Source organism: Dasypus novemcinctus, chromosome 11 (genome assembly GCF_030445035.2).
Source record: "Dasypus novemcinctus isolate mDasNov1 chromosome 11, mDasNov1.1.hap2, whole genome shotgun sequence".
NCBI lineage: Eukaryota > Metazoa > Chordata > Mammalia > Cingulata > Dasypodidae > Dasypus > Dasypus novemcinctus.
The window spans coordinates 4,521,786-4,591,800 of NC_080683.1; the positions used below are offsets into that span (position 1 = coordinate 4,521,786).

At 47.8% G+C, this 70,015-nt stretch overlaps 4 protein-coding genes across 5 annotated transcripts; 1 reads left to right on the plus strand and 3 right to left on the minus strand.

The window, feature by feature from the left end:
- Window positions 1–2,922: 2,922 nt before the first annotated feature.
- TAP2 (transporter 2, ATP binding cassette subfamily B member) lies at window positions 2,923–34,781 on the minus strand. The gene is made up of 12 exons (XM_004479820.5): window positions 34,627–34,781; window positions 33,737–34,246; window positions 33,484–33,598; window positions 16,629–16,759; window positions 16,187–16,392; window positions 15,354–15,551; window positions 15,075–15,203; window positions 6,132–6,320; window positions 5,836–6,009; window positions 5,354–5,513; window positions 4,556–4,692; window positions 2,923–4,213 (listed from the first exon to the last, which is right to left on the minus strand). The coding sequence occupies exons 2-12, from the start codon at window positions 34,236–34,238 to the stop codon at window positions 4,034–4,036; spliced, it is 2,121 nt and encodes a 706-aa protein (XP_004479877.1). The 5' UTR covers window positions 34,239–34,246; window positions 34,627–34,781; the 3' UTR covers window positions 2,923–4,033.
- Window positions 34,782–39,561: 4,780 nt separating this feature from the next.
- On the minus strand, window positions 39,562–42,630 carry PSMB8 (proteasome 20S subunit beta 8). 2 transcript variants are annotated; one of them, XM_004479819.5, is made up of 6 exons: window positions 42,429–42,630; window positions 41,546–41,693; window positions 41,292–41,403; window positions 40,742–40,871; window positions 40,120–40,324; window positions 39,562–39,880 (listed from the first exon to the last, which is right to left on the minus strand). In XM_004479819.5, the coding sequence occupies exons 1-6, from the start codon at window positions 42,573–42,575 to the stop codon at window positions 39,792–39,794; spliced, it is 831 nt and encodes a 276-aa protein (XP_004479876.1). In that variant the 5' UTR covers window positions 42,576–42,630; the 3' UTR covers window positions 39,562–39,791. The 2 variants fall into 2 exon arrangements, with proteins under 2 accessions (XP_004479876.1, XP_012375613.1); XM_012520159.4 differs by lacking the exon at window positions 42,429–42,630 and adding an exon at window positions 42,198–42,232.
- Window positions 42,631–44,202: 1,572 nt separating this feature from the next.
- On the minus strand, window positions 44,203–53,472 carry TAP1 (transporter 1, ATP binding cassette subfamily B member). Its single transcript, XM_004479835.5, has 11 exons — window positions 52,698–53,472; window positions 52,178–52,292; window positions 51,886–52,016; window positions 50,871–51,076; window positions 50,257–50,454; window positions 48,894–49,022; window positions 48,547–48,735; window positions 46,786–46,959; window positions 46,390–46,552; window positions 45,781–45,917; window positions 44,203–44,856 (listed from the first exon to the last, which is right to left on the minus strand). Exons 1-11 carry the CDS (start codon window positions 53,290–53,292, stop codon window positions 44,644–44,646), a joined length of 2,250 nt encoding a protein of 749 aa, XP_004479892.2. The 5' UTR covers window positions 53,293–53,472; the 3' UTR covers window positions 44,203–44,643.
- Window positions 53,473–53,686: 214 nt separating this feature from the next.
- Window positions 53,687–58,797, plus strand: PSMB9 (proteasome 20S subunit beta 9). Its single transcript, XM_004479818.5, has 6 exons — window positions 53,687–53,827; window positions 55,652–55,719; window positions 56,628–56,759; window positions 57,383–57,512; window positions 57,733–57,874; window positions 58,619–58,797. Exons 1-6 carry the CDS (start codon window positions 53,768–53,770, stop codon window positions 58,744–58,746), a joined length of 660 nt encoding a protein of 219 aa, XP_004479875.2. The 5' UTR covers window positions 53,687–53,767; the 3' UTR covers window positions 58,747–58,797.
- Window positions 58,798–70,015: the final 11,218 nt, after the last annotated feature.

The window sequence follows — 70,015 nt, forward strand, 5'->3', positions numbered from 1 at the left end:
TTGTTGTAAAACTGGGCAGGATCCACCTTTTTCTAGCTGTGTGACCCAGGCAAGTCAGTAATACTCCTAAACCGCCATATTCTCATTCTTAAAACACAGATAATAACACCTGCTACTCGGATTATCTTGAAGATAAAGTAAGGTGCTCTATGTCAGGCACTTAGAACAGCACACCGTAAGCAGTCAGTGAACAACCATCTTTACTGTTATTGGAATTTTTATAACTCATAAGATTCCATCAAACGTTAGGTTCAAAACCCAGTATTTCCCAGGACCCCTAGGTGGAATCAGACACAACCAAGAGCTCCTTTAGTTCACTCCCAGGGCCCAAATAGGCTGTATCTTTGTTTTCCTCATTCCCCAGCCCTTCACTCCAACCTGTGGACAATTCCCCCTTTGTCCTCTTGATTCATGACTGACATCTGGGCTCCCGGAGGCTCCTGCCCTGGCCTGGGCGTTGCTGTTTCCACGTGGGGCAGGACCCACAAGGCGGGGGATTGATGCAGGTGCTGAAAAATCTACAAGCGCTTCCCCTCTCCTTTCACATCTTTCTTAGGAAGCAACAAAATACAACTGAATTGGAAAGATACTGAAGGAAAGCGGCCAGAAGAGGAAATTATGGGGCAGGGAGACTCAAACAATGACGTGCCGAGGGAAGAGTGAGTGAAAAGAACTCTGGAGAAAACCAGAATTGCTAATAGCTGTGGCTACCAGAACAGTTGCTCTCGTAGGGGTTTATCTATCCAGGCTGAATACTTTAACCGTCAGGGAAAATTTTTCTCTTGTAAAATAGGGAATCAACAGAAGGATCTGGAACCTGGCAAGAAGTCCACGTGGACATCAGTAACCCCCACGGGGCCGTTAGAAGACCCCTACCCCCACGATGCTGCCACTCAGAACAAAGACTTCCTCCAGAAGCCAGGGGAAGCCCCGGGCAGAACCCAAGGACTTTATCATTGGGCCAGTGGGGGATTGATGGTGGGTGATCAATCAAAACAGAAACAGCTGGAGCCCTCCCCCATCATTAGCAAAGGGGCGGGGTAATTAATAGTTCAAAAAGGCAGGCACAGAGCCTGACACTCTGCTTGCTCTCTCCTGCGCTCTCTTGCCTCCGGACCCAGACTCCAGCTGCCTTCTCCTCCTCTTGGATCACCACGCCACTAAAACCAGTAACACTGTGTCCCTGACATAAGCCTTACCTGAGAGTTTCTCTGAGATAAGAAATCTTTGGAATATCTTCGAATCTTAAGATCTGCTATTATCTTCCTGTACTGCCTGTCAGGATACTTGAGTTTTGTCCCAGCCTCTATTGCTGATTAGCTGTGTAGTTTCAATCCAGTTTCCCTATTTCTAAAATAAAATTTGACAGCTACATTATTTTTAAGATACCTTTTTTTTGAGGTACCAGGGTGGGAGATTGAACCTGGGACCTCACATATGGGAAGCAGCACTCGACTGCTTGAGCCACGTTCACTCCCAGAGCTACATTATTTTAAACTCTGCCCAGGTTTAAAGCGTTAAGAATCTATGAGTGTAATTGTACTGAGGATATCAAAAGCATTTTCAAAGGTCATGTTCTTCACGACAGCTAGAGGCTCCGTAAGGTTGTGGGATGCAGGAATTATTACTGTTTTATAGATAGAAAAAAGACCTTTTGTGGGAAGGGGAGGAAATCAGGCCAGACTTCTCTCTCCAAAGGCACACGTAGCCCTGAGTGAAGTAGCCCTGGGTGAAGGTCCGGAGGTGGGAGGGAGTGGCGCAGCAGGGCAGCTGCCGAGTGAAACAAAGGCTTTGTATGCAGAAGCAGCTTCCTGTTCTCGCCCACCCAGCTTCCAACAGTTGCCCAGGAGGAAAAAAATGCAAAACAGCAGAAGTCTGGCTAGCTCACTGTTAGTGCTGGAAAGTACCTGCCGGTTCTGGGAAAGTGAAAGTTTCTCTTTCCTAGAAGAGGAACTTCCCAAAATAAATCTCTCCCAGCAACGAGTGATGCGTGCGACCTGGTTTCCAGTGCTTGGTGTGTGCTGGAGGGTTGAGAGGGAGGACGACGGAGGAAGGAGAGTTATGCACTCATCCAGCAGGTATTAACTGACTGCCTACGGCGAATCAGGCTCCGTGCCAGACAGCAGACAGGAAGTTTAATAGGATATATGGCCTTCCCCAGGAGCTCACAGTTTTGGGAAGGGGATAAGGACAAAACTTTTAAAAGGTAGAGATTAATAAGGGCTGTGAAAGAGTGGTCCCAGGAGCGACAGAAGCACTTGGAAAGGACAGTTTTTCCAGACGAGGGATATAGGGGAGCCTTCCTGGGAACCCAGGGGAGGATGTGGTGGAGAAGGACCAGTGGGCACCAGGTGAAGAGGCGCACAGGCACTGAGGAGGGCGTGCTTGTGGTGACTGGCCTGACGCAACCAAAAAGGGCAGAACAAACGGGCTGGACAGCTGTGCACCATGAAAGAGCAGGACGAGAGTGGAAAATGCATGCCGAGCTACTTGGAGCTAGAAGTAACAGAGCTTTGTCTGACTGATCAGGGTTCCGGATTGTGAACGAGGAGATGCAGTGCAGCTCAGTGGTTGAGCGTGTGGGCCCTGGGGTCAGGTTGGGATTCCAGCTCCCACCCCATCAGCGTGTTAACTTGGGACAGTTACTTCACCTCTCTGAGCCTCCGTTTCCTCATCTGTAAAATGGGGATAATAATGAACTTTGTAGGGTTGGGGTAAGGATTAAATGTGATAATTCATGGAAACCAGGAAAAGATGTAGGTACACGTAGCATAGTACCTACACATGACAGTTTACTAACGGGGAGCAGACGTAGCTCAGGCGGCTAAGCTCCTGCTTCCCGTGCATGAAGTCCTGGGTTTGATCTCTGCACTGTTGTAGAGAAAGCGGGTGTGCGCGGTATCAAAGGCCAGGGCACGAGAACACCGAGAAGGAAGTTGGTTTATTTCAACTGGCCGGGCTCGGTGGACTCTTGTCCTAATAAAAACCGAGCCCCGAATAGCCTTTTTCAGACCTTTTTATACAGAGGAAATAGGATTAGGGAGACAAAGGGTGGTTGTATGCAAACAGCCATTTGGTTAGTTATTTCAGCGTTTTATCTGAGTATCAGATAGGTTATTTCCTCCAGGTAAATTTGATTTAACACATATTCCCCACATTCCAAGCCAGCTTTGATTTAGCATATCTTCCACATTCCATCTGGATGCCACCTTGAATACACATTCAGTCTTACATCCTTCCTGAACACTCAAAGACTGCAGGGCCTATATTACTTATTTGAACTTTTAGGGACTAGGTACACTTGGAAACAACTTTGAATTTATGCACAGGCTATATCAGTACCTTCTAAAAACAAAAGAAACAAATGAAAAAACCAACCGTCATTGGGAAGCAGATGTAGCTCAGTGGCTGAGCACCTGCTTCCCATGTACGAGGTCCTGGGTTCAATCCCCCAGTACCTCCTAAAAAAGAAAAAAAGTCTAATAATGCTAGATATTACCAACATTATTAACATGTTAATTGGGAAACTGTGCTCTCCATACCTTGGTTTCCCCCAAATAGCAGACACAGGCGGGAAGGGGGAAGGGACTCAGAAAGGCGGCCTCGTGGAGATCCATGTCACGGAGGTAAGTATGCGGCTCCCAGGGTAGGTAAAACACTGAGGCAATACCCAGCACAACAGTAACTGTGGCTATCTCTGGGAAGTGAGACAAGGGAGGTTTCTCTTCTTTGTACTTTTCTGTACCTTCTAAATTTTCTATATGAATTTGTGCTGTTTATAGAATAAGTAAAAATTATTTTAAAATATATTTATTATGCTAAAATACATTATTCAGAACCAGGCAAAGCTCTGTTCACCCAGCAAACAGTTTCCTGGGCACAGACGACCCACCCCCGCCCCGAACCCCGGAAAGCACAGGCAGCCCACAGCTCCACCAGGCCTCCAGCCCAGGGCCCATCCCCAAGGTGACTCAAAGCAGGAGCCACTCTGGAGCCCCAGGAGAAGGCCACAGCAGGCCAGCGTCCCCGGGCCTCAGTCCGCCAGCTGCTGCTGCACCAGGCAGGAGTAGGGGTCCTGGCCCTCCAGGAGCTGGGGGCGCTGCACCAGCTCCCCCTGCTTGAGCACCAGGACCTGGTCGGCCCGCTGCACCGTCTGCAGCCTGTGAGCAATCACCAGCACCGTCCGGTCCCCGCGGCACTGCCACTCCTGCAGCTGCAGGGGAAGAGCGAGGCGCCGCTGGGGGAGGAGAACGGCAGGGATCCCGCGCCCCAGCTGGGCCCCATCTCTTGTGGCTTCAGGTGAAGAGGGTAAGGAACAGGGGCCGGTGGGGGAGGGCGGCCACGCGGGCTGTCCACCTTCTCCGCCACCTCTTCCGGGCAGCGGGAAGAGGGGAAAGGCAGCAGAGAGGAGGTGAGACGCCCCCACCCATGGTCCTTTCCATCCCACTTCGGGCTGACCCTAAGAAGGCAGGGTGCTCTCTCCACTGCAGGGCGTCCTCCCCCACCCAGCCCTGCCCACGCTGCTCCTTCCAAGGCGCCTCCCGCCCGTACTCACCGCCCGCTCACACTCCACGTCCAGGGCGCTGGTGGCCTCGTCCAGGAGAAGGACCCGCGGGTCCCGCACGAGGGCCCGGGCGATGGCCACGCGCTGCTTCTGTCCCACGGCCAGCTGGCTGCCCTTCTCCCCTATGTCTGGGAAATTAAAAACCCCGTTCTCAGACACCAGCGACCACAACACCATTCCTCACGGGCCGAGGAGCCAGCGCACGGCTGTTCCACCAGAACCAGTCGGCACAGGAGAGCGGGAGAACGGCTGCCCGGGGAGAGGGGCACGGCACCGCGCCAAGGCTCAGGAGCAAGACAGGGGCTAGAGAGTCCATGGTGGGGGAAGAAGTGGCTCAAGTGACTGAGCTCCCGCCTACCACATGGGAGGTCCTGGGTTCGGTTCCTGGTGGCCCCTACAGACGACGAGTAAGACAGTGAGCCAGCATGACCAGTTGGCGCGACAAGGAGACACAAAGAGGAGACACAATGAAAGACACAACAAAGCAGGAGCTGAGGTGGCTCAAGCAACCAGGTCTGGTTCCCTGTTCCTGGTGTGAGCAGACAGACAGAGCACACGATGAATGGACTCGGAGAACAGAGGAGAGAGGGAAAACAAGTGGGGGGCGGGGAGATATAAATTTAAAATAAATCTTTTTAAAAAAATGCATGGTATTGAGGAAGGAGGGAAAGGGGCCAGAAGACAGGCCAGGGAAAGGGCGTCGTGGAGGTACAGGGATGTGCTCAGGGAAGCCCAAGCCTCGCCCCGCGGGCGAGCTCCCTGAGGGGCGGGCAGCACTGGAGAAGGCACCTGTGTGCATGCCGTGCTCCAGGTCCTCGATGAAGTCCTCCGCGTGGGCGGCCCGGGCGGCGGCCCTCACCGCGTCGTCCCTGCAGCTCTCCAGCCCGTACGCGATGTTGTCCCGCACGGAGCCCGAGAACAGCACGGGTTCCTGCCCGACCAGAGCCACCTGCGCGGGGGGCGCGGGGGCCGCGTGAGGCCCTCCCCCACCTCCACCCGAAGGGACAGGGAGACCTCCCCGGGGCCAACCAGCCCCGTGCGCTGCTCCCCTCCGGGGGGCCACCCTTCCCCCGTGCAGCCGCCCAAGCCCTGTGCGCTGCTCCCCAACGGGGGACCGCCCTCCCCCGTGCGCTGCTCCCCTCCGGGAGCCGCCCATGCCCTGTGCGCTGCTCCCCTCCGGGGGACCGCCCTCCCCCGTGCGCTACCTCCCTCCGGGGGGCCGCCCTCCCCCGTGCGCTGCTCCCCTCTCCCTCTGCCCTCTCGCCGCCCACCTGTCTGTGCAGGTAGCGGTGCTGGTAGCGGCAGACGGGCTCCCCGTCCAGCAGCACGCGCCCCGCCGTGGGCTGGTACAGATTCTGCAGCAGCGCAGCCACCGTGCTCTTCCCAGACCCATTGGGCCCCACCAGCGCCGTCACCTCACCTGGACGGAGGGTGAACGTGACCCCCTAGAAAAGCCAGGAAGAGTGAGGGGCCTGCCTCCTCTCCCGCAGGACCCTCCCCCGCGCGGACCCCCAGGCCGTGAGGGCTGGGGAGGCACAAGCGGCAGGGAGGGCCCCCTTTGGGGCACCTTGAGCACAGGCTGGTCGGGGCGACCCGGATACGCGAAGGAGACCCCCTGGAACTCCACGAGCCCCCGCAGGGTGGGCGGCGCCAGCGTCCCCGGCGGCGGCCGCCTCGGCTGTCGGTCCAGGTAGTGGAACACCTTCTGGGCAGCTCCCACATTGCTCAGCATGTCCCCCCAAATGTAGACCAGGGCCTGGAAGACAGGAATGGAGGGGCCAGCTAACGAGAGGCGGCCCACCAGGAACGAAGCGGTAATAAACCCACGTCCCACTCCTCACACAGGCTCCTCCTCCCCTCCCCCCAAAAACAGGGTCTACCTTTCTTTATACAGGCAATTTGGATGGCATTTAAAACAGGCACAATACCCCGGGGCTCCGATCTGCAGGGTAAAGGACGCGGCAGCCCGTTCTCATCCTGCAAGCCATCACTCCTGTCCCCAGACCTTTTCAATCACTGTTTCGTATTCTTTGTGCACAGCTCTCTTGGCTGATGCAGCAGGAAACTCCGGAAAAGACGACACTGGGCCTAACTGATCTCTGTAGCCACCAGAACGACAGCACAGTTCTGCACCCATAAAAGACGCTGGTTAAGTGTCTAGGAAAATTATAAAATAAAGCCCAAGATGACGTAGCTAATTCTTTATTTTGGTAAATACAGAGAGACCCAAATGGTCATTCCGCCTTTGCTAGCCAAACTGTAACCAAATAGTAGATAAAGAGACGTCTACCTTGACTATCATCATTTTTGCAACCCCTAATAATTTCATAAATTAATAGATGTAGGTACTGAGCCTCAACGGCTGGTGACATCACAGAGAGGAAGAACACGCCACGACCTGGTAAGCCCACTTGTCAACACCAAGCCAACGTCGATGTATGTGGCATCATTGATAAGGCTGCTTGTACAACTGTGGAACTGAACAAAGCTGATGGTAACACATCATAGTGAGTGTCACTAACACTGCTGATGCATAAATGGGATTGTGGCTGAAAGGCGGCGTCTAGGGAAGTAAACGCCAATTGAAAGGAAACTAGAGAATAATCTAGGAAATGTTACAGTGATTTCAGTGGTGGATAAAGATTCTGGTTGATAGTATAAGAATGCTCTTCTTTGACAAAGTACTAAGAATATGGTGATATACAGGAAAATTACAACTAATGTCACTTATGGCTGATAACAGTAATATTGTAATGTTTTGCAGCAATGGCAAGAAGATATTATTTCAATCCTAAGGGACAAAAGGGGAGTATAAGGAGGTATGGGATTTTCCCTTTTGGAGTAATGAAAATGTTCTAAAATCGGCTGGGATGACAGTACAATTCTCTGATGAAAATGAGAGCCGCTGAGTGTACATTTTGAACGGACTGTACAAAGCATCGGACTGTATAACACGGGGAATCCAGGGGTGGATGATCAGTTGTGGTTAAGAGAGCAAACTCTCTTATGAACAATAACAAATACACAATACTAATATAGGATGTTAATAATTGGGTGGGTTTGAGGGAAAATACACCAAAGTGTATAGTAACATATAGGTTATACTTAGTAATATTTTGACGATGCTCTTTCATAGTTTGTAACAAATGTTTTACAACAATGTAGGCTGTTGGTGGTTGGAGAGATGTATGGGAGCCCTATATAATGATATGCATATTTGTTTGTAGATTCTCAAATTTTACTATATACTTGTTTATATATGTCCTGTATAAATGATAAACTTCAATAAGTTAAAAAAAAAAGCATGCCAACAAACCTGAATATGACAAGCCTCTAGATTTATCTACCAATCAATAAGATGTACAGAGGCAGAGAAACATATTAAATAATATTGCAGGGAATCTATTAAAATTCAAAAAACACTTTTAAGAAAGATAGCTGGAGGACAGGCTGAATCAGCCTAGAAAAATATCTTACTGGGTTTATAACACCACACGAAAGCTGGACACCACCAAGGGGAGAGAAGGACAAAGAAGGGAAATCCTCTGAGGACGCCCCAGGAAAAGGGGGAGAGAGGGACACAGCCTAAGACTGACTCAGCTTCTGACTCACAAGTTTGGTCTGCTGTCCCAGGAGCCCTTCCAGGCCAGGTGGGGCGACACCATTGTTTGCCTTGGGAGCCCGAAAGGGGCTAAATATATATGGCCCTCCCAATCTCCTCTATTAACAGGGACTGACTGTTGAGGACTCAGAGGGGAGTGGAAACACTTCCAACCAGGGGAAAAGGGAGGGACCTGCCAGAGAAGGCTGGAGAACATCTCAGAGAAAGTTTGAATTACAAGGCTCCTCACCTCCAGACAGGAAGTTCTAGCACATTGATCCTGTCTATGTTGCAACAAATACACTCTGACCAGGCACTGAACTGAAAACGTCCAAAGAGTGCCATCTGCTGGCAGACCAAAGAAGTGCATGCAAGAAAATTAAAAATAAGAAGAGGCTTTTTCCAGTCCATATAGCCTCCTTCCCAAGGCCCTAGGAAGTGACTCTACAACCAATTACTAGGTGTAGTGCCCAATTTTGAGCAAGCAGCAGGACAATCCTAACAATCCAGGTTGAGCCAAGAATCAAAGAGCAGTGGTGACACACAGCATCCTGCCACTAAATCCCTACAGAAGAGCAAGAAATTGAGCATCTGAGTAAACTACATCCTTACCAGAAGCCTAGAAATCGGAAAAGAATCACAAGCAATATTAAGAATACAGAAGACATGGCCCAAGAAAAGGAATATATCAAAGTCCCAGAAGAGATGCAGAATTCGAGAGAACTAATCAATGAGATGAGTATAAATTTCCAAAATCAAATTAATGAGTTGAAAGACAATATGGTTAAAGAGATAAATGATATCAAGAAGACACTGAGCATGTGCAAAGAAGTGGAAATCCTGAATAGTAAAGTAACACAGCTCATGGAAATGTAAGACACAATAGATGAGATCAAAAACATTTCAGACATACAACAGCACACTCCAAATGATCAAAGAAAGAATAAGTGATACTGAAGACGGAACAGCTAAAATTGAAGACAGAAAAGAATGGAAGAAATTGAACAGGGGCTCAGAGAGTTGAATGACAACACAAAACACAACAATGTATGTGTCATGCAAGTTCCAGAAAGAGAAGGGAAAGGGAGAAGAAAGAATATTAGAGGAAATAATAGCTAAAAATTTCCCAACTTTCATGAAAGAAATGAACTTAAATGTTCAAGAAGCACACCATACCCCAATATACCTACTCCAAGAACACATACTACTCAGAATTTCAAATGTCAAAGATAGAGAAAATAGAGCAGCAAGGGAAAAGCAAACCATCATGTGCAAGGGACGTCCAGTTAAGACTTAACACAGATTTCTCTTCAGAAACCATGGAGTCAAGAAGACAGTGGTATGATACAATTAGGATACTGAAAGAACTGCCAGCTGAGAATTCCTTATCCAGTAAAATCATCCTTCATATATGAAGGTGAGTATAAAATATTTACAAACAAACAAAAATTAAGAGAGTTTGCAAAAAAGAATCTACCTTTGTAGGAAATATTAAAAGAACCTTAGAACCTGAAAGGTAAAGACAGGAGAGACCGGCTTGGAGGAGAGTACAGAAGAAAGAATACCAAAAAGGATAACCAAAAGGGTAAAAAGACAGACAAAAATAAGATATGACATGTGAAAACCAAAGAATAAAATGGAGGACGTAAATAGTGCATTTACAGTAAGATCATTGAATGTGAATGGATTAAACTCCCCAATCAAAAGATACAAGCTGACAGAATGGATAAAAAAAATGAGCCATCCATATGCTGCTTACAAAAAACTCACCTTAGACCCAGGGATACAAACTGGCTGAAAATGAAAGGCTGGGAAAAGATACTCCATGCAAACAGTAACCAGAAAAGAGCAGAGGTGGCTATACTAATATCAGACAAAATAGACTTTAAATGCAAAAAAGTTATAAGAGACACAGAAGGCCATTATATATTAATGAAAGGGACAATTCACTAGGAAGATATATCATAAATATCTATGCATCTGACCAGGGTGCCCCAAAATACATGAGACAAACTCTCACAAAACTGAAGGGAGAAATAGACATCTCTAGAATAATCATTAGAGACTTGAACACCTCACCCAAAACATTAGATAGAACAATTAGACGATCAACAAGGAAACAGAGAACTTGAAAAATACGATAAACAAGTCAGATCTAACACACATACACAGAACACTGCATCCAAACTCAGGGGTACACATACTTCTCAAGTGCCCCTGGGTCTTTCTCCAGGATAAACCACATGTTAGGGCACAATGCAGCTCTAATTAAATATAAAAAGACTGAAATTATACAAAGCACCTTCTCAGATCATAATGAAATGAAATTGGAAAATAATAGGAAAAAAGTAAATATGCAAATGTGTGGAGGCTGAACAACACACTCCTAAATAATCAGTGGGTCAAAGAAGAAATTGCAAGTGAAATCAGTAAATACATTGAGACACATGAAAACACAATTTATCAAAACTTATGGAATACAGCAAAGGCAGTCTTGAGAGGGAAATTTATAGCCCTAAATACCTGTATTTAAAAAAAGAAAGAGCTAAACTCAACAATTTAACCAAACAAATCAAGAAACTAGAAAAACAGCAAACCAATCCCAAAGCAAGCAGAAGGAAAGAAATAATAAAGATTAGAGTAAAAACAAATGAAATTGATAACAAACAAACAAAAAAATAGAGAATATCAAAAAATCCAAAAGCTGGTTCTTTGAGAAGATCAATAAAATTGACAAATCCCTAGACAAAGAAAAAAAGAGAGAAGATGCAAATAAATACAATCAGAAATGAAAGGGGGAGAAGTTACAACTGACCCCACAAAAATAAAAAGAATCATAAGAGGATATTATGAGAAACTGTATGCTAAACAAACTAGACAACCTAGATGAAAAGGACAAACTCCTAGAAAAGAACAACCAACTACAGTGATGCTAAAGAAATACAAGAACTTAACAAACCAATCACATTTAAGGGGATTGAATCCATCATCAAAAATCTCCCAGCAAAGAAAAGATCAGGACCAGATGGCTTCACAGGTGAAATCTACTAAGCATTTCGAAAAGAATTAACACCATTGCAGTTTAAACACTTCCAAAAAATTGAAGAGGAGGGAAAATTACCCAACACATTTTATGAAGTCAACATCACCCTAATACCAAAGCCACATAAAGATACTACAAGAAAAGAAACTTACAGACCAATCTCTCTAATGAACATAGATGCAAAAATTCTCAACAAAATACTTGCAAATAGAATCCAACAGCATATCAAAAGACGTATACATCGCAACCAAGAGGGATTTATTCCTGGTATTCACGGCTGGTCCAACATAAGAAAATCAATGTAATACACCACATTAACAAACTGAAGGAAAAATAAACACATGATAATCTCAATTGATTCAGAAAAGGCATTAGACAAAAACCAGCATCATTTTTTGATAAAAACACTACAAAAGATAGGAATAGAAGGAAAATTCCTCAACATGAGAAAAGGCACATATGAAAAATCTACAGTCAACATCATACTCAATGGGGAAAGGTTGAAAGCTTTCCCTCTAAGATTGGGAACAAAACAAGGATGATCACTATCACCACTGTTATTCAATATTGTACTAGAAGTTCTAGCTAGAGCAATTAGATAAGATAAAAAAATTAAAGGTATCCAAATGGGAAAAGAGGAAGTAAAAGTCTCACAGTTTGTGGGTGACATGATCCTGTACTTAGAAAATTCTGAAGTATCCATGACAAAGCTACATGAGCTAATAAATGAGTTCACCAAAGTGGCAGGATACAAGATCAACAAGGAAAAATCAGTAATGTTTTTGAACACTAGTACATAACAATCTGAGGAGGAAATTAGGGGGGAAATACCATTTTCAATACCAACAAAAAGACTCAAATACCTCGGAATTAATTTAATCAAAGAAGTACAGGACCTATATGCAGAAAACTGGAAAAATTTGCTAAAAGAAATTTTAAAAGACCTAAACAAATGGAAAGATGTGGGAAGCAGATGTAGCTCAAGTGATAGAGCTTCTGCCTACCATATGGGAGGATCTGGGTTCGATCCCTGGGGCCTCCTGGTGAAAAGAAGAAGAAAAAGCATGCCCGCAGGGCAAGCCTGTGGCCACACAAGTGGCCACGTGCTGAGACAAGTGCCTGTGTGGTGAGTGCAAGTGCCCACGTGGTGAGCCAGAGCCCGCGCAAGTGAGTCACACAGCAAGATGACGACGCATCAAAAGAGAGACAAGGGGAGAGTCAAGATGAAGTGCAGCAGAAACCAGGAACTGAGGGGGCGCAAATGACAGGGAACCTCCCTCCACATCAGGGATCTCCAGGATCAATCCCGGTGAATCCTAGAGGAGAAAAAATGAGAAGAGAAGACAACACAGACAGTACAAACAGCAGGGTGGGAAGAGGGGAAGGGGGGAAAATAAATAAATCTTTTTTAAAAAAAACAAACGGAAAGACATTCCGTGTTCATGGATTGGAAGAAGAAATATTATGAAGATGTCCATCCTACTCAAACTAATTTATAGTCAATGCAATACTAATCAAAATTCCAACAGCCTACTTTGCAGAATTAGAAGAGGCAACGACCAAATTCATTTGGAAGGGAAAGTACACCCAAATAACCAAAAGCAATCTAAAAAAGAAGAGCAACATGGGAGGAATTTCACTGCCTGACCTTGAAACATATTACAAAGCTACAGTGGTCAAAACAGCATGGTACTGCCATAAAGATAGAAACATCAATCAGTGAAACAGAACTGAGAACCCAGAAATAAACCCTCACCTATACAGTCAACCTATACAGTAGGTTTTTGACAAACCTACCAAGTCCATGTTAGCGGGACGAAACAATCTCTTCAACAAATGGTGCTGGGACAACTGGGTACCTATAATCAAAAGAATGAAAAAGGACCCCTATCTCACTCCCTATACAAGAATAACTCAAAATAGATTAAAGACATAAATATAAAAGCTAGGACCAGAAAACTACTAGAAGAAAATGTAGGGAAACATCAAGAACTTGTAGTAGGTGGTGGCTTCTTGGACCTCACATCCAAAGCACACACAACAAAAGAAAAAATAGATAAATGAGACCTCCTCAAAATTAAACACTTTTGCACCTCACAGGACTTTGTCAAAAGGGTGGAAAGGCAGCCAACTCAATGGGAGAAAATTTTTGGAAATCACATGTCAGATAAGAGTTTAATATCCAGGATATGCAGAGTTGTTACAGCTCAACAATAAAAAAACGACTCAATTTAAAAATTGGCTAAAGAGGGAAGCGGATGTGGCTCAACTGACTGGGCTCCCATCTACCATATGGGAGGCCCTGGGTTCACATTCCAGGGCCTCCTTGTGAAGGCAAGCTGGCCCGCGTCCGAGAAGAGCTGACGGCCCACACCCATGGAGAGCTGGTGCAGCAAGATGACACAACAAAGGGAGACAAGCAGACACAGAAGAACGCACAGTGAATGGTCACAGAGAGCAGAGAGCAAGCAAGCCGCATTGGGGGGCGGTGATAAATAAATAAAATAAATCTTTAAAAAAAAAATGGGCTAAAGACTTGAATAGACTTTTGTCCAAAGAAGAAATACAAATGGCAAAAAAAAAAAAAATGCTCAACATTACTAATGATTAGGAAAATGAAAATCAAAACTACCATGAGCTATCATTTCACATGTATAAGAATGGCCACTATTAAGACAGAGAACTACAAGTGTCAGAAAGGATGCGGAGAGATAGGAACACTTATTCACTGTTAGTGGGAATGTAGAATGATACAGCCACTGTGGGGGACTGTTTGGCAGTTCCTAAAGAAGTTGAATATAGACTTGCCACCTGACCCTGCAATACCACTACTGGGTATATACCAGAAGAACTGAGAGCAGTGGCACAAACAGACATCACACTGATATTCATAGAGACATTATTCACGATTGCCAAAAGTTGTAAACAACCCAGGTGTCCATCAACAGATGAATGGATAAACAAACTGTGGTGTATTCACAGGATGGGATATTATGCAGCAGTAAGAAGAAATGAAGTCGTGAAGCACATGACAACATGGATGAACCTGGAGGACATTATGTTGAGCAAAGCAAGTCAGACACAAAAGGACAAGTACTGTATGACTGCGTTACTCTGAACCAAATATATTGTGTAACATATTGTATGAGCCAAAAAATTGTTTATATGTATCTAGTATATTTAAGTGAGAAATGAATGTTTTTATTCAACTGTTTTCTTTTTAGTTTTTAATTGTCTATATTTTCAATTATCAAATGTATAAATTAAAGTTTAAAAAAAAAAACTCTGTAGGACAAACAACCCTGCTTCTTAAATAAAGTGCAAAACTGCAAGGCGGAGGGGGAGTGGTTATGGAGAGAGACAAATCAACCAAACGCAATGTGTGGACAGGATTTGCCTCCTGGTTCAAGCGAATCCTATGTATATATTAAGTGTATGAGACAAGCAGAAATTTGACCACAGGTAGGAATACTTGATGAATTTGAGGAATTACTCGTAGTTTTTCAGGTGCAAAAGTGGTTTTCTGGTTATATTTTTTAACAGGTGGTTTAGAGACACATACTGACATACAGATGAAGCGATAAGTTATCTGGAATTTACTTCATAACAATACGGGAGGGAGGAAGTGGGTGGAGATAGGGATGAAGCAAGACTGGCCAGGAGTTGATAACTGTAAAAGCAGGTAATGGGTACATGGGTGTTAATTTCATTATTTTGTCCTTTTTTTTTTCACATTTGCATATTTGAAAGTCTCAGAATGGGTTGGTTTGTTTTGCTTTGTTCTTTTTTTTAAGGGGAAAAGATACAGCCCAGGGGCCCAGACGGTTAGAGAGAAGAGCAGGAGAGAGCAGGGAGCACCCACTCACATTCACGTGGTGCCCCACGTCGCCCTGGTAGAACATGAAGGAGAGCAGTCCACCCCGGGTGAGCTCCCCGGCCAGTATCTGCTGCAGCCCGCAGGTCAGCATCAGCACCTGCATTCCCAAGCGCAGCACCTGCGAGGGGAGAAGGAAGCGTGTCTACCCATGCTTAGCTCCCTCCCCTAGGGCTGGGAGCCGCAGGCGGCCCCAGGACCAGCAGCGGATGCCCCGGCCTTGTCCCGGCCACCTCCCCGGCTCTGCCCACCAGCCGCCCAGCTGCATCACCCTCTGGATGAGCAGGTACAAGGCTCTTTCCACGTCTCGTCGCCACCACAGCCGGCGGCATCGCTCCAGGGCCTCCGCGTAGCGACGGACCTCATGCTCCTCGGCCCCGAAACTCCGCACGGTCTGCAGCCCGCCAACCGCCTCCCGTACCACCTGCCCTGCCTCTGCCACCGCATCCTGGATCTCCTGAAGCACCGCCTGGAAGAGCGGGGCAGGGGGTAGAGGCGAGGCAGAGGAGAGCAGGCACCCGTGTCTAATTCCAGCCCTCGGGACGCTTCCCTGGTCTATCCAAAAATATCCAAGTCTCCTCTTTCCCCCTTTCTTTCCATTTCCTTCCAGCAGTGTGAAGGAGGAACAAAACACTGCATCACTGAGCTCTCAGGCCACGCAGTGCGGCAGCGTCTGGAGGAGAAGGGGGCAGTGGTGCGCCCCAGGAGCCACAGTCAGTTAGAGACGGCGGAATAGACGTTCAGACTCAGGGTTCCCTGACTGTCTACACTCCAGCCAAATCCCTCCTGCTGGCTTTAAAGGGAAAAACTCTCCCCCCAAACCCCCTAAGGCAACATTTTACACCTGCAGGGGAGGTGAGTGCAGATTCTGAGGAGCCCATAAAAGGTACGGTCTCCGCAGAGAATGGCACACACGCACCAACGGCTGCGCACACAGTCCCCAGGGCTCGCGGGTCTCCTGACGCCCATCCACCGACGCTCCACCAAGAACGCCTGCTCTAAGGGCTGAGAAGTGGGGGCCCCGAGGCCTCCAGCTCCCAAGGGGGTCCTCCTCAGCCCTGCGCCTCGTTCTCCCCTTGCGGTTCACCCAACACGGGCGTGTACCTGACGGCGGGCGCTGTACACCTTCTCCGCGGCTATTAAGAAGGGCACGAAGACCAGGGAAAGGAGGGTGAGTCGCGGGGACAGGGCGAGCATGAAGCTGTGCAGTCCCACCACCTTCACCAGGCTCCGCAGGAGCACGTTGGTGTTGAGAGGAAGCCACCGACTCATCAGGGTGGTGTCCGAGTTCAGCCGTGAGTTCAGCTCCCCTGGGCCGGACGCAGCGGGTGAGGAGACCATGAGTCACGGGTACACCCAGGAACTCCCTCCTGACCTTCCCCACCGACGCAGCCCCTCCTCGACAGCTGCCTCCCCACCCGGTCCCAACAAGGAGCAGCTCAGGGGCCCAGCACCCCGGAGGGAGGCAGGTGGGGAAGCCGCGGGTGGAAGGTAACTGAGGGGCAGGACAAGTCCAGGGGAAGGTCGACCTGGGCTCCTGCCCCACCTGTCTTGGTCTCCTGGAAGAAACCGAGGTCCTGGCGCAGCAGGGAAGAGAAGAGCAGCTCCCGGACCCGCAAGTTGATGTTGGACATGGTGACCATGAAGGAGCCTCCTCGGCAGCCTGCGGACACGGAGCTGGGGTGCGGGCGGCGGGAGGATGGAGGGGAGAGAGGGGTACAGAGAAGGAGGGAAGGCGTGAGAAAAACAGGAGAAAAAACCCAGCGTGGAAGAACAGACACAGAGTTGGGAAAAGCAGACCATGAGAGGGAAAAGAGGGAAATGAGAGAGACAGACAAGAGGGACAGAAATAAACAGAGGAAGAAGACATAGTGAGCCAGATGAAGGGACAAAGTCATAACAAGCTCAAAATCACAGGTATTTACGGAGCTCATTCTGTGCTAGACACAAGAGAAGAACACACACGTGAGAAGATACTGTGAAAAGTAATCGCCCGGGGCTTGCTTCTGACCCGGCCTCTGCTTCTCTCCCCTCCTCTCCTCTGTCTCGGCCTCTTTCTTTCCCTGCCCTCAATGCCTTCTTCCTAGTCCCAGACACCTCATTCCAGGGTCTACATCAATGAACGACCTGCCCTCCCACGCCGGAGCCCTGGAGTCACGCCCATTCCCCATTTCTTTTGCTGCAGTTGGAGAATTCCTCTTAGATCGATCAAATTTTTACAGTAAAGCAAAATTTCAAAAAATGTGATTGCACAGAAGCAGGTGTTCATAACATATGGTTTTCTAACCTACTCAGGAGACTGTCAGCATAGACTGGTAAGAAATGATGAGTGTCTGGACTTGGGCGATCACAGCGAGAGTGGAAAGAAGAAGCCATAGAAGAAAAGAGTTGACAGTAGGAAAGGACAGGGCTAGGGTTTGAGTGGAGGAAAGCACCAACCCCATGCTCAGGGCAGGTTACCAATGGCTTCATGAATTGGAATAAGAAGAGGGACCTATTCTCAAGAGAACAAGGAGGGAATATGGTGCATTTGGAGGTCTAGGTGTGAGGGGTGTGAGGTGGGACTGGGCTGTCCAATGGGAATGTCAAGGAGACAAGTGGATTTACAGGACTAGGGCTCGACACTCAAGGACAAGACTGGGAGTCACCTCAGGAGGTGAACTGAGAGCAACAGTAAAACGTTTTTAAAGATCAAAGAACCTTTCATGAGGAAAGCCCACATTGGCGGGTGAGAGGAGAGAATTCCAAAAGTGGACTAGACAGGGAATTGATAAAAGCTAATTGAGGTTGTAATGAGGAAAAACTATTCTCTGCAAAAAACGGTGCTAGGAAAACTAGACCCCTACCTCACACTATATACAAAAAGAAAAGTTAGAATGGATCAGTGACTTAAATACAAGACCTAAAACCACAAAACTCCTAGAAGATAACATAGCATGAGCAGCAAAAGAAAACATAAACTGGACTTCATCAAAAATAAAAACTTCTGTGCATCAAAGGACATTATGAGGAAAGTGAAAAGACAACCTATAGAATGGGAGAAAATAGTTGTAAATTGTCTCTCCGATATGGGCTTAATCACTAGAATATATAAAGAATGCCTGTAACTCAATAACAAAAAGACAAACAACACAATTAAAAATGGGCAGAGGACTTGGACATTTTGCCAAAGAAGACATACAAATGGCTTCCAAGCACATGGAAAGATGCTCGACATCATCAGCCGATAGGGTAGTACAAACCAAAACCACAATGAAGCACCCATTCACACCCACAAGTGCATCTATTATTTTAAAAAGAAAAAAAGGACAATAACAAGTACAAAGAAACTGGAACCCTTATGCATTGCTGACAAAAATGTAAAATGGTACAGTCACTGTGAAAAACTGGCAGTTCCTCAAAGTTAGACATACAATTACCATATGACTCAGCAATTCTATTCCAAAGGAATTGAAAATAGGGTTCATATGGGTACTTGCACACCAATATTCATAGCAGCATTATTCATGATAAGCCAAAAGGTGGAAACAACCCAAGTATCCATCAGCAGATGAAATGTGCAATGAATTAAAATAAAGTAGGGACTTCTTTCACCCCATCACGCCGCCTTAGCATCTCCAAGGTCAGTGTTAACATAAGGAGCTTTGGGTTGTCATGACGCATCAGCATCTTAGACCCCAGCGTTAGCTCCCTCGGTGACCACCTCTGACACTTGCTCATACAAGATAAACAGCTTCTCCCTCTCCTCCCGACATTCCACCTAGGTCTGTGCCTCCATGGGAGTCAAAGACAAACTCCCTGATCCTCACCGTTCACCAACTGCTGCAGCCCCCTCCCCTAGAACACTATCAAGGCAGAGTCCCCGGCCCACGTGCACCCCTTGCCCCCAGCCTGCGTGGCCTCTGTGTTCTTGGCAGGATTCCCCACTTGGCCCTGCAAGGCCTGCCACTCCGCTCTGTCCTATAACAGGTAAGGACTAATAACTTCTCTTTCATACATCTCCACTGTCACTCATCCTTGCTGCACCTGAGTCTCCATACGAGGAACCTTACAAAGCAATGGGGAACACACCCACAAGGGACTACCATGCAGCTGTGAGGGACTGAAGCTCTGCTACCTGCTGCAGCATGGATGAGCCTGGAAGACAAGGTGTGGCGTGACACAAGCAAGACACAAAAGGACAAATATTGTATGAGTCCACTTATATGAACTAGATGGAACAAGCAAATTCATAGAACGGGAAGTAGATTAGACATTGCCAGGGGTCAGGGAGAGCGGAGAAGGGGTAGTTAATGCTTAACAGGGGTGAGGATTCTGGAGCTTCTGTTTGGGGTGATGAAAAGTTTTGGTAATGGATGGTGGTGATGATAGCACAACGTTGTAAATATGACAGTGCCACTGAATTATCCACATAAAGATGGCTTGAAAAGCAAAAATTATGATATATATATAATCACAGCTTTAAAGAAAAAAGCTAACTGCCAAAAAAAGTCACTAATAAGAGATTATCCTAGTGCCAAATGCCTCGGAGAAGCCTGGAGAATTGAGGGCTGACTTATAAAATGGTACTGGAATGGGTCAATAAGCAATGTGTTATTCTCTTCTGAGCCGTTAGTTTCAGCAGAGTAGGAAGTGTAGAATGAAAGCCCTAAGAAGAACTGGCTTCTGAGAACATTCTCAAGGAAGTCTGATAATGAAAAGGAGCAGTGCCAAGCAGCAGAGTCGGGAACAGAGTGAGGCAAGTGAGGCACTCGCACCGCTCTGCCCTTGGGCACCTCCTTAAATTTTGCATCTAGGCTCCTCACTTGCCTTACCCTAGCCCTGGCCCTGTCCCGTCATCTTTGTTTGTTTGTTTAGGACTACTGAGTATATCTAAAAGGAGAGGGAAAAGCAATAAAGAGAAGGATAAAGAGTCTGGAGAAAAGGTGATAAGCCTCAGATTAAGACCTTCAGGGCTTGTCATGATGAGACAGGAAAGAAGGATCAAGAGGGAGAAACCCTGAGGAGGAATCACTGGAGAGGTATTTTGGAGACAGGTTTAGGGGTTAAAGGACGGACACAGAAAAGAAAAATGGAACTTCACAGAGATAGAAATGTTGAGAGGCAAATGAGAGACATTCCACACCACAGGATTGTACAACACAAACGCGAACCCTAATGCAAACCATGGGCTATAGTTAATTATGATAACACTCATTATTCTTTCAGACAGGGCGGGGCAAGATGGCATGGAGTGCACCCATGTCATGGCTCCTACAAAGGAACGGCTGAGTGGGCACAAAGTCCTGCCAGAGTGAGCTGTTCTGGGAACCCACAAAGGAGGCTGCTGGACATCGATCTGGAGAGAGCGCGACAAGAAGAGTGACAGCTCAAGGTAAAACCGCGGGTTCCTACAAGTGCGGGTTCAATTATCTGGACCCCCCTTTTTAAGCTTTGAGGAGCATACCAGCTGGCTTGAGGAGAAACAAGGAAGAGGAGAGAGGTGAATCTGCTGAGGCAGCCCGATTTACCTAACCTCTGTGGGTTGTCTGGGAGAAGGTGGAGTGAGGCAATTAACTAACCCTGTGCAGCACACCTGGGGGAGGGGGACAGTAGGAAGTGCTTGGTAGGCTCCCAAGAGCATATTTACGGTCAGTGGCCAGTTGTGGGTGCTCTCTCTCAAACAGAATGAGAGTCATTATTTTCCGTGGTGATTTGGGTCACCAGGGTCCCATCTGAGTTTTGGAGGGGAGCTCTCACATGGGCTTCCTGCTGCCCTGGGAGAGAGGGAAGGGAGAAAGGGAGAAAGGGCGAGGACAGATTCCTAAGCAGTTTATTCAACTGCAAAGAGTCTATCCAGCCCCTGGAGGGGACTTTTTTTGAGGAGCAGGTTGACCCTAAAGGAGGGTTTGGCTCAGTGGAAGAGTTTCACCCTTGAATGTGCAAGTTCTCTGGTTCAGTTCTCCTCTTAAGAGTAGTGACCCACTGGGATATTAGCTGATACTATGGGACAGGGAAAACATAGATATTATACAATGTATAAACATACATTGGGTCTCTTATTTTCCCTAAGCAAGAGCGTAAGAGGGAAGCCTGGGTTTTTTTAGTGTTTGGTTGACCCCCTGCGTGAGGGCTTGTTTGCTGCTTTTTTTTTTTTTTTTCTTGTTATCTTGTCCTTCCTCTTAACTCCCCACCCTTTTTTTTTTCTTCCATTAGGTGCTGCCATCTTGTTTACTGTTTGCTGTGCTTCCTCATCCTCAATTTCTTCTTTTCCATCTGTACTGGTTTTGGCTACCAATGCTCTCTTTTCTTTCCTACATCTTTCTACCTTCCGCCTTCTGTTGTTGCTCTTACATTTCACCTCTCTTTGTTTAGCCCTCAGTTTTTCTGGCTTATTTCTAACACTTCTATTCTGTTTTCTATCTTTTATTAATTCTTTATCTTATCATCCTTTCTTTTCTCTTTCCCTCTCTCCTGATCACACTTGCCTTTTAATGCATACTATATTTTTCTCCACATTGTTTCCCATTTCATTTTAGGTAAACCACTTTCTTATTCCTGTAACTATACACTGCTTTTTTTTTTTTTTTTATCATGACACATCCATTGCATTTGGTAAGTACATCTCTGGGCATCTCTGCACCTCATGGCCAATGGTCCACATCATGGCCCATACTCTCCCACATTCCATCCAGTGGGCCCTGGGAGGATTTACAATGTCCGGTGATTGCCCCTGAAGCACCATCCAGGGCAACTCTAAGTCCCAAAGGCGCCTCCACATCTCATCTCTTCCTGCCATTCCCCATATCCATCAGCCACCATGTCCACTTTTCCCACTCCAATGCCACCTTTTCTCTGTGGGCCTTGAATTGGTTGTGTCCGTTGCACCTCTATGTCAGGAGGAGGCTCAGATTCCACATGGATACTGGATGCAATCCTCCCGCTTTCAGTTGTAGGCACTCTAGGCTCCATGGTGTGGTGATTGTCCTTCTTCAACTCCATCTTGGCTGAGTGAGGTGAGTCCAATAAATCAGACTGTAGGAGCTGGAGTCTGTTGACGCTCAGGGCCTGGCTATCATATTGTCAGTCCAGAGATTCAAATCCCCTAAATATATCTTAAACCCCAACACCAACTACAATTCCAGTAAAGTAGGATGAAAGTCTTATGAAAAGAGATCCCATCTGAGTCCAGTTCCATCACGCAGAAATACCAGCTCCAAAGAAGGGCCATCTGACATGGCAGTGAACCCCGTCTGCCATGACCATAGAACCCATGGGTCTCTTTAGCCCTCAAAGGAACCAATACCTGGGGATTGTATCTACTTTATCTGTCTCTTAGATTCTGCTCAGTTGTGCATAAGGGCAACCCTTCTGACAGCCTCCAGACTCTTTTTTAGAGACTCGTAGCCATATAAACTCATTTCTGCTTTCCATTTCCCCCTTACATTAGGTCAAACAGCATTTTAAAGTCATGTTATTATATGCAGACAGGGATATTCTGCTGATCCGCATTGAACCTTTAATTCAAGGTCATTTTCTAGTTCCATCTTCAGCTGGCATTTGGTAGTGATCCCTCGGTGCCAGGGAGGCTCATTCCCAGGTGTCATGTCCCACGCTGGGGGGAATGCACTGCATCTACATGCTGAGTTTGGCTTCGAGACTGGCCACATTTGAGTAACATGAAGGCTGTCAGGAGGAAATTCCCAGGCACAGTGCTGCTCTAGGCCTTGTTCTTATTTCAGGCATATAGGCTCACAAGCATAGTCATTAGTATCATGCTCTCACTGCTGGACCCTCATTCCTTCCTGGTCCTTACCATTGCACCTGGGGGACTGCCGCTGTTCCCCTAGGGAGCACGACAGAGCACCCCCAGCCAGGAACTCAGTACCCCCCCAGCTGTAGTTTTTAATTGTTGCCACTATGAGTATATCCAAACATTACCATGCACCCTGGACATATGCCCTGTACAGCTCCCTGTCAGCCATATATCACCTGTCAATAGTATCCTATACCAGTATTCCTCTGCTGCCATTGTTGAACCACTCTGTGATCCAAAACTTCCTGAAAATTGAAGCCCAATATAATGTCAGGGTCCCTTACTAGTAAAATGGCATATAGCGATGGGTTTAAAGGTTAGATATAGAATATGTGTTGACTTGGAAAAATTCTACATCCTATCTTTTTCTTTTTTTTTTCCCCCTAATTATTGAACTTCTCTTCACAAGAATCCTAGACCACAGTAATTCATATATACAATATACAGTACTCCCCCACATCTACCTTTTCCTTTCCACAGCGATATTCTTATAACTTATTCATATCATATTTACTTAAAGTGATGTACAGACTCTGAGACAATAGCTTTCAAACAAGGTGACATCTGTGCTTACATTGTGTTCCATACTTTAGGATATACAGTTTTCTAAATTTTTAGTTATCCTATGTTTTACATTATGGTTTACTTTATTAGTCTGTCGTCCCCTATAAGTTTATGGTGTAATATTACATGTTTTATATCCATCCTTGTGTACTCTCGTGAAACTCCTCTCTTACCCCACATTTACTTTGGTTCCACACATTTAACATCCATTTTCCCATCCCCTTGGTGCCCACAGTGACAGCCAACCTCCGTTTCCCAAGGAGCCCCGTCCAGAGATACTTGCAACAGTGTTCAGGGCCTAACTTGCTCAACTACCCCAATGCCCTGGCAGCCACCCTTTCTCTCGAGAGATACAGTTCCCTCTATCTGATGGCATTAGTCCTCCCCAGGATGTGGGTCCACCCCCACTCTCATAACTTGGGTCTCTACCCAATGGTACCACCCACTCTGGCAAAATGAGCATTCAGACATTCCCCAGGAGCCCGTCCCACATCCGACCATCCCCTCTGAGCATCCTAAACAGGTAACCCTCTTAATTATATTTTGATACAATTTTCTCAGCATTTTACTCTCGACCAACACCTGACACTCTCCTATGTTCGTATGCTATACACTGCTTACATGAGTTTAATATTTGTTCTCTAAAGCCTTATACAGTTCTTCTGCTAATATTTACTACCAATACTACTATTATACTTTTTGTTTTCTAACCTCTTTTGCTTTCCCAAGCCCTAATCATTTTCCTTTAAAGTAACTTAAGACAACTACAAGGAATAAGAAGAAGAACAAAGTATCAAAGAGAAAACTTAACACGCACACAAACAAAAGCACCTAAAAAAAACCCGACTAGAGGGGGAAGCTAATCAACTGAACAAACCCAACAAGATAAAATGATAACCAGACAGCAACAAAAAATTACAAACCATACCAATAATCAGGAAAACATGGCCCAGTAGAATGAACTAATTAAAAACCAGGAAGAGGAGCAGAACATCAAACAACTAACCAAAGCTCTCCAAACAAATATCATGGACCAACTTAATGAAGTGAAGGAAGAGATTAAGGATATTAAGAAAACACTTGGAGAGCATACTGAAGAAACTGTGAACATAAACAAAAAGATAATGGATATGATATTGATAAATGGCACAATTCATGAAATCAAAAATACACTCTCAGAAAATAAAAGATTTAAAGAAGCGGAGGAAAGAATTAGTGATATGGAAGACAGTACATCTGAAATCAAACTGTAGAATTGATAAAAAAATCCAGCAGGAATTTAGGGATCTGAATAACAACACAAAACACACAAACATATGCATTACAGGTACTCCAGAAGGAGAAGAGAAGGGAAAGGGGACAGAAGGGGTGTTAGAGGAAATAATGGCTGAAAACTTCCCAAACCTATTGAAGGAGATGGATGTACAAATCCAGGAAGTGCAGCACACCCCAAACAGTATAAATCCCAACAGGCCTACCCTAAGACATATACTTGTCAAATGATCCAATGCAGTAGACAAAGAGAAAATTCTGAAGGCAGCAAGAGAAAAGAGACCATCACATACAAGAGAAGCTCAATAAGATTAAATGCTGATTTCTCATCAGAAACCATGGAGGCAACAAGGCAGTGTATGACACAGTCAAAACACTAAAGGAAAAAAATTTCCAGCCAAGAATACACTATCCAGCAAAGCTGGCATTCAATAATGATGGAGGGAAGAGGAATTGGTTCAACAGATAGAGCATCCGCCTACCACATGGGAGGTCCAAAGTTCAAACCCAGGGCCTCCTGACCCGTGTGGTAAAGCTGGCCCATGCTCAGTGCTGATGCGCACAAGGAGTGCCATGCCATACAGGGGTGTCCCCCGCGTAGGGGAGCCCAATGCACAAGGAGGGAGCCCCATAAGGAGAGCCATCCCACATGAAAAAATGTGCAACCTGCCCAGGAGTGGGGCCGCACACATGGAGAGCTGATGCAGCAAGATGATGCAACAAAATGAGACACAGGGGAAGAGGACTTGGCCCTGTGGTTAGGGCATCCGTCTACCACATGGGAGGTCTGCAGTTCAAACCCCGGGCCTCCTTGACCCATGTGGAGCTGGCCCATGCGCAGTGCTGATGCGCGCAAGGAGTGCCCTGCCACGCAGGGGTGTCCCCGCATAGGGGAGCCCCACGCACAAGGAGTGCGCCCCGTAAGGAGAGCTACCCAGTGCGAAAGAAAGCACAGCCTGCATAAGAATGGTGCCGTCCACACGGAGAGCTGACACAAGGTGATGCAACAAAAAGAAAACACAGATTCCCGTGCCGTGGACAACAACAGAAGTGGACAAATAAGAAAACGCAGCAAAAATGGTCACAGAGAACAGACAACTGGGGGGAGGGGAGAGAAATAAATAAAAATAAATCTTTAAAAAAAAAAGAGACACAGATTCCCAGTGCCACTGACAAGAATACAAGCAGATGCAGAAGAACACACAGCAAACAGACACAGAGAGCAGACAACTGGGGAGGGGAGAAGGGGAAAGAAATATATATATATATCTTTAAAAAATAAAAATGATGAAGAGTTCAAAATAGTCACAGATAAACTAAGAGAGTATGCCAATAAGAAACCTGCCTTTCAAGAAATACCGAAGAGAGTTCTGCAGAAGGAAAGAAAAAAACAGGAGGACAGAGTTGGAGGAGAATGTAAGAACAACCAAAAAGACAAAAAGGGGAAATAAAAACAACATACAACATATACAAATCCAAAGAAAATATGGCTAATGCAAATAATTCCCTGAGAATGATGTTAATGGATTAAACTCACCTGTTAAGAGACAAAGATCGGCAGAATGGATAAGGAAATATGACCCATCTATATGCTGTCTACAAGAAACCCACCTTAGACCTAGGGATTCAAGGAGGTTGAAACTGAAGGGCTGGAAAACAATCTTACAAGCAAATAATAACCAAAAAAGGGCAGGAGTAGCTATACTAATGTTGGACAAAAGAGACTTTAAACACAAAACTATTTTGAGAGACAAAGATGGACACTACATATTAGTAAAAGGGGTAATCGTTCAAGAAGAAAGAACAATCATAAACATTTATGCACCTAATCAGGGTGCCTCAAAATACATGAGGCAAACCCTGGAAAACTAAGTGGAATTAGATGCCTCTATAATTAAAGTGGGGGACTTTAATACACCATTATCACCATTAGACAGAACATCTCAACAGAGAATCAATAAAGAAATAAAAACTCTGAATAATACATTAGACGATCTGGACCTAATAGACATATACAGGACACTACACCCAAATACAGCAGGATGTACATTCTTCTCAAGAGCACCCAGATCGTTCTCCAAGATAGACCACATGCTAGACACAGAGAAAGTCTCAATGAATTCAGAAATATTGAAATTACACAAAATAATTTCTCTGACCACAGTGAAATGAAGTTGGAAATCTGCAAGGGCCAGAGACCCAGATTAGGCAATAAGATATGTAAGTTAAGCAACATACTCTTAGACAAACAGTGGGTCAAGGAGGAAATCTCAAAAGAAATCAGTAACTACTTTGAAACCAATGAAAATGACTACACTACATATCAAAACTTATGGGATGCAGCAAAAGCTGTACTGAGAGGGAAATTCATAGCCATAAAATTCACACAACAAAAAAGAAGAGTTAAAATCAAAGACCTAACTGCACACTTTAAGAATTAGTAAAAATACAACAAACTAACCCCAAAGGAAAAAGAAAAAAAGAAATAACAAAGGTCAGAGCAGAATTAAATGGAATAGAAAATAAGAAAGCACTTGAAAAAATAAACAAGACAAAGGGCTGGTTCTTTTAGAAGAGCAATAAAATTGAAAAACCTTAAGCTAGACTAACAAAGAAAAAAAGAGAGAAGATACAAATACACAAAATAAGAAATGAGAAAGGGGATATCACCACTGACCCCACAGAAATAAACACTCTCATAAGAGGATACTTTGAAAAACTATATGTCAACAAGAAGGACAATGTAGAGGAAATGGACAAATTCCTAGAAACACATAAGCAGCCTACATTGACAGAAGAAGAAACTGATGATCTCAACAAACAAATCACAAGAGATAGAATCAGTCATTGAAAACCTCCCAACTAAGAAAAGCCCAGGGCCAGACAGATTCACAGGTGAATTCTACCAAACATTCCGGAAAGAACTAACACCAATCTTGCTTAAACTATTCCAAAAATCGAAAGAGAAGGAACATTGCCTAACTCATTCTATGATGCCAACATTACCCTAATACCAAAATCAAACAAAGATAACATAAGAAAGGAAAATTACAGACCAATCTCTCTATGGAACACAGATGCTAAAATCCTCAACAAAATACTTACTAATTGTATTCAACAACACGTCGAACAAATTACACACCATGACCAGGTGGGTTTTATCCCTGGCATGCAAGAATAGTTTAACACAAGAAAATCAATCAATGTAATATACCATATAAACAGATCAATTTAAAAAATCACATAATCATAGCTATAGATGCAGAAAAAGCATTTGAAAAAACACAGCACCCTTTCCTGATAAAAACACTGCAAAAGATAGGAATAGAAGAAAACTTTCTGAACACAATCAAGGGTATATATGAAAAACCCACACCTAACAGCATTTACAATGATGAAATCCTAAAATCTTTCCCCCTAAGATCAGAAACAAGACAAGGATGCCCACTATCACCCCTCCTATTTAACATTGTTAGAAGTACGTGCTCAAGCACTGAGGCCAGAACCAGGTATAAAAGGCATCCAAATTGGAAAGGAAGAAGTTAAAATTTCACTATTTGCAGACAGCATGATCCTATACATAGAAAGGCCTGAGAAATATACAACAAAGCTTCCAGAACTTATAAATGAGTTCAGTAAAGTTGCAGGTTATAAGATCAATATGCAAAAATCAGAAGCATTTCTGTATACTAATAATAACAATCTGAGGAGGAAATCAAGAAAAAATTCAATTTACAAAAGTAAATAAAAAATTCAAATACCTAGGAGTAAATTTAACTAAAGATGTAAAAGACTTATACACAGAAACCTACACAACACTGTTAAAGGAAACAGACTTAAATAAATGGAACAGTATTCCCTGTTCATGGATAGGAAGATTAAATATCATTAAGATACTCATCCTAACAAAACTGACTTACAGATTTACTGCAATCACAATAAAAATCAACACAGCAGGCCAGGAAGTCCTAAACTAAAGAGAAAAACTGCTCCCAGAATAAATACTCCACCAACTAAAAATTATACTCCACACCAAGAAACAGGAAGATATGGCCCAGTTAAAGGAACAAGATAAGCCTCCAGATGACATAAAGGAGTTGAGACAACTAATCATAGATGTTCAAACAAATCTCCTCAATAAATTAAATGAGATGACTAAAGAGTTTAAGGCTATTAAGAAGACACTGGGGAAGCAGACGTGGCTCAACTGATAGAGCATTCACCTACCATATGGGACATCCAGGGTTCAAACCCAGGGCCTCCTGGCCCGTGTGGTGAGCTGGCCCACGTGCAGTGCTGCTGTGTGCAAGGAGTGCCATATCACGCAGGGGTGTCCCCCAGGTAGGGAAACCCTACACGCAAGGAGTGCGTCCCACAGGGAGAGCTGCCCCATGCAAAAAGTGCAGCCTGCCTAGGAGTGGCACCACATACATGGAGAACTGACACAGCAAGATGACGCAACAAAAAAGAGACATAGATTCCCAAGCCGCCTGACAAGAATGCAAGCAGACACAGAAGAACACACAGTGAATGGACACAAGAGAGCAGACAATGGGGCAGGTGGAAAGGGGAGAGAAATCAATAAAAATAAAATAAAGTTTACCAACAGAAAATACCCAATTAAAAAAAAAAAGATGACACTGGATGAGCACAAAGAAGAATTTGAAAGCATGTATAGAAAAATAGCAGATCTTATGAGAATGAAAGGCACAATAAATGAAATTTAAAAAACATTGGAATCATATAATAGCAGATTTGAGGAGGCAGAAGGAAGGATTGGTGACCTTGAAAAAATGGCCTCTGAAAGTAAACATACAAAAGAACAGATGAAGAATGGAAAAAATTGAACAAGGTCTTAGGGAACCAAAATGACAGCAAGAGATGTGCAAACACACATGTCATGGGTGTCCCAGAAGGAGAAAAGAAGTGAAAAGGAGAAGGATTATTTAAAGAAATAATGTTAGAAAATTTCCTAATCCTTTTCAAGGACATAGATATCCATGTCCAAGAAGCACAACGCACTCCCATCTGAAAAAATCCAAATAGACCAACTCCAAGACACATACTAATCAAAATGTCAAATGCCAAAGACAAAGAGAGAATTCCGAGAACAAGAGAAAAGCAATGCATAACATATAAGGGATACCCAATAAGATTAAGTACTGATTTCTCACCAGAAACTACGGAGGCAAGAAGACAGTGGTCGGATATATTTAAGATACTATGAGAGAAAAACTCGCAGCCAAGAATTTTATATCCAGCAAGACTGTCTTTCAAAAATGAGGGCAAGATTAGAATATTCACAGATAAACAGAAACTGAGAGAATTTCTAAGCAAGAGACGAGATTTTCAGGAAATACTTAAGGGTGTGCTACCGCCTGAAAAGAAAAGGCAGGAGAGAGATAGGCCCGAAAGAGAGTCTAGAAATGAAGATTATATCAATAAAAGTAACTAAAAGTGTCAAAAGAATGGTGAAAAAAAATATGACAGATAAAACTCACATAGTCAAATGGAGTAACCATAGCCTACCCAAATGGAGTAAAACAAACGATGTAAAGCACTTATATTCAGAAAACTGCAACCCAATGTTAAAAGAAATTTGAAAAGTCCTAAATAAATGGAAAAACATTCTATGCTCATGGATTAGAAGACTAAATATCATTAAGATGTCAATTCTCCTCAAACTGATATAGAGATTCAATGCAAATTCCTGATAAAAATTCCATTAGCATTAAAGAAAAATTGTAAACATAATTATCAAATTTATTTGGAAGGGTAAGGGGTCCTGAATAGCCAGAAACATCATGAAAAGGAAAAGGAAACCCTCATCTCCAGACTTTAAATCATACTACCAGGTTATAGTGGTAAAAACAGCATGATACTGGCATAAAGACTGACACATAGGCCAATGGAACCAAACTGATTGTTCAGAAACAGACCCTGACATGTATGGTCAAGTGATTTTTGACTAGCCTGTCAAACCCACACAGCTTGGGCAGAACAGTCCATTCAGCAAAATGGTGCTGAAAGAACTGGATATCTACAGCCAAAAGAAGGAAAGAGGACTCCTATCTCATACCTTACCCAAAAATTAACTCAAAATGGATCAAAACTCTAAAATAAAAACAAGAACCATAAAACTTCTAGAAAAATTGTAGGAAAATATCTTCAAGACCTGGTGGTAACTGGTGGATTCTTAACAGAGGTAAGAGAAGGACTGAGATGGACTACTGATGTTTAATGTATGTAGAAGTTTTAATTAGCTTTACTGTAAAAGTGTGGAAATGTATAGAATGAATGGATGGTAACAAACAGTGAGTAAAAGCTAGTTTATAAATGGGGATGTGACTGAAAATGGTAGTCTAGGGATGTAAGTGCCAATTGACAGAATGCTAGAGAATAATCTAAGAACTGAATAGCACAGTAAACCAAGAGGTGGATGAGAATTGTGGTTGATGGTACAGATGCAAGAGTGTCCTTTGTGAGCTAGAGCAAATGTATATCACTACTGCAGGGTGTTGGGAACGCATGGGAAAAATACAACTGGAATGACCTACGGACTGTGGTTAGCAGTAATATAACATCTTGCATCTATGCAAAAGATATACTGTGTTGGTAATGGGGCAGTATGGAAAATGTGAGCCAAATGTATACTATGGACATGGTAACAATCAGATGATATTATCTTATCTGCAGCAAATGTTCCACCATAGTGTGGTATGTTGATAGAGGGGTGTTGTTTGGGAATTCTGTGTATGTGCATGATTGTTTTATAAGTTGACATCTTCTGTCATAAAAAATATATTTAAAAAATAATATTAAGGTGGGTTGGGGGGAAAACACACCAAATATAAGATAAGGACTATATTAGTAGTAAGATTTAGACAATATTCTTTCAAAATTTGTAACAAACATCTCACGACAATGCAAGTTGTTAGGGGAGGGGTGATGTATGGGACCCCTGTATGATGTTATGCATTTTGCTTTGTAAGTTCACAACTTTTATTATTTAAAAAAAAAAAAATCTGCCCTCCGGGTACTCAAAATGTATTAAATCATATTTCTTCAAAGAAAAAAAAATCAACACAGCATTTTTTACTGACCTGGAAAAACTAACAGTGAAATTTATTTGGAAGGGAAAGAGACCCTGAATAGCCAAAGACATAATGAAAAGGAAAAATGAAATCAGAGGAATCACACTACCTGACTTTAAAACATACTACAAAGCTATAGTGGGCTAAACAGCGTGATATTGGCACAAGGATAGACATATTGATCTGAAACCAAATTGAGAATTGGGATACAGATCCTCACATATACAGTTATCTGGTATTCGACAGGGCCACAAAGCCCACTCAACTGGGAGAGAATGGCCTTCTCAACAAATGGTGCTTGGAGAACTGGATATTCTATGCAAAAGAATAAGAAAGGATTACCATCTCACACCTTGTACAAAAATCTACTCAAGATGGATCGAAGATCTAAATATAAGAGCCAAGACCATAAAGACCTTGGAAGACAATGTAAGGAAGCATCTACAGAACCTTTGTAATGGGAAATGGCTTCATGAACTTCACACCCAAAGCACAAGCAGTCAAAGAACAAATAGATCAATGGGACTTCCTTGAAATTAAAGCCTTTTGCACCTTAAAAGAGTTTATCAAGAAAGTGAAAAGATAGCCTACCCAAATGGAGAAAATATTTGGTAACCATATATCTGATAAGAGCCTAATAACTAGCATATATAAAGAAATCCTATATCTTGAAAATAAAAAGACAAACAACTCATTTAAAAAATGGGCAAGAGATTTGAACAGATGCTTCTCCAAGGAAGAAATACAAATGGCTAAAAAGCACATGAAAAGATGCTCAACATCACTAGCTATTAGGGAAATGCAAATCAAAAGTACAATGAGATACCATCTTACACACATCAGACTGGCGGCTATTAATAAAAACGAGGACTACATGCGTTGGAGAAGATGTGGAGGAATGGGAACCCTCATCCACTGCTGGTGGGAATGTAGAAGGATCCAGCCATAGTGGAGGACAGTTTGGCAGTTCCTCAAAAAACTAGCTATGGATTTGCCATATGACCCAGCAATTCCACTGTTGGCTATATACCCAGAAGAACTGAAAACAAGGACACAAACCGATATATGCACACCAATGTTCACAGCAGCATTATTCGCTATTGCCGAAAGCTGGAATCAACCCAAATGCCCATCAACAGATGAATGGGTAAACAAAATGTGTTATATACATACAAAGGAATCCTACTCAGCTGTAAGAAGGAATACAGTACTAACACATGGGATAATATGGATGAATCTTGAGGACCTTATTTTGAGTGAAGCAACCCAGGCATTGAAAGACAAATACTATATGACCTCTCTATATGAATTAAGCAAATCAAGCTGTCTCAAAGGGCCAGAGACTGGATGATAGGCTTACAAGAAATAGGTGGGGAGAGGAAGGAAGTGAACCAACGCCCTTACAGGTGAAATCTTTGATAAAGTGGAGGTAAGTAGTTGTGCAGTGAAGGAACAAGATGGGGGCATAGGGATACTATTGGGTGAGGCTTTGCAGCTTTGACTGGGGCTAGAGTTGGGAGGATGAGTCAGATGGTCCACAGAACACGCACATTTTAGGTAAGGTATTTTTAAACTAAACACGCTTTGTGCACAAGAGTCTGAAAATGGAGTGAGGAATGTGAGGGCCCCTGTAAAGATTTGGGGCTAGCAAATGGACCGACCCGCCCCTCACCTACCTTACAAAGGAAAAGCAGCACATGAACCCTATGGCACTGACGAAGGCATCGGGGTCAAAGTCACCTCCCAGGATGTCGATCACACGGCCAGAATAGTGAGGGAGTAAGGTTTCACCTGCAGGAAGCGAGGCGGGTAGCGGGTAAGCGGTGCACGTGCTGCTGTCGCGGGCCCCCTCCCGGCCCACACTCACAGCGCCCGCCCCCTACTCACCCCAAACCGCCCCCTACTCACCCCAAACCGCCCCCTACTCACCCCAAACCGCCGCCACCAGGAAGAAGAAGGCCACCGCGAGGAGAGGCAGGTCCGGCACGGAGAGCCGCAGCAACTTCCACATCAAGGCTTTGCTCTCCTGGCCCTGCTCCTTCTCCTGGGCGGAGGCGGGCGCTGCCGGGGCACTCAGCACGGCCCACACCGCCCAGCCTAGCCCCGCAGCCGCGTACTCCGCCAGCAGCCAGCTCCACGGCGCTGAGGCCATCCTACAGGGGGGCGCACTCAGCGCCCCGGGCACCAGGGCCCGCAGGGAGAGAAACAGGGGGCTCGCCAGGCAGAGCGGGGGCAGCAGGGTCCCCACACAGCCCAGCAGCCCTCCCAGCCTTAGCAACCCCCACAGCGCTCCGAGACGCAGGGTCCCCTCCAGCCAGAGGCCTGGGAGCCCTCCGGGGAGCAAAGCCCCCGGGAACCCCCGAAGCAGCCAGAGCAGGGAGGAGTCCACCAGCGGCAGGGATGCCCAGGGCCTCAGGTCGCCGAGCGGCATGGCGCTACCTGCGGGGAGAAGGGGGGAAACTGAGGCGCCCCGATCCTTCCTTGTCCCTGACTCCCCACCCCCCCACCCCACCGGCTTCTCATCTGATCCAACCCTACCCCGAGAGAGTCCCCCCCGGTTCTCCGTGCTAATGAGGGCGTCCCCGGAGCAGCCAGTCCACCGGAGACAGGCGGAGAGGCAGCCTGACAACCAGGAGCCCCATTCTTTAAAATTAAAAATAAAAATCCCCAGGCAGCCCTCTCCCTGCCCGGACCTGCCTGCGCCCCCGCGCAGCAGCGGAACGGCGCAGGCGGGCCCCGCTGCGCTCTGCTCCCCTCGAGGTCCAGAGGGGCGGGCGCGCGGCCCTGCAGCCTCCGGGTGTCCGTCCCCACTAACTCACCGGGGGGCCTCGCGCTGGGTGCTGGGGCTGGGGCGCTGGGTGCTGGGGCTCGGGCGCTGGGTGCTGGGGCTCGGGCGCTGGAACCTTCCGCTCGCGCGGCCTCAGGCTTGGGCTCGCCTTTGACGCAGCAGCGACGCTGTCCCGGGGCGGGCCCGCGCTCCCGCCTTCGCTTTCGCTTCCCGGGCCGAGGCGCGCGGGGCGCGGGGCGCGGGGCGGCCAGGCGGGGGCGCGCGAGGCCTGCAGGCCGGAGCCCCGGCTGGCTGGGAAACACGCCCTTCGCAGCAGTGACTGTGGCAGAGAACAGCAGCAATTATTTTAGCATTGTCCTTAAGTAAAATAAATGTTTCAGGGCCTGGGGTGGTTTGAGTTGGGCAACCGCTGATTTATTTTTAAGTTTCTCCTCAACCTCTGAACGGTTTTTGTTTGTTTTATGCTTGCTAAACAAGAACTATGTTTATTTAGCTAGTGAATACCTAAAGTAATAAATTTTTACTTTATGAGAGCAGTCAGGCTCTCAAACACCTAGTAATAGGAATTAAGGGTTTTGAATGTAGTTATAAAGGTGTAGTTATGAAAGTCTGATTAGACGGAGGTACATGTACTCAAAATTTTGAGATTCATTAAGGGATAGCAAACAAAATAATTCCTCAGACAAATGCACATTTTTCAGTATAAATTTCATTGCGGGAAGGAGGGGAGAAGAATGTGCATTAACCGGTGAAATTCACACCAAGCTGCATATCAATATTCTGTTACATCAAACAGTTTGAAGACAAGGGAAATATTCTAAAATAATTTCAGGTTATATTTCATTTGGCCAAAATAGAGCTTAAGGTTGTTTTGCCATATTACAAGTTTACTACAATAATTTTTCACGTAAATATTTAGACTTGAACTCTAGGACTCAATATGGCATGATTATTTTGCTTTTAATCTGTAAAATAGATAAAAACTGACAATTTAAAACCTGCAACAAAGAAAAAATTGAAACCGTGTGACTCCTGAAGTGTCATTGAACCACTTCTAATGGTTAACTGTTAGTATTTAACAAATTCAAAGAGTTAATGAATGCGTGCATTCATTCTGAACGGGTTTTAACCCCATGATAAGGTGGAAGGCAGGTGGTTTGGCAGTGGATGGGGGTGATGTGGTGCAGGGATGCGAGTGGGGTAGCCTGTGCTGGGATGCGAAGGTGAGGGGGTGGGGGTGTTGGGCTATCCTTGGAACTGGTGAGGGGCTGGAGGAAGGAAGAGGTGAACTCTGGGAATTTGTAGGTCTGAGGTTGAAACTACAATGGTGGAAATCTTGTTTTGGTAGATATGGCAGAGGAGGGTCACTGGTGCAAGGCATTGGTGGTGGGGGAGAAAGTGGGAAAGGGTGCTCCTGGGGCATACTTCTGTGGACCGTGAACGTGTTCACCTTGTCATAGGGTATAATCTCAGTAGGTGGAGACCCACACAATAAATAACAAAATATTGAACTCCCACCCTGTGGACTCCTGCTACGTTCTCCAGATGGGCAAGAATCTCTTGAGTACATAGGCAGGGCCTAATAAAAGAAAACAGAGCAGTTTGTAAAGCCCTCAATGTTAATGCATGTAACTGTGAACCCTGGTTTTAAAAACCTGAAACTTTGTGGTTGCAGGAGGTTCTGAAGGAAGGGGGAGAAAGAATGGGCATTTTGAGACATTGGAATTGTTCTGCATTTTCTCACAATGGCAGATACAGGCCATTATACATTTTGTCAGAGCCTATAAAAGTGTATGGTGCTAATTGTAAACCATAATGTAAATGATTGACCATGGTTAGCACCAGTGCTTTGATATTTGCTCATCAATTGTAACAAATATACCATATTCATGTAAGACGTTATTGGTAGGGGAGAATGTGGGACAGGTATATAGGAATCCCCTATATTTTCTATGTGACTTTTCTGTAACCTGAAACTTCTTGAAAAATGAAGTGAAGAAAAAAAAAAAAAGACACTGGGGGAACATACAGAAGAAATTGTCAAAATACATAAAAGATAACAGATCTTATGGTGATGAGAGGCTCAATGTGAAAAATATATATTTTTTATTATTTTATTATTTTTTGGCTTTATTTTGGGGGGTGGATTGCAGAAGGGTTGCAACTGTGGCAGGGGAAGACCAATGGTGTGGGGTGTTGGCGGTGGTGGGATGTGTAGGAAGGGGTGCACCTGGGATATGCCTCTATGGAATATGAATGTGTTGAAAGTCTTCATGTGATCATGGAGTGCGTCTAGATTGAATTTCCATCCTGGGGAGTCCTGCTACGTTCTCTAATAGAGTGTAAAGAATCTCTAGAGTACGTGGGTAGTGCCTAGCAAAGAAGAATAGACCAATACGCCAGGCCCTTAATATTGGTGTGTGTACTTATGAACCTTGTTTTGTGAAATTGAAGCTTAGCCTAGTAATACATATTGCCTAAGAGTTACCTCCTGAAAACCTCCTTGTTCAAATGTGGCCTCTCTCTAAGCCAAATGCAGTGCATAAACACACTATCTTCCCCACCCCCCAGCATGGGACATGACTTCTAGGGATGAACCTCCCTGGCACCAAGTATTATTACCAAGCACCAATTAGCCATGCATTTGGAAAAAGAACTTGACCAAAAGGTGGAACTATTAAATAAGAGTATTTGTGGCTAAGAGATTTCAAAGTAAGTTGGGAGGCCATTTCAGAGGTTACACTTACGCATTTCTCAAAAGGATCTCACTGACTACCATTTAAAAAGTGCCTCAAGCAGGAGGGCTCCCAAGAGCTCTAGAGGCATCTAGACACTATAGGCAGGGCAGACAATCCCAGGAAGTAGGCACACCATCAGTGGGCCTTACCTTGGAATATATGATAACCTATACCCCCAATGTATCAGAGTTAAACTCATGTATAATTTTTCCACACATGGTTCTTCCACCCCTTTTATTTGAACCTATAATTAGCTCTCTACTTGTTAATACATGTCCCAAAGACTTAAATCTTCCAGCCATTCATATGCCAGTTGAGCCCTGAATCTCAGCAGAATTGAACCCAACACCTACTCTCCAGGTCATCGGACTCACCCAGGACTACTAACAAAAGAATGATGACAGACAATGCCCATCCCAAAAAAACAGAGTTATCTACAACTTTAAGCAAGACAGTTCTATCCATCTGCCCCATGGGAATCTAAGCCCCCTCTCAATCAGAAGCAGAGCGGACATCACCATCCCAAAATCCGTAAGATTGAAGAGTAACAAACATAAAATGAAAATGCAACTATGGGCTAAAGTAGACTTATTATTTTTCTAGTAATGGAAGAATTTGTAACATGGATACAAAGACAGTGGTCACCAGAGGTTCTGAGGGGAGAGGGAGAGGGAACAATAAGTATAACATGGGACATTGTGGGGACATTGGAATTATTCTGCATGCTATTACAATAACAGATACAAGCCATTATACATTTTGTCAAAACTTATAAAATTGTGGGGTGCAAGGTGTAAACCATAATGTAAACTATAGACCATGGTTAGTAGCAATGCTTCAATGTGTGTTCATCAATTATAACAAGCGTACCACACTAATGAAAGTGGTTGTTAATGGGGGAACATGGAGGAGGGTGAAAGGGTGGGCTCCTTTCCCCAATTTCAGAGTCTTTGGTAAAAACAGAGCAGGATCATGAGTGAGAAGCACAAAGGGCCCCTCCTAAATAGAAGGTTCTAGCCATTCTCATGGGGACCAAGGCAGTTTCCACTTAGAAGGCGCCAAGCCACTAGTGTCATTAGTCATCCTCAACAGGACATCTTGAACAAGGCACATGTTCACAAGTCTCACAATTTGCATTCCAGATTATGTTGGGAGCACCTTCTGTTTATGGCAGAAATCCCAGGTACTGGACTTTGTTTCTTGGTCTCTTTTCGCACTGATTAGAAGAGCAATCAGACTCCTTGTTCCCACCTCATCAGAGCCTATCTATGGAACATGCAGGTGCATTTATTCCAGAAATAAATCTTCATGTTGAAACTCAATCTTCCAAACTCAAAAAATTCCCAAAGGGAGCATCACTTGGATTCCAAACCACCCTTTTAAAATGTTATTGGTGTGACGACGGAGTCACTTCAAGTTTAAAATAAGGGAGAGGGGATACAAAGTAGGGGATTACCAACATTTCTCTATCCATTCAGGGATTTTGAGACTTCCTCCCTAGTGAAAAAAGGTCCACACCCGGCTGCTTCTTGCTTTCTAGCTTTTACCCTGACAAACTCTCCTCTGAGAAGTGTCATTTTCAGTACTCCTTACTGTAGCTCCAGCATGATTCAGAAGGGAGAAACAAACAAACCCTTTTGTCCTTCATTTCTCTAGCCTGACTGTTTTTCTTTTACTCCCACTCTTCACAGAGTCCTTATCTCCTCTTCCTCTTTAATCATAGTTCTGTCATCTTGCAACCAAGCATGACCCTTCATGAAACTGAACCCCTAATGTCCATCTCGCATTCAATATCCAATAACTCCAAAGTGCAATGTGGCGTGAATGGTAAGGTGTTGGCAATTACTACACACCTGTTGAGGTGGACGTTCTTTCGTCCCACTCTACCATGTAAAACACTGTAGTTCTAGGTGCCTTGCCTCCAAACACCACGTCATTAGTGCAGGAGTCCCCAGGTGTGTCCCTATAGGAAGGTCCTAACCTAAATGGGATCACAAATAAGTGTCCATGGACAACAGTGGTCAGTCTTCCCGAGGTCCTGGAGAGATGAGTGAAGAAGGCAAACCCGAGAGAAATATTTGGCAAAGCCACATTTTTTAGAAAAGTAAAGCTTTGGTAGGGGGTTCAAGTCCCTTTTCCGGAAAAAAACCTCCCTTTATTTCCCGCTCTTCCCCCAAACCCTCCTAACACCCACTGCCCCAACCCCACTCAGCCACAGCACACAGCCATTTACAACCATTTTCTTTATTGTGCTTAGAGCACCCACAGGTGCCAGAAGGAGCGGGGGGCAGGAGGGAGTGTCTGCTCCTTGAAGTAGAGAAAGCACAGAAGGATGAATTCCGCCTCACTCCCACGGACCACTGAGCCTGTCCTCTCTCCTCTGGGCTCAGATTAGGCTCCTGCTTCTCCCGGGGCTCAAGCTGGCCCAGGTCCCTGAGTCTAACAGGTGCCGCCACCATTACTGACTGGCCTCCCGGTACTGGTCCATCAGCTCACTGACGTCTGTACTTCCCACTTTCACCCAACCGTCTTTCTTCATGTGGTACACTGTGGGCAAGTGGGAAAAGAACATGGCGTCACCTTTCACTTCAGCACCTTCCTGCTAGTGCTGTTATCTTGAAGGCGCCAACAACGCACACGCACTCCAAGCCCTCATTCCTGGAACTTCAGTGTCCCTCGTCTGACTCTGAAACACCTCCTCCCTGCTGCTCTGCCTCCCCTGAGTCTCCCAATCTTGACCCCCACCGCCCACCCCCACCCTGGGTGGGGTAGCATTGGTCTCTTACTGTTGACAAAGCCTCCAGAATAGCTGTCTCGGTGCGTGGCATGAACTATAGCCCTGCGGCCAAGGTCATAGGCCTCTTCAGGGCTAAGATCAGGCCGGTAGCCACTGTCCATGACCCCATAGGCATAAGTGTTCCCACTACCAGTGGAGAACATGTTTCCTGAGAGCCGGGTCCCTTTGTCATCCACATAGTAGAGTCCTGGACCCTATTGGATGAAAGAAGATTCCAGGTTGAAAATGGAGAAGAAGGCATTGGTAACAGAGAAGTTCAAGTGTAACCCAGAAAAGTAGACCAAAGAATAAGAACTGCCACAGAAACATTTGAATTAGGACAGTAATTTGGTAACAATCATAGAACTTTGGAAATTTAAAAAAAGGCAAAACAAACTTGGAATCAGTTGTTTTATCAAAGGGGGCAAGCTTACAAAACACATACAAGCTTGATCCACATCTGGACCAGGAAATAGCCCATAGATATGCTGGAACCATCACATAACCAAGCGTTTCACACACCCGGACTCTGTGGCGGGCGGGGGGGGGGGGGGGGGGGGGGGACAGTATACCATGGGGAAACAGATCTCTGATGCACACTTGGGGGAACTTGGCAAATGGAGAGCACGCACCTTCTTGTCCCAGCCACAGATCATGCTGCCCATGCAGAGCCCCATGCCCCGGTACTGGTACATCATGTTGGAGAGCAGTTTGGAGGCTGCTGACACTGAAATGCGCTCCCCATTCCGCAGATAGTACAGCCTGGAGTGGGGGAGGGGGAGGAGGGAGGGTGGAGGACTTAGAGGGGGCAGGGGAAGGTTAGCCCTCTGAGTCGCCCACCTGATGAGTCAGGAAAGGGCTGGAGAGATAAGCATTCAGAAGGAGTTATTTTGTAGGATCTGAGAATCAGGAAGAGATTTGGAATCTAAAGCATCTAAAACACAAAAAGCAATCCTTGTGTGGTGATACCTTCCCACCAGGGCTGCTGGTGTCAGTGCTAAACAACTGGACAAATTATCTACTCCACAGGCAGAAGCATGGACTGAGATTTGGGAGGGGGGTTTCTCACCAAAAGGCTGTGAAATATTCTATTAGCACTGATATGAAACACAGGGTGGGGGCGGTGAGAAGCAGTGATGGGGGGCCCAGGGATTGCCCCCCAGGCTTAGAGGCCACACTCACCTGCACTCCTTGGCCAGCAGACGCTCCCAGTACTGGCAGTCAGCCGCAGAGCCAGACATGGTGCCAAGCAGGTAAGGGTTAATCTCAATCACCTTGTTCACGCGTGTGCTAGCTGGAAGAAGATGGAGTCACGGCCCCATCCCTCTCCCTGCGTGTCCTAAACCAAGACCGACTTCCACTTTGGTGCGGATGTCCTCTCCTGCAGAGAGGAGAGTCCAGCTCCTCCGAATCCGCCTGCTGGAACACCCACTCACCGATGTAACTCCCGGCGGAGGCGCGGGAATCCACGGCCACGATCACTCCGTGCCGGAACTTGAAGGCCAGCGTGGTGGTGCCGTGCGCCATCGCAATCTGAACGCTCTTCTCCCCGTTTGCGCCCAGGGACTGGAAGAATTCAGTAGGCTAAGGAGAGAGAAGAGACAGAGAGAGGGGCGATGAACACTTCGCGGCAGGAGGCTCCAGGAAAGGGTTTTCGAGAGTATGGAGGTGAGGAGGTACGAAGAAGCTCTGCAGCCATCGATAAGTGGCACCGTTCGTAAACACCTGGAGAAGGGCATGGCTGGACTACCATCCCAAGCCTTTTCCGTTTTCCAGGGTAACAGACATGAGAACCGAGCGTTACCATAACTAGGAAGTTTACGGGTGACTCTAAAGCTGTTCCCCTTCATGACTCATGAACCCTCACAAAGCACGTTTTAGGAACAGTGTCCCCGTGTTGCAGAAGAGCCGGAGAAGTAGGCTGACTTGATCCCAGTCGCTGAGCTGAGCCCAGCTGCGCAAGTTCCAAGTCTTCCGAGGCGCTACAGGGCCCTGTGACACCTGATAACCCGAGAAGGCTTCGTGATTCGTGGGAGGTGGAGAAAGAAAGGAACGCTTTCTATCTCCCGACCGCAGCCCCCTCCTCACCTCTCTGTGCTCACTTCCAAACCCTCAGGCCACCTGCCGTCTCCACCGCGCACCCCCACCCCAGCCCCGCCCCAGCCCCTCCCCACGTGGCTTCTTCCGTGGGTCCCCGCCTGGACGCTGCTCTCCAGGCCCGAAGGACGCCCCCCTCCGCGACCCCCGCGGCAGGGCAGTCCCTCTGTTCCGCTGCGCCCTCCTCCCCACATCCCTTCGGGGTCGCGTTTCGGTTCCCACCTGCATCCCCCGGGGAAGGGCGAGCTCCGGAGATCGCACAGAGAAACTGTAGTGGCCCGGGTCGGAGCGAGGGCCGCTCCCCGCGAATGGGAAAGCCGGGGGGTCCCGCTGCCCTCGGGGGGCTCCGCACACTTCCAGGAGCGCCATGACCGCCCGGCCCGCAAAGATCAGTCAGATTTCCGCTGAGGAAGTGAAAGCGAAAGCCGCGGCCCGAAGGGGAGGGAACCAGATTTTTTTTTCCACATCCCCCTGCCCTTTCCGAGAAGAGGCAGGTGAGTGTCCAGGGGACCGGGGAAATCGGGTGGTGGCCGGGCTTCTGCGCCCGGCTCCGCGGAGGTCGGAGGAACGATGGTAATGCGCTGTCAGAAGAAAGGAAGAAGGAGAGGGAGCGACTCGAAGGGGCCTTGGCAGTGGGGTCCCAGCCCCAGGCACCTGCAGGCCGGGGCACCCCCTGGGGACAGAGGAGGAGGTGGGTGGAGGTCGTCCCCTCTAAAGGCGTAGCCTTAATCGGAAAGCCGGAGGCCAGCCCGGAGGCTGCGCGCTGCAGGGGGGCCGGGGAGAGGTTCGTGTGAGCATCACTGTGGAAGTGGAGGCGGGACACGCGGGAGCTCCGAGTGCCGGGCCGGTCCCGGGCAGCCTGGAGCAGGCCAGACCCGCCGCGGGTACGGGGCGTGGGACCAGGAGTCCTCGCGGAGAATCTTTCCACGTGGTGCCCCCTGGGGCACCTCCCCCGTTCAGCAGTCTCCCAATCTGTAGACACCCACGGAAACCTGGCCCTTCCTGCCCGCGGGCCAGGCATCATTCTGATCCGCTGAGCACTGGGGCGTTGAATTTCTCTAAGCCCCACCTCTCGTTGCAACCTGTGCTGGCCTAATCTGCCCAGCAACTGTTGACGTCAGGCTGAGCACTGGGGCGTTGAATTTCTCTAACCCCCACCTCTCCTTGCAACCTGTGCTGGCCTAATCTGCCCAGCAACTGTTGACGTCAGGCTGAGCACTGGGGCGTTGAATTTCTCTAAGCCCCACCTCTCCTTGCAACCTGTGTTGACCTAATCTGCCCAGCAACTGTTGACGTCAGGCTGAGCACTGCGGCGTTGAATTTCTCTAAGCCCCACCTCTCGTTGCAACCTGTGCTGGCCTAATCTGCCCAGCAACTGTTGACGTCAGGCTGAGCACTGGGGCGTTGAATTTCTCTAAGCCCCACCTCTCCTTGCAACCTGTGCTGGCCTAATCTGCCCAGCAACTGTTGACGTCAGGCTGAGCACTGGGGCGTTGAATTTCTCTAAGCCCCACCTCTCCTTGCAACCTGTGTTGACCTAATCTGCCCAGCAACTGTTGACGTCACAGCACCCCGGCCTGTCCTTACGAGACAGCCACGCCCCCATCCTGAAATTACGCGGGCAGGTGCACGGGAAGGTGTCTGCACCGAGGCCCAGGGGCTGCGCGGCGCTGCCAGGCCTGCCCCCACCGGTGCGGGCGCTTGCTCGGGCCTCGCTCTCCTTCCACCTTCCACCTTCGAAAGGCCAAGCAGCTGCTGCGGCAGGTGCCCCGGAGCGCGCTGTTACCAGTGCTGGGCTCATCCTTGAGGGCAGGGGGGGAGCGTGAGCGGAGCTGGAGGGCAACCACAGAAAGCAGGAAACTTAAGGGAGAAGAGGGTGCACGTAGGGCTGTGAAACTTCGAAGAGGCTAAAGGAGGAAGCTCCGGGCTCGTGGAAAGTGCGCTGCGAAAGACCATGAGCCGTTCCACTGCCCCAGAAACACACAGGAAGCCACAGTACAAAATACCAGTTTTATTACAAATATCAAGACTCCACAGGTTATTCATGGCCCAGCATAGTGCCTTTGGCTTATGTCGGAAAACAGCTTTCACATAATCTGAATATTTCTCTGAATTTTCAGGGTGCTAGCCACACAAAAGCACCGACCTTAGCTCTAAAACCCATTCAGACTAAGGAGTTACAAATCCTACAGTTATCAATATCAGGAAGGCAGCCTGCAACATCAAGAGGCGCTGGGACAGTAAAAAACAAAACAAAAACAAGTGCCGCTCATGGCGGAATTTCAGGCTCACCAAGCGCCGTACATTTTAGGATGAGACTCTTCCCAGAAGCAGCTGCCTCCTTTGTAACTCGTAAGATCTTCTTTGTTCCCAATTCTTCCTCCACAGAGAGGAGAAAAACAGGGAGGGGGGGGGGTGTGCAATGCCGAGAAGTCCCTCATTCTGGAGCCCCTGACCCCCCTGGAATCTGTACCATAGCCCAGTAGCGCCCCCTCTTCTCCAGGAGCTGCTGGTGGGTTCCTGCCTCACAGATGCGCCCCCCCTCCAGAAAGAGGATGTGGGCAGCCTGCTCCACCAAGCTCAGACGCTGGGTGATGAGGAGCACGGACCGCGAGCCCCGCTCAGGGCTGTCATACAGGAGCTGCTGCACCTGAAAAAGAGAGAGCCGGTCAGAGCGGGGACCTTCTCAGCCCAGGGAGCCAGCTGTGCTTCCAGAGCTGGGACAGACCTCGCCAGGCTCACCGCCACCAGCACCCCGAGGCCCGGGATCCCCGCTCTGAGCGCTTCTCTGTCAAACCTTTGTTTAGTTAAGGCATGTTCACGTGAGGTGGCAAAAGTGGGCAAAGAGTAAGAGTTCTGTGGGGAAACCATTGGAGAGTGGAGGGTATTGGGTAGTCTCTCCTCTCTACCCCTGGACTTGGGGTTTTTATATTATGGTTTAAGGAAATACAGCTCAGTGGTGAACAGCATGAGCATTCCAGAGAGGCAGTTCTGAATTTTGCTCTGGACTGATACTCAACAGCTGTACGAACTCGACTGTGCAGCCTCTCTCAGCCTCCATTTTATCATCTGTAGCATGAGGACAACAACCCGCATACCACAAGGATTTCTGATGAATAAGTGAGGGAGCACTGGAAAGGACCCACTACTGTGTCTGGCACCTATCACAGCACAACTGATTTTAGTTAGTATGATTAGGATGACCTTTTCTTTGTTTGGCTTCCTAGATTCAGAGGCTGTAGACTGTCTCTTCACTGGTTCTAGATATCTTGGGAAGAGGCTAATGGGAACTGAGGGATCTGGCTTGAATAATTGTGATGTCAGTATGTCTTCCATGGAATAAATAAAGGAAACACGACTGGGTGAGGGAGTAGATGTGGTTCAATCAGTTGGGTGCCCAGCTCCCACATGGGAGGGCCCAGGTTCGGTTCCCAGTGCCTCCTACAGAAGACGAGCTGACTCAACAAGCTGACACACTGAGCAGAGACAACGAGCAGACAGACGAGGGAGCCATCTCAGGGGGAGAGGGAAAACAGATTGGGTGGGATAGAGGCATTATGAAGGTGACTCTCACCCGTATCTGGCTGTCTGCATCCAGGGCACTGGTGGCATCATCCAGGATGAGGACACGTGGTTTCCGGATCAATGCCCGGGCCAAGGCCACTGCCTGTCGCTGACCCCCTGACAACTGGCCCCCAGCCTCACCTACCTCTGCAGAGGCAAGAGCCAAAGTGAGAGCGGGGTAGCCACAGGTACACGTGCACACGCACACACACATACACACTTCCAAAGAGGGTCTGGGAAGGTGACCAAAGTTCTGAGGCTAAAGGAGCCATAGGGACAGGATTGTATCACTTCAAACTGAGGTCAGTGCAGAAGCAGATGTGACTCAAGTGGTTGAGCGCCTGCTTCCCATATACAAGGTCCCGGGTTCAATCCCCGGTGCCGCCTAAAAAACAAACAGGAAAAAAACAACCCTCACTGGGGAGTGGATGTAGCTCAAGTGGTTGAGCACCTGCATCCCATATATGAGGTCCTGGGTTCAATTCCCTGGTACCTCCTAAAAAGAAAAAACCCTCAAAGTGAGGTCAATGGGGCAAGAGAAACTGAGGAATAAAAGCAAAACTATTGGGGCTTCCATAAAGATAGAAGCGTCTGGGTGGTGGCTGGGTGGTGAGAGTACCTGTGTTGTAGCCCTGAGGGAATTCAGAAATGAAACTGTGGGCTCCGGACTCCCTGGCAGCAGCCGTGATCTCCTCCAGCGTTGGCTCGTAGACCATGCCATAGGTGATATTTTCTCGAAGACTTCTTCCAAATAGCTGTGGCTCCTGTCCCACTGCAGCCACCTAGATTGAAACACGATGAGGACTCAGGACAAGGGACGCAGGAAGACGGCTATCTTGGGGTTGAAGACCCAAAGCGTTTATTGAGAGCACATCCCAAGAGCACGCGCCCTCCAACCACGCCATGCTCTCCACCCACGGTCTCCCGCCATCCACTCACCTCCTTCAGGGTGCTCAGCGAGAGCGCTCTTCTTACTCCACATTCCCCATCCTCCCCATGCCATCTTCTAGCTCACCTGTCTGTGCAGGTACTGGTGCTCATACTGGGGAAGGGGCTCCCCGTCCAGCAGCACACGCCCCTCCGTGGGCTGGTACAGATTCTGCAGCAGGGCAGCCACCGTGCTCTTCCCAGACCCATTGGGCCCCACCAAGGCAGTCACTTCACCAGGACGGAGGGTAAAGGTCAGCCCCTGGAGGCCAGAGTCACACGGTGAATGGCAGACTCAGGGTCCGACCCTTCTCTTATTATATAACATGATGGCTCACCCCAAGAAGAAAGAAGAAAAATGGGAAAACAGAACAACTACTCTCCCCCACACCACAGACTTCTGTTCCCAGAGATGATACCTTCCCAAGAAGGGACAGGAGGGAAGTGGACTTGGCCCAATCGATAGGGCGTCCGTCTACCACATAGGAGGGCCTCCCTGACCTGTGTGGAGCTGGCCCACACGCAGTGCTGATGTGCGCAAGGAGTGCCCTGCCACGCAGGGGTGTCCCCCATGTAAAGGAGCCCCACGCACAAGGAGTGCACCCCGTAAGGAGAGCCGCCCAGTGCAAAAAAAGTGCAGCCTGCCCAGGAATGGCGCCGCACACACGGAGAGCTGACACAGCAAGATGATGCAACAAAAAGAAACACAGATTCCCAGTGCCACCAATAAGGATAGAAGTAGTCACAGAACACACAGCGAATGGTCACAGAGAGCAGACAACTGGGGAGGGGGATTAAATTAAAAAATAAATCTAAAAAAAAAAAAAAGAAGGGATAGGAGTCAGACGAGGGCAAAGACAGAGCTCCACTATACCACACGCTTGATTTCAGTACCAGAAAAAACCACATTCCATCACGTAAAGTCAAGGAACAATGGCAGAATGGAGACACAGATTTTGCTGCAGCAATTCCTTGAGATGTGAGCACCTTCTCCCTGAGAACCTCCTCTCCCATTCTTCTTGGAAGCCTAAACTGTTTGTTTTTTTTTTTTCCCTCCTCTTCCCCCTTCTCCTCCCTACTGTTTTTGCTGCCTGTGTCCATTCGCTGTGAGATCTTCTATATCTCTTTTTTCTTAAATTTTAAGATTTTTTAAAATTGTATTTTTTTTAGAGACACACAAATCACACAAATATATCTATTTCTCTTTTTGTCTTCCCTTCTCGTCTTTCTCCTCGAGGATTCACTGGGATTTGATTCTGAGGACCTCTGATGTGGAGAGAGCTTCTCTGTCAGCTGCGCCACCTCAGTTCCTGGTCTCTGCTGCACTTCACCTTGACTCTCCCCTTCATCTCTCTCTTGTCGCATCTTCATCTTGCTGCGTGACTTGCACGGGCACCGGTTCACTGCATGGGCACTTGGCTGGCTGTGCGGGCACTGGCTTGCCAAATGGGCGCTGGCTTGCCATGTGTGCACTTGTGGGGGCTTTTGACTCCCCACGCAGGCACTCAGCTCACCGCGCAAGCACTCAGCTCACTGCTTGGGCACTCAGCTCACCACGCGGGCACTTGCTCACTGTGCAGGCATGCTTTCTCCTCTTCTTTTTCCCTAGGAGGACCCAGGGATCTAACCTGGGTCTTCCCATATGGTAGGCAGAGGCCGCACATGTGCTTCCCCCAAACTGTTTCTTGAGTTTAGGGCAGGTTTATGGAGCAGATGGTACTTGTCTTTGCCTTTGAATGGGTTAGAAAGAATCTGTACTCAGTGTTAAGTAGGCTGAGAGCAGGAAGGAAATTGAGGACGGTGAAACCGAGGGTGGGGCTGGTGGGCTGCATGCATCAGTGGGTTGTACCTGTAGCACTGGAACACCTGGCTGGTTTGCGTAGGCAAAGGAGACATCCTGGAACTGGACAAGGCCCTTCAGGCTCAAGGAAGTCAAAGGACCACTGGGTGGGCAGCAAGGGATCCGGTCCAGGTATTCAAAGATTTTCTTTGAGGAGCCCATGGCCTTCTGTATACTGGGGTAGCTGAAGAGCAGACCCTGGAGGGGAGGTGCGGGGAGTGAGAAGGAGGTGGTGAGCCCCAACCTGCTGTCAGAGTAGATGGGGCGGGCAAGGTGAGCGACGTAAGGAGAGGGACAAGGGTGGTGAGGGGATGGGGAAAGGAGGAGCACTGGAGAGGGAAACGGGGGGCCCTCACCTCCACAGCTGAGGTGAACTGCATCTGGTAGAGAACAAATGTGACGAGGTCCCCGCTGCTTGCAGAACCACTCGTCACCAGCTTCCCACCTGCGTACAGGATTGCCACCTTCAGAAGCATCCCTGAGAACTGTGGAGAAACCAGAGAGAAGAGCACTCATGGGAGCAAAATCTAAGAGGGTACGTAAAAGAGAGAAAGGACCGAGATATAGAAAGTTCCCTTCCCCCGAGTCACAGCAGCAGGCACGACGTGCAGAAAGGAAGCAGGAAACAAGGCCCCACGGTGTCTGACTCAACTACTGCTCAGGGACGTCGTCGTCACCCTCACCACCTTTGTTTTGGTAACATGTTACTCTCCACAAAACTTTCAAGAATGTGATATGTCATCTAGTATCAAGAGCCCTAAAACGGTCATTATCACTCCCATTTTTTAAAGTGAGGAATCAGTCTCTGAGAATGTCCACCATGTGCTCATGATCACGGAGTTAGCAGACGGCAGCATCGAAGCAGGAGTGTCTGCTGCCTGGTCTCTTCTCCTTCCCTCACGTCACTGGTGCCCCTCGCCCCTGGCTACCACTATCCTCTGGCTCTCAGTAGCACAGCCACACAGTCCCAGCTTGAACCAGGCCCATGTGCAGGGATTTACACTCCCTGAGCTTCCCGAGAGACAACAACAAAAAAAAGGCTCTAAACTGGAAGACGGGGAAGAGGACGTGGCTCAACTGATAGAGCGTCTGCCTACCATATGGAGGGTCCAGGGTCCAAACCCAGGGCCCCCTGACCCATGTGATGAGCCGGCCCACAACACAGTGCTGATGCGCGCAAGGAGTGCCCTGCCACGCAGGGGTGTCCCCCTCATAGGGGAGCCCCACACGCAGGGAGTGCACCCCATAAGGAGAGCCGCCCAGTGTGAAAAAAGCGCAGCCTGCCCAGGAATGGCGCCACACACACGGAGAGCTGACACAAGATGACACAACAAAAAAGAGACGCAGTTTCCAGCCTGATAATCCAAGCGGATGAAGAAGAACACACAGCAAATGGACACAGAGAGCAGAAACGGAAGGGGAGAGAAATAAAACAAATCTTTAAAAAAAATAAAAATAAAAAAATAAACTGGAAGACACAACATCGCCCTAAAAAGAGGGGTTGGGAGAATTTTGTGTGTTACAGTGAAAGAAAGCTATCTAGAACCCCTAAAAAGATGGAAGGGTGTAGGGACCCTGAGAAGGGTAATCGAGCCTCAGTTTGAGAATACTGAACCAACCACTGCCCGGCAGAGGCAGAGGAGGGAGAAAGGTCATTGGCAAAGGAACAGAGCCAAGGCCCCAAGATGGGAAAACGGGCGTGCCTCGCCAGGTGCTCACACTGCTCGTCGACAGGTTAACTGCGTAGGCCAGCGCCTCCCGTCGGCTGAGTGGCTTCATTTCCTGCAGCTTCTGCTGATACCTCTGGAACTCGCCCTCCTCGTTGGCAAAGCTCCGGACCGTGAGGATTGCTGACAGGGCCTCGATGGCCACCTGGCTGGACTTTGCCAGGGACTCCTGCACCTGTTCTGCCAGCCCCTGTGGGCACATGGAGAGGAGCTGTCATCAAGGTTGGCAAGAAATGAGGTTCACTAGTACCTGACTTACCCCGTCGGAGGCTAAAGGTAAGAAGAGGCAGAGGGATAGGAGAGAAGCGGGAAGAGAAGGACACAGCTATCACTAAAGGAATACAGGGGAGGGGAAAAGGACTCCAAAAGAGGCGGGAGCCTACCCTTAAAGACAGATTAGGGGTTGACGTTAGAAGGAAAGACAGGGACTATTATGGTCAATGTTAGGCCATCTAGGATCATGGACTGCAGGGACAGGGAGCTCTGCGAAGATGGACAATATGTGAGGGGGCTGGGAAAGTTGTACTTAAAGCAACTTAGAGGAACTGAGTCCGCCCAAACCGGGGAGACCAAGTGTCTCTAGAGATGAAAACTCCTTGAACACACCTGGCACAGTTTTCCCAGCCTCTTGGGCAGGAGGAAGAGCAGAGGCAGGAAGAGCAGGGTGACCACGGTGAGGGGCAGCGACCCCCAGAGCATGAGCCCCAAGAGGCACAGCCCCCGCACCAGGTACCACAGCAGCAGGCTCAGCTTCTCACTCAGAGACTTGCTCAGGGCGGCCGTGTCCTCTGTCACCCGAGACGTGATGGCACCTGCCAGGGGTTGGGGAGAAGAACGGGGGAGTGAACGAGGCGAGTGCGGAGCGATGGAAAGACTGACAGCGAGCCAGGGTGCGTGAGGGGGGGCGAGGGCACGGTCTTCTGAGGAGGCTGGGGCACACACATATGGGCAGGGGTAGGGAGCGATTTGGGAATCTCCATGCAGGGAGAACGAGCATAAGAACGGAGTCCACAAGCCTGGCCCAAGAGCTTCAGTTTAACTATGAGAAAATTGATGCCCATGGGAATTTCTGTCTCTCTGAAAACTCTCCATTCCTTAAATAACTTGCGTATCCCAAGCTCAGCACATAAGCAGAAAGAGCGTAAGCTTCAGAGGTGGAAGAGAAGGGACAGTGCTCCTGGGAAGCAGTCCAGGGGGCTGGAATGAGCACTGCACTGGGAATCAAGAGAGTGGGGTTCGGCCCCCAAGTCTGTCATATGTGACCATGGAAGTTTCAGCATTTGGGGTCTGAGCCTCAGTTGCCTTCTCTGAAAAGCGATGCAATTGGGCTCCAAGATGTCAACATTTCCAAATAGTTTCTACCGAAGGGTATGGAAAGTCGGAGGTTTCTAAGGACATAGACAGAAAGATTTGCATGGAAAAAAAAAAATCCTGGAGGAAAAACTAGGTTTATCTGAAGGTAAAGAGAAGACTATTTTGCTCAGACTGGAGGTGTATCAAATGAGAAAGGACAATGTGTGCGTATGAGAGAGACTGAGAGAGACCAAATTTCTAAGTAAAGGAGGATGCACGAGGATATAAAGAGTACACGGCTATACCGCGGAAGAGTTTCATGAAAAACCTGTTTGGTTCTGTTGGAAAAACTCCGTCTCCTGGCGCAGGACGGCCCGGAACACCTCCTCATGCAAGTGGGTGTGCACGCGGCCCATGGAGCTGTTGTAGAGCCCGTCGCCCAAGAACTCCAGCACCGCGCTAGGGCAGGGGGAGGAAGGGCAGGGTGAGTGCTGGGGGGTGGAGAAGGGAGGGCCGGGCATCCCCACCGCTGCTGTGCACTTTGGATGGCAAGCGCGGACCTCCAGCTGCCTCTTTTCCAGGACGCCCCATTCTCAGCCTTCCACCCTTAGCCCCCAGACCTGGCTACGGTGAGAATGCACATGAGAGTGATGTTGCGAGTGAAGAGGGCAGCCGCGTCATCCAGCAGGATCCAGTCACTGAGGCGACCCAGGAAGAGGGGGACGGCCGTCTCCCCTGGGATGAGGGGGAAGATGGGTCAGTCACCAACGCAGAGTCCAAGCAGCTCGGCTCTAACTCCACCGCCACCTGAGTAGGCTGCCCTGTAGTTGTCCACCAGACCTTTCCAGGTCTAATCAGAAAGGCCAGAGGTCATGGAGTAAAGAACCCTCCTGTTAAGAGTCAAGATGCCGCTGCCCAGGAGGAAATGCCTTGCCCAATGTGGGCAGTGACGAGCCGCCCAGGGCAGGGCTGGACACCAGCGCTCCGGGCCCCCCAGTCCTGGGCTCTTTCCTCTAGACTGGAGGGGCCACCTCAAGACCCCAGCGGGGCTGCCACAACACCACCACCCTATCTGATGACCGTTCCCCTTGATTCCAGCCAGTCCCCTGCGCCCTCCCCTCTCCACCGGTGCCCCCTTACCGAGACAGGAGAGGATCAACAAAACCAGAAAGAGCGGGAAGCGGCGTATCTCCGCGCCCAGGCAGCCGACCAGGCGGCGCACGGCGTCCGCAGAGCCGCTCTCCCTGCCGGGCCCCCAAAGCCTCCCGAGCTGGTGCCACAGGGCGGCCGCGGGCAGCGCCGCTCCGTAGCTGACGGCGAAGGCGTCGGCGCGGCCGGCCCAGTGCAGGACCCCGGAGCCGCCGGCGTCCATGGGGGCGCGCCACACGCCCAGCGCTCGGGCAGAGGCGAGTCCCGGCAGCGCCAAGCCCAGCGCCGCCGCCAGGGGCTCCCAGGCCGCCAGCCAGCTCTGCGCCCCGGCGCGGTCGCCGCTGGAGACTGTGGCCCCGAGGACCCCGCGCGCCCCCAGCCGCAGGACGGCCCAGCGGCTCAGGCCCACCAGCCAGGCCCGCAGCAGCGGCGGCGCCGCGGGGAGCAGCCGCAGGGACAGCGCGGGCAGCGCGGGCCGGAGCAGCAGCCAGTCGGCGAGCAGCAGCAGCGCGGCCCCCAGCCACGCGCAGGGCGCCCCGCGGAGGCCGAGGCAGCCGCGGGGAGCCGGGGACCCCGAGCCGGCCATGGGTGCGCCCTGCCCGGGTCCTTCGCGGAGCCTGCCGGGCGCGGGGACCGAAGCGGGGAGGGAGCGGGGGCGGGCCGGGGCGGGGCTCTCGGAAAGCCCCGGGTCAACCGGGTCACGCTGGCTGGAAGCGCGGCCGTTTAGGGGAAAGGGAAACCGAAAGCGGCCGCGGGGCCCCGGAGCCGCCTGCTGGAAGCAGCCCCACCGCCCCATCTCCCCCACGCACGCCCTTCCTCTCCCCCCCGCGCCGGCGCCGCGGGATGCCCTGCGCGCAACTTCGGCCCCGCGGGCGCGCAGCGGGGCTCGCCGTCACCCGTCTCCGGGCAGATCCGCGGCTCGCGGGTTGGCGGCGCCGCGGCCCCGGGCGCACGCGCGCCCCCTGGCGGGCGCGGCGAGGGGCGGGGCTCCGGGCGGCGCGCGGCGCGCGGACCCGGCAGGAACCAGAGCCGCGGGCCGCGCGGAGCCAGGCGCAGGCGGGATGCTGCGCGCGGGAGCCGCCGCCGGGGACCTGCCCCGGGCCGGAGAAGTCCACACCGGGGTAACGGGCCTGGGCTTCTGAGGGTTAGAGAGGTGGAGGAGGGGGAGTGGCAGGGACACCGCGAGCGCTGGGCTGTGCGCGGAGACTGTCACAGGTGGGGGGCGGTGGCTGGGAGCACCTTGCATCCCGCCGTGGACTTAGGGCAACTGCACTCTGGAGAAAGTCATCCGGGGGGCTGCGGAGGGTCGGGGCATTCGAGGCGGTGGAGGGGGGTGCCCGGGCTCTGAGCTGGAGGCATCAAGGGGAAGCTGTTGTAAAACGCTTTCGCTTTCACTCTGGGCTGGGCAGGGGGGGTGTCTAAATCAAAGAGGGGGCTGGAAGGGGAGAGAAATAAATAAAAAATTTAAAAATCTTAAAAAAAAGAGGGGGCTGGAGACATGCAAAGAGATGAGGAAAGGGTGCCCTGAGTGGAGCGGGGCAACGCTTGGAGAAAGGAAATGTGGGCACTGGTTGAGAAGGGTCAACTCATTGCACAGAGTTATGATGCCCGAGCTCTGATAATGGGGGCTCCGTGGGAGCTGGCTGTGCCTTACCCCAGCGTGGCTTAGGAAGCCTCCCGCTTGGCCCAGGTGCCCCCTTCCCGTCTTCCCTGCCCACTGCCGCATGCTGCTGGGAGCCTTTGCTCAGGCGGGGTGCCTGGGACAGGTGGCAGCCCCAAGGCTGACGGGTCTCCGCTGCCAGTCTGCTGCCACCACTCTTGGTTTGGAGGCAGCTCTGTTAGAGAGGAGTAATCGCTAGGATGGGGTTGCCCCAGTTCTGTGGCCAAACCCTTGGTAAACGGGTATGCTAGAGTAACTATGGAATGGTGAGAAAAGTCCTACTAAAACAATTTGCAAGTTAGAAAATCTCCCCTTGTTGCAGAATGAGCAATGGAAAGTAGGAAGACTCAGGACAAGCCATAGGAGTTGGGCCTGGGTTTTAGTTCCAGCTCTGCTAGTAATTCTGTGTAACCTTGGATGTCAGTTGCCTTCTCCGTGCCTCAGTTTCCTTATTTGAGCCAAATGATCTTTAAGGCTCCTTCCAACTCCATAGGAGTAGACAACATGTAGTTTTATCCTCCTTTGCTAGTCCTTAACTCTTTTCTTGACCTGGAAAAAAAAAATCAGCCCAAACAACCCAGTCTAATTCTCTCCTGGTACGTGTCTTACCCCAACTGCCTGAAAAATCAATTTGCCTCTTGATCAGAAACTCCTCAAGTGAAACTTAATTGAAACTGCTTCCGTGATCATTGCTTGCTTACCTCCTGCCCTGTCACCTGGCTCGACTAACTGCTGACCACCTCAATGTTTTACGCCGTTCAGTTTAGAACAAACTCACTTCTGATTACATGGGGATGGGAATGGAGGATTCTGAGCCCAAACAAACCTGAACTCATTTCCCAAATTCACAGTAACTTGCTTGGGGTCAGGACTGTGCCACATCTGCATGCCCTGGAGCATACATATAGCAAGCACATGCCGTAGAGACTATTTATTTGTGGGGCTGCTTAGGTGTCCCCGAGCCCGTCCCTCAAAGAGAGCTTCTGCCTCAAGGAGGAGCTTTCCTGCCTCTCTTTAGAATGGAGAGGATTCTACCCAGGAAAGTCGGGGTTCAGGTATGTGGTTCGTTCTGTGTTGCATCGAGGCCGGTCTGTGACATTCCCCTGCCTCAGGGTAGGGCAAAGAGTGGAAAGATGGAGAGAAAACCCTGTCCTGGGAGTGGGCTCTGGCCTGAATTACTGCTCAGCCTGAGCCGGCCGCCTCTCCTCTCCGGGAGCGTCTCCTGCCTGCAACGCCTGGGGATCGAGTGCCGACCTGCTCTGACCTGCATGCTCTGTCTCTGCAGACGACCATCATGGCCGTGGAGTTTGATGGGGGTGTTGTGGTGGGCTCTGATTCTCGGGTGTCTGCAGGGTGAGTATCAGAGAAATTGTGGATTTGCAAGGAAGCAAATGGCCCCAAGTACACCTTTTTCTTATTCATGAATAAAAACCAGTGACCTGGACCTTTGGGGAAATGGGCTTAACCTTCAGAAAGGGAAGGCCAGTGGGAAGGCGTGGGGGTGGGAATCCCCTATATTTTTTAGGTAACATTTTTGTAATAATTTATTTAAAAATTAAAAATATTAAAAATATTAGAGAATTTAAAAAAAAAAGAACAGGAGACCACTATACTAAGATATTGGGCAGGTGCTTGGCCTCTCAATTCAGGAAGGAAGATCTGGGATCTGGGTGCTTTGTGGCCTGGCCATGTATCAGATGGGTGAGTGTAAAGGAATAGGGTCTGGGGGAAGACGAGATAGAGATTTGAGGGTCCCTCTTTCCTTCTCTGTTTGGGGATAGAAGAGATGGTTCTGCCAGGCAAATACTCCACTTTCTCATTTATCAACTGTTAAGCCAATTTTGTACCCCACCCCCCCGCCCTTCCTAGCCAGAGTTTCTTCACATGCAAAATTTGCATATGGGATTAGAGCAATATTACTTTTATTGCGTTCTTTAGAACACTAAAGTTTCTCAGGAGGACTAACAGCCAAAACAAAAATTGATAAGAGGAACATTTTTTATTACCATCGTAAGTTAGTGTTTCATGTGTGCGTGTTTTTAAAATAAAATCTAAGCCTGAAAATAAGTCTAATTTTGACTAATACTTGCAGTGATAACATTTATCCATAAGTCTATGTTTTGCTTTCTGCTTTCACCCAAGCATTAAATGCCATGCACTCCACGACTGTTCTTTTGACACATACATTTGAGAACCACCCAGTGGTTAACTGTGAAACGTGCTGTGAGCTCTAAGCTGAGGACTCCCTGTCCTTCCTACAGAGAGGCGGTGGTGAACCGGGTGTTTGACAAGCTGGCCCCCCTGCACCAGCGCATCTACTGTGCCCTCTCGGGCTCGGCGGCCGACGCGCAGGCCGTGGCGGACATGGCCTCATACCAGCTGGAGCTCCACGGGTAGGACCCGGGCCTGCGCTCCTGGCGCCACACTGCTGGAGCTCCCCCGACCCCCTGGACTTCCAGGATGTCCGGTGCCAGGAGCACTGAGCTGGGAAAGGGAAAAGCTGTATTTTGGGTCCTGCTTTTACTAGCATTGAACGGGCGCTTGAATTACTGGAAGCGCGTTACTGTGTCTGGAACGCACGCGCACCGGCGCCTCCCCTACCTCGCCTTGGGGCTGTTTCGATAATCAAGTGATGTAGGGAAAGCAATTTGAAAACTGGAAGTCATTATAATAATATAAATCATGGGGAAGAAAATGATGATGCGGCCCACCATAATCTCAATCAAAGTTACCGAGGAGAAAGCAAGGTCATTTGGGCGGAAGTGGAGCTTATCTGCCTTTCCTACGAGGTCAGGGTCCTCGTAGAAAAAGAGAGTTAGCTGACGGGGGCGGGGAGAAGAGGGCGAGGGAAACTTCTTGCGGTTGGTGGCAGGAGCCGCTAGCTGCCCTGTCCACGTGGGAGGGAGCTGGAGTTTGAGCTGTTACAAGGGCAGGGATCAGGAGTGGCGACGGTGGCACCGGAGGGGGAGGGGATTGGGGGAGCCACGGGGACCCCTGCGCCTAACATCTCCTTCAGGATGCAGCTGGAAGAGTCTCCTCTTGTCCTGGCTGCCGCTAACGTGGTGAGGAACATCACCTACAAATACCGGGAGGACCTGTCTGCGCATCTCATGGTCGCCGGCTGGGACCACCGCGAAGGGGGCCAGGTGCGCCCCTCCCCTGGGTTCCCCGTTCCCCGCAGAAGGGGGTGGCGGTCATGTGTCATTGTAGCGAGGAGTTCCAAAGGCGCTGCCCCCGAAGCAAAGTACGCAGTCTCAGTTGTTGGGGTGCCGGGGCTTCCCCGCAGAGTGGAGGCCCCCCGCTCGTCTCAGTGGGGAGAAGAGGGGTGACGCTTCTTTACTCTGACCGAGGATGCCCCCGCCCCAGGTGTATGGAACGCTGGGGGGGATGCTGACTCGGCAGCCCTTTGCCATCGGTGGCTCCGGCAGCACCTACATCTACGGTTACGTGGACGCCGCGTACAAGCCGGGCATGTCCCCGGAGGAGTGCAGGCGCTTCGCCACTGACGGTAACGCGCGGGGCGGGGTGCCGGGAGGGCCTCGGACTCGCGGAGGAAGCCAGTCAGGAGCAGCGCAGGGGGAATGTGGCTGACCATTTCTTTACCTCGGTGTCCAAACTGGAACACTCCTGGGAGTGAGAAAGAGCCGGGCGACTGGCAAACTAGATGGGAGTTCAGGGCAAGAGGCGTAAACCAGGACAGCCCCGAGTCCACCAAGCTGTGCAATAGGGCCACAGTAAGAACTGATTTTTAAATAATCAGGGATTTCGTGAACTGCTCGTTAAACTGATGACAGTTGAATAATGAGCATGGTGGGGACACTTACACCGTGCACATCAGCAGAAGGTGCAAATCAAGACTTTTTTTCCCTCCCAGCTGGTTTACCAGCACACCACTAACTATGCCCTTCTGGAAGACGGGTTTGGGGCGGGGGGGTTATTTGTTGCTTTTAAGATTTATTTACTTTATTTATTTACTTATTGCACTGGAACCTCCCACATGGGAAGTGAGTGCCCAACGGCCTGAGCCACATCTGCTCCCCATGGCTGCAGCGTCTCTGGTTTGTGGCATCTGCTCTTTTAGGCGTCTAGCTCAGTGGTAGGCAGGCACCCAACTGGTTGAGCCACATCTGCTTCCAGGAGATGGGTTTTGAGGCCTGAAAGTGCTAGTAGGCACATGGACAGGAGGGGAAGGAAAATCGTTTTGAAGCTAATCCATTCTCTCTCCCTCTCTCCAACTTGAAACCCTGTGCAGCTATCGCTCTGGCCATGAGCCGGGACGGCTCCAGTGGGGGTGTCATCTACCTGGTCACCATCACAGCTGCTGGTGTGGACCACCGAGTAATCTTGGGCAATGAGCTGCCGAAGTTCTATGATGACTGAGTCTACTCACACGTCCCTTCCTGTTTTGTAATAAACATGCTAAGACCAGAACCTGGTATGGTCAATGGGAAATGGACTTGGAACCAGACGAAGCTTAGGCAGGCGCTTCTTCCCTCCCAGGTGCCAACACAGGTTTTTTGTTCTTTAGTCCCCAGGTCCAAAACATCCTTCCCAGAACAAAAGGGTTGGGAATGGGATGCGGGCAATGCTAAAACTGGAAAGAGCCCTGGACACGACAGGCCACCATGTACCTGAGTGATTTTGAAATATTAGAAGCAATGAAAACTCATTCTGATAGTGAAGAGTTGGAACACATTCATTTAAGGCTAAGACCAATGAGTAGACAAGACACCCACACACAGGAGGAGCAGCTAACAGCACCAGCAAACTTATATAGAGAAGAATCCCCTCCTAACACATTTATTCACACGAAAGACAATATATGGTAAATACTTGAATATTTGGGGATACTTGTGAATTTCAAATACGAGTAACAATAACAATAGCTACATTTATTGAACCAGGTATTAGCTAAACACTTTATAAACATTAGCTCTTTGAGCCCAAATAAAAAACCCTATATAGATATTATCATTATCATCATCATCATCATCATTATTATCTTTATTAGAGAAGTTTTTGGTTTACAGAACAATTATGCATAAAATACAGGATCCCTATACACCATCCCACCACCACCACCTTGCACCAGTGTGGAATATTTGTTAAAATTGATGATAGTGCAGTTTTAGAATTGTACTATTAACTAAAGTCCTTAGGGACTTATGGTCTACTCTTTGCGTAGTGTAGTTCCATGGATTTAAAAATTTATTTACTCTGCTACCACATGTACAATCTAACATTTCCCCTTTCAATCATATTCAGATCTACATTTCAGTGCCGTTAATTTCATTCATAATGTTGTGCTACCATCACCCACCGTCTATTACCAAAACATTTCCATCATCCTAAATAGAAACCCTGCCCATTTTAAGTTAAGGCTTTATATTATTTTATTGAAGGACAGGTGGAGGCTTGGATTAAGTCACTTCACCAAGGCCACACAGCAAGTTCAGCAGCTGGGAGCTGGGATTGGGTTTTATTATATGTCCTTCCCCTTCCTACTACATAAACTTTCCATTCCCTCCAGCTCCAGCTCTCTCATCTCCCCCTTGGACTTTGCCCTGATTAGCCCAGCCCTCTGCATTCACACTCTCCTCTGTCCTGAAGAAAACCAGTTGGGCACCAAAACGTGGTGCTCCACACCCAGGCGGTTGAAACGCCCTGCCCAGTATCATGCTTGACTCTTCCCGGTGCACATGTCTGGTCTCCCGACCAGAAGGGGAGTGCCCCAGAGGCTGCCAGAATGCCCTGCAAGTACCCAGGCACTTAGGAAGTTGCTACCAGGTGCCTGAGTGACTGACCATATTAAACAAAGCTGAGTTCTAGTCCTATCTTCATGCTCTTACTCAATGACAAGACGAATTATTCCCCTTCTGTGGATCTTCCTTTCCTCTGCTGTTAAATAAAAGAGTTGGGTAATTTCTAATGTGGTTCACAGCCATTTTGCTTTTGGGGAATAGTTAAGAGGTATATTGCACAGAAATACCAATAGGCCATGCAGGAATCTTCAGTCTGCTTTTCTTTCCAGATCTCCAGCCGAACATACAAATACAAAGTACCCTAAAACAATCATATATGCCTTTGGGAGTGTGTGTTTGATTTGGAAAAAAATTCTAAAATTATTAGAACTTCAGTTGTTTCTACCCATGATATATTTAATTTACTTTGAATTTTGAAATAGTAGTTTAGGAGTTTTTCAGTTGTTTTTCTTTCCAAAAAGAGGCATGCATTTTAAATTGTTGTAAATCCCTTTAAAATAGAGAATCTGGGCTGGATAAGCATCCCAAATGATGGAGGCAGCCCAACTGGCCTGTCACTGGTCATAGCTAAAAGCGCTGAACAGAATACTAAAAGCAACCACCTGAGCACCCTAAGAAGTACACAGAAACAGGTGGGCTTTGAAGAAAGGGAACCTTGGAGCTGTTACCCTCCCAGGTGAGGGGATGGGGACGATTTTCAGTTGTTTTCCTCACTTTGCCGCAGAGTCAGAGCAACAAGCACCAAATATCCAAGAGAAGCACTGTCTTTCTGGCCAGAGGAACCGAGAAGAGGGGCCCCTGAGGGCAGGAGAGGGGGGGCGCATCTGTAAGAGGACAGAACAGGAGAAGGGGCTTCCCTAAATATGTGGCCCGCGTCACCGCCAGCCGCACATGCCCAGCAGAGACTCAGAAAATGGACCTGAGACTTAAACCTTTTAAAATTAGGAGGCTTAATTTTTCTTTCTTGGCCAAATTACTATGTCTTGTGAATGGTGTGAGGAAAGATAATTATAAAATAGTTCCAACTTTAAAAGTTTTACTTAAGCCCTTCATTCCCAAAAGGGCTTGTAGCAGTTTACAGAGGTAGAAACAATGGAGGAGAGAGAAGAGGAGGGAAGGAGGGAGGGGAGGGGAGGGGAGAAGAAATTGTGGCAAAGGGAAAATAACATTACGAAAATAAGTCCACCTAAAGTATTAGTATTAGTGCACCTAAAACTAATACATTATGTGAGTGCCTTTAAAAAATAATAGTAAGAGGCAAGCTGGAGCCCTGCTGTACTGTTAGGGAGAGCAGATTGTAAAATATTCCCTTTGAAGTTAGTTGTTAACCATTGATAGCTTGGTATTGCCCATGATGGAAATATTTATACTACATAAATCAGCAATGTTACAAACCACAGCTTTTTGCTTTTGCCCTAGAGCACTAGAGCACATCAATTTATCAGCCAGCTATAGATGGGTAAAAAAACAATTGACTATGAGATACAAGGTAGTGAAAGCAAAGAAATAAATAAAATTAAGTCCAAGATTCATAGGACTCATAAAATTTTTAAAAATCTACTTAAAAACATATGTGGAATTTTTCAAGCCACAAAGAAGATTTACTGAAAAAGAATATGCATTAGGCCTGTAAAGCAAGCTTCAAAGTACCAGTGCCTTAGAAACTTAGTTCTGCAATCATACTGCAATACAATTAGAACTTGATAACAAAAGGAGACCTAAAGTCTCTTGATTTTTAAACTAACAAAATGTTGATAGCATATGGATTTAAAAGGCAGTCATAAAGGAAATTAACTTATTTAAAACTAAGTGGTAAAATTTTACGTATCAAATTTTGTGAGAGAACTTAGAATTTTATGGCTTCAAACCCATTTATTAAAAGAGGTAAGGTTAAACATAAATGACCTAAAATTTACCTCAAAAGTTTGGGAAAGAACAATTGAGCAAACCTAAGAAATAAGAAGGATATACATTATAAAGATTTGGATAGAAATCAAGGAACTAGAGAACAAAGACTAAGCAGTGAAGATTCAAAAAATGCAGTTGCTTCCTTAAGAATATTTGTAAGATATTCAGACTTAGAATAAGATTGACCATGAATAAAGGGAAGATAAAATGAATAAACAAAATTGCAGAATTTGAAAAGGAAAATCGCTACAGATACAACAGAGATTTAAAACACAACAAAGAATATTATAAACAAATATGAACTTGAAAACCTAAATGAGGTATATAAATTCACAGAAAAATTTAATCCACCAAAATTAATACAAGAATGCATAACTTGACTAGACAAGTAAGTATTGAAGAAATTGAAAATGTTGTCAATGGTTTGTCTCTAATAAGAATTTTTAAAAATTAATCTATGCCCAGATGCTTCCATAGACGAGTTCTATCAAACATTCAAAGAACATGCAATTCCAGACTTACACAATTTTTCCAAAAAACAGGAAAAGAATAAAATCTATCCAGCTATTATAATTTATCAGGCTAGTGCAATCTTAATTCCAAAACGGGGTATGAAAAATTCAAGGAAAAAAAATTATAGACCCATTTTGCTTTAGATGGAAAAATTCTAAATAAATTATTTACAAACTGAAATCAACAGTGTGTAAAAAAAAAATACACCAAGATCAAATAGGAAATCCTTAGAATGCAAGAAAGTTTCAACATAGGAAGATCTATTACTATGACTCACCATAAGCATAAAACAAAAAGGAAAATCATCAGCTTTACTCAATTGATTAATAAAAGACATTTGATTAAGTTAAACATCCATTTATGAGTGTTTAAAAAACAGTTCAGGAACAAGGAATCAAATAAACCTTGTCTTGGTAAAGATTATATTCCAAAAAATCTGTAACAAGTAGTATACATGATGGAAAATCTTATGTGCTCACGACAAGGATGCCCGCCATCAAGGCGCGCGCGTGGCGTGGGGCGCTGGCAAGCCGAGGGGCCGCCCGGCCACCTCCACCTTGGTGGTGGCTCCAGGACTGGAGCGCCCCGGCTGTCCACCTCGACCCCACGTGCGGCGGGTGAAGCCCTGGCCGAGTGCTGGCTGGCCCCCGCCGATGGCCCCGGGGACCACTACTCACCGACACGGGGCTGCTGGCGGCGCTTGCGGCACAACCCCAGCGAGTCCATGCGCGCCCGGGGAGCTCAGCCCTGGCGCTGGCTCCGGCCACCTGGCGCCCCTGGGTGACTGCAGCCACGACGCCGTCCCGGCTACCGCGGCAAGGCCCCGCGGGCGACCGCCGGAGCCTGATGCCCTGGCCGCTGGCGCACCTGCCTGCACTTGGGGGCCACCGAGCTGCCCGCCGGGCCCGGGGCGCGAGCTGGGCCCGCTCCACTGGACCCACCGCGAGCCGCCCGCCCCCGGCTCACCGGAGCCCGCGCCGGGTGGCCTGCTCTGGCGCCAGTGCCCCTGGGCCGCACCACGCTCCTGCTGGGCCCCACCCCAGCGCCAGGGCCTGCCTGGTGGCAGCTGAGCCACCGCGTGCCGCGGGAGCGCGCGACGAGCGCCCACCAAGTGCGGCTGCAGCTCTACGTCCAGGAGGCCCGGCGCCCTGCCCGGAGCAGGCCTGCAAGGACAGGGAGGGAGGCGGCCCCCCCGGGGGCTGATGGGCTCCGCGCCAGAGGCCCCGGGTGCACGGCCTTAGAGTCCTGTGGGGCTGGCCACGCTCTGGTGGTGGCTGAGGACCCAGAAGAGAGCAGGTGTGGGGGTGGGTGGGGTTGCCTGGGCTTGGGTAAGGATGGGCCTCTGATGGCCCCACTGGGGTCTGTCCACCAAGTCTGCACTTGGTTCATGGCGGCCTGTGGCCAGGGGGATGGGCCCAGGGGGCACCTGCTCCCCTCTGCTGCCCTCTACTGCCACAGTGGCCCCCAAGCACTAAAGCCCATGCCACGTGAGAGCTTGATGACGCTTACCCCACCACCACCTTTTTATTTTTAAGGGCTTTTTAAATGCAATATTTTTACTTGACACCAAGTAGGCACAGCACTTGGTTTTAGCGACACTCCTTAACTCTTGCAACGAGTCTTCCTCAGGAGAGCCAACTTTGCATCAGCTCTCCCTGGTAAAGTGCACTTTGACCACTTGCTGCCCTGGGGAAGGGGCACAGGTCCCTTCTGATGGGCTGGGTCTCTGCCACCAGTGAGGCCCCGGCTTGGCTGGGCGGTTGTGATTGAGGGCTGCCCGGGGGCTGAGAGCCCTGGTTCTGGGCACATGACACCCATTAAACAGCTCCTGCATCCTCAAAAAAACCCAAAAAACAAAACTGCTGTTTACCATTGCTCTGGAAGTTCGGTTACAGCATAAGGAGAGAAAGAGAAATGAGAGAACTGAAGAAAGTTTTTGTTATTTGCAGACCATATAACCATCTATTTAAAAAACAGAAGCAACAAACTATTAAAACTAACAAAAGAATTTAAGAAGGTTTCTAGCTAGAAGAACAACTTGTAAAAATTAATAGTATTTCCCTACGCCAGAATAACCTATAAGAAATACAATAAAAATTAGAAACCATTTACAATGGGCAAAAGCTCTTTAAAAGTTATTGAATATGACTTTAAATAATAGAGAGTCATTTGTATTCTTGGCTGGGATCACACTCATAAAGGTATCAATTGCTCCCCAAGTAATCTATCACTTTAATGCTATCCCAACTGAAATTCCACTTGAACTTCTTGAGGAAACTGACATTCACTCTAAAATTTATCTTATACAATAAAGGTCCTCAAATAGCTAAGTAAATCTTTAAATGAGCATATAAAGGGGAGGCTTGGCTTAAGAAATAGTAAGAGTTCTATAAAGCCATAATTATAAAAAAGATATCTTGAGATTATAGCAAGATGGCGGCGGAGCGAGGAGCTCCTAGAATCAGCTCCTGCCACAGGGCAGTTAGCAAACACCCAGAGCTCTCTGAGCTAGCTGAAGCCCCTGTTTGGGGGCTTCAGGAGGCCAGAAGGGCATCCTGCAACGTCCTTAAAGGAATGGAAGGAGGAGGCTGCCCATCTGCAGAGAAGACTCATAAGTAAAGTGCTCCACACGCCAGTGCCCATCCTCCACTGGAGGCACAAGCCGCCTCGGGAGCTGTTCTGCGGCTGGAATTGAAAGCTCCACTTCCCAAAAATGGGGGAGGAAGAGACAGTTGGGCACTAACTGCAGCTACTGATGAGTAAATTCAGCGGGCTACAGTATAATCCTGAGAAAAGCTAAAGGTTGAACCTGTTCAAGTCAGAAAAAGGTCGGGAGCCACCATCTTAAGTCTGCACCTGACCTGAGGGAAAGCGGGGTGGACTGACAATCCCAGTGCTGGTGGGGACCGGCTTCTTTCCATCCAGGTCAGATTGCAGCTCTAGCCTAGGCCCCAGTGCCGCCTCCAGCAGGGAGAGGGCTGCAGGGACCTGTGCCAGCCTCTCCAGGAAATTGCTGACCAAGCCGCTGAGGCCAGTGATGGTCCTGCTCTGGTGGTACAAGCCACCCCAGGAGCTGTTCTGTGACTGGAATTGGAAACTCCACTTCCCAAACACAGGGGAGGAGGACACGGTTGGCTGCCCATTTCAGCTACTGATTGGTAGACTTGGATGGCTACGGAATAACCCTAGGAACAGCTGGGGTATGAATTTGTCCAAGTTGGAAAGAGGCTGGTGGCCGCCATTTTGACTCTGTCCCCAGCCTGAGGGGAAGCCGGCCTGACCAAATATCACAGTAATGGTAGGAACCAGTTTCTTTCACCCAGATCAGCCTGCAGCCCTAGCCTAGGCTTCAGTCCCACCTAACAGGGAGGAGGCTGGCTAGCTCTATACCAGCCTATCCAGGTAACTGAGGGTACCTTTGGCTGGCAACAACTGAATAATCAGAAGTCTCCTGGGGCAAATACAGGCATCTTAGACCTGCACTGCACATATTGCTGCCCACACCTGCAGCTCCATCCACACCCCAGGCAGAGAAGGGATGTGAAGCTTCATCAGTCTCTCTGGGCAACTACAGTCTAGACCTGCATGACTTGGATTATTCCACACAACTGTGACTCTATCCCTACCTCTGGGAAAGGAGAAAGTTGGAAGAAGCTTCATCGATTCCTGGGGCAATGAGGGCAGCTTGAGCCTGCACAGTTTATAGCACCAACTACATCCTTGGCTCCTACTGCACAACCAGCAAGTGAGAAAGGGCAGGAAGCCCTAAACTAAAGAGAAAAACCGCACCCATAATAAATATTCTAGTAATCCAGATGCCAAGACACCAACCAAAAATTACAATCCACATCAAGAAACAGGAAGATATGACCCAGTTAAAGGAACAAGATAAGCCTCCAGGTAACATAAAGGAGTTGAGACAACTAATCATACATGTTCAAACAAATCTCCTTAATAAATTCAGTGAGATGGCTAACGAGATTAAGGATATTAAGAAGACACTGGATGAGCACAAAGAAGAATTTGAAAGCATGCATAGAAAAATAGCAGATCTTATGGGAATGAAAGGTGCAGTAAATGAAATTTAAAAACATTGGAATCATACAATAGCAGATTTGAGGAGGCAAAAGAAGGGATTGGTGACCTTGAAGAAATGGCCTCTGAAAGTGAACATATAAAAGAACTGATGAAGAAAAGAACGGAAAAAAATTGAACAAGGTATCAGGGAACTAAATGACAGCAAGAGATGTGCAAACATATGTGTCATGGGTATCCCAGAAGGAGAAGAGAAGGGAAAGGGGTTGAAGGAATATTTAAAGAAATAATGTTAGAAAATTTCCCAACCCTATTAAAGGACATAGATATTCATGTCCAAGAATCACAGCATACTCCCATCCAAAAAAATCTTAATAGACCAACTCCAAGACACATACTAATCAGAACGTCAAATGCCAAAGGCAAAGAGAGAATTCTGAGAACAACAAGAGAAAAGCAATGCATAACATATAAGGGATACCCAATATGATTAAGTGCTGATAAAGTAGATACAAGCCCAGGTATTGGTTCTTCTGAGGGCTACAGAAACCCACAGATTCTATGGTCATGGCAGATGGCTCTGGAGTTCAGTGCCATGTCTGTTGGTCCTACTTTGGAGTTTGTGCTCCTGAGTGTGATAGAGTTGGACTCAGATGTGGACTTTCTACACATGCCTCTTCTGTTACTTTTACCAGACCTGTGGTTGGCGCTGGTGTTGGTGTGCACTCAGGACATCTGAATCTCTGGACTGTCCATGTGATAGCCAGGCCCTGAGCCTAAGCAGACTTGCAACTCCTACCCTCTGGTTTATTGGACTTACCCCAGCCAGCTAACAGGGAAGTGAGGAAGGTCAACCACCACACCAGGGAGCCAAGAGTACCTACAACTGTAAGCAGGAGAATTGCATCCATCATCCATGTGGAATCTAAGCCCCCTCTCAATATAGAGGTGGAGTGCATATAACCATCCCAGGGTCCACAGGATGGAGAAATTGAGTATAGATTAGAGTGGACTTACTGATATTCTACTATGGAGCTATTGTGATTAGTAATGGAGGAAATTGTAGCATTGATATGGAGAAAGTGGCCACGGTAGCTGCTGAGGAGAGGGAGAGGGAAGATGTGGGGGCATTTTCAGGGCTTGGAGTTGTGCTGGGTGGTACTGCAAAGACAGTTGCTGGACATTGTTTGCCTTGCTATGGCTGACTGGGTGGACTGGGGGACAGTGTGGACTATAATGTAGACCGTTGTCCATGTGGTGCGGCGGTGCTCCAGGGTGTGTTCACCAGGTGCAATGAGAGTCCTATGATGATGGGGGGGGGGTTGTTGGTTTGGGAGGAGTGGGGTGGAGGAGTGGGAGTATATGGGGACCTCATATTTTTTTAATGTAACATTTTTTTTAAATAAAGAGAAAAAAAAAGATTAAATGCTGATTTCTCACCAGAAACCATGGAGGCAAGAAGATAGTGTTCTGATATATTTAAGATACTGTAAGAGAAAAACTTCCAACCAAGAATTTTATATCCAGCAAGACTGTCTTTCAAAAATGAGGGCAAGATTAGAATATTCAAAGATAAAGACAGGTGGCAGACTTGGCCCAGTGGTTAGGGCATCCATCTACCACATGGGAGGTCCACGGTTCAAACCCTGGGCCTCCTTGACCCGTGTGGAGCTGGCCCATGTGCAGTGTTGAAGTGTGCAAGGAATACCCTGCCACGCAGGGGTGTCCCCCACATAGGGGAGCCCCACGCACAAGGAGTTGCTCCCATAAGGAGAGCCGCCCAGCGTGAAAGAAAGTGCAGCCTGCCCAGGAATGACGCCGCACACACGGAGAGCTGACACAAGAAGACAACACAAAGAGACACAGATTCCCGTGCCGCTGACAACAACAGAAGCAGACAAGATGCAGCAAATAGACACAGAGAACAAACAACTGGGGGGGGGGGGGGGGGGGGGAGGGGAGATAAATAAATAAATAAAATCTTTAAAAAAAAACAAAACAAAACAAAGATAAAGAGAAACTGAGAGAATTTCTAAGCAAGAGTCCAGATTTTCAGGAAATACTAAAGGGTGTGCTAGAGCCTGAAAAGAAAAGACAGGAGAGAGGCCTGGAAGAGAGTCTAGAAATGAAGATTACATCAATAAAAGTAACTGAAAGTGTCAACAGAGTGGTGAAAATAAAATATGACAGATAAAACTCACATAGTCAGGACTGAACTTAACCTATGATGTAAAGCACTTGTATTCAGAAAACTGCAAACCAATGTTAAAAGAAATTTTTAAAAGTTCTAAATAACTGGAAGAACACTCCATGCTCATGGATTGGAAGACTAAATATCATTAAGATGTCAATTCTACTCACATTGATATAGAGATTCAATGCAACCCTGATAAAAATTCCACCAGCATTTAAAAAAAATTGAAAACACAATTATCAAATTTATTTGGAAGTGTAAGGGGTCCTGACTAGCCAGAAACATCATAAAAGAAAAGCAAACCTCATCTCTAGACTTTAAATCATACTACCAAGCTATAGTGGTAAAAGAGCATGATACTGGCATAAAGACAGACACATAGGCCAATGGAACCAAACTGATGATTCAGAAACAGACCCTCACATGTACAGTCAAGTGATTTTTGACTAGCCTGTCAAACCCACACAGCTCGGGCAGAACCGTCCACTCAGCAAAATGGTGCTGAAAGAACTGGATATCTATAGTCAAAAGAAGGAAAGAGGATCCCTGTCTCACACATTATCCAAAAATTAACTCAAAATGGATTGAAAATCTAAAATAAAAGCAAGAACCATAAAACCTCTAGAAGAAATTGTAGGAAAATATCTTCAAGACCTGGTGGTAGGTGGTGGATTCTTAACAGAGATAAGAGAAGGACTGAGATGGACTACTGATGTTTAATGTATGTGGAAATTTTAATTAGTTTTACTGTAAAGTGTGAAATGTATGGAATGGGTGGTAACAAATAGTGAGTAATAGCTAGTTTATAAGTGGGGATGTGACTGAAAATGGTAGTCTAGTGATGTAAGTGCCAATTGACAGAATGCTAGAGAATAATCTAGGAACTGAATAGCACAGTAAACCAAGAGGTGGATGAGAATTGTGGTTGATGGTACAAATGCAAGAGTGTCCTTTGTGAGCTAGAGCAGATGTACATCACTACTGCAGGGTGTTGGGAACACATGGGAAAAATACAACTGGAATGATCTATGGACTGTTGTTAGCAGTAATAATATAATATTCTTCCATCTATACCAAAGATGTACTGTGTTGAAAATGGGGCAGTATGGAAAACGTGAGCCAAATGTACACTATGGACATGGTAACAATCAGATGATATTAACTTATCTGTAGCAAATATTCCACCACAGTGTGGTGTGTTGATAAAGGGGTATTGCTTGGAAATTCTGCACATGTG

Excerpts from the sequence above, each read along its gene's own strand:
- TAP2 (XM_004479820.5), bottom strand. The coding sequence starts at position 34,238 with ATGCCGCTCGGCGACCTGAGGCCCTGGGCATCCCTGCCGCTGGTGGAC. Across the intron at positions 16,760-33,483 it reads TGCTGCTTTTCCTTTGTAAG|CTCCGTGTCCGCAGGCTGCC; the intron begins GTAGGTGAGGGG and ends CCCGCACCCCAG. Across the intron at positions 4,214-4,555 it reads ACGTGGAGTGTGAGCGGGCG|CTGCAGGAGTGGCAGTGCCG; the intron begins GTGAGTACGGGC and ends CTTCCCCTGCAG.
- PSMB8 (XM_004479819.5), bottom strand. The coding sequence starts at position 42,575 with ATGGCGCTCCTGGAAGTGTGCGGAGCCCCCCGAGGGCAGCGGGACCCC. Across the intron at positions 40,872-41,291 it reads CTGCTGGCCAAGGAGTGCAG|GCTGTACTATCTGCGGAATG; the intron begins GTGAGTGTGGCC and ends CCCCCACTCCAG. Across the intron at positions 40,325-40,741 it reads TCTGTGGCTGGGACAAGAAG|GGTCCAGGACTCTACTATGT; the intron begins GTGCGTGCTCTC and ends TTCATCCAATAG.
- TAP1 (XM_004479835.5), bottom strand. The coding sequence starts at position 53,292 with ATGGCCGGCTCGGGGTCCCCGGCTCCCCGCGGCTGCCTCGGCCTCCGC. Across the intron at positions 52,293-52,697 it reads GTTGATCCTCTCCTGTCTCG|GGGAGACGGCCGTCCCCCTC; the intron begins GTAAGGGGGCAC and ends CCCTCATCCCAG. Across the intron at positions 46,553-46,785 it reads ACCAGTACCTGCACAGACAG|GTGGCTGCAGTGGGACAGGA; the intron begins GTGAGCTAGAAG and ends GTTTCAATCTAG.
- PSMB9 (XM_004479818.5), top strand. The coding sequence starts at position 53,768 with ATGCTGCGCGCGGGAGCCGCCGCCGGGGACCTGCCCCGGGCCGGAGAA. Across the intron at positions 56,760-57,382 it reads TACCAGCTGGAGCTCCACGG|GATGCAGCTGGAAGAGTCTC; the intron begins GTAGGACCCGGG and ends CATCTCCTTCAG. Across the intron at positions 57,875-58,618 it reads CAGGCGCTTCGCCACTGACG|CTATCGCTCTGGCCATGAGC; the intron begins GTAACGCGCGGG and ends AACCCTGTGCAG.